Below are 63,080 nucleotides of genomic sequence, written 5' to 3' on the forward strand. Positions count from 1 at the left end.
TTGCGTTTCAGCTACATTTTGGGATACAGCTGTTTGTACCGCGTAAAATATATGAACAAGATGCCTCGGCTCGAACAACGGATTGCTAAGCTGATGAGCTTATCTCTCGTCTTTAATTCTTGTTTTCAATTGTGTACTATGTCATCTACTTAATTACTTTCAAATTAAAGCTTTTAAGCTATATGTAATACTTCGTTCGTTCTTTTTTACTTGACCTGTTTTAATAAATACGTTTGCTAATGTGTGCATAAATTTGACTCCCAATAACCTTAATTCTCAAAAAGTAAAATTATTTCCTTCATTCCTAAATCATTGACACGTTTGACTTTTTTTTTCACTATTCATATATTAACTTTGTCCATCAATTTTCAGTAACGTATTAAAAGCATACTTTTTTTTATCATGAAATATTATTGTTAAAAATAAGTATTATTATAAAATTTCATAATATCAACTTTTTTTAATTTTATACAAAGTAAATTTTACAAATACTTAATCATGTATATTTTAGGTCAAACTAGTGCATTGGCATGTGTGTCAAATTTAATTTAATGTCAATTATTCAAAAACATAGAGTGTATGAAATTTATATGATATAATTTATTAATATTTATTGAGATGGATCTAACAAAATTCCACATAGACATAGCATGACTTTTCATTACATGTAACTCACAAAAGATTATGAAAGAAAAAGTGTTGAATCCTGTAAAAAAAACAATGGAGGAAATATACGATAGTGTGTTTGGTTAATCATGATCATGAATCATATCATGTACTCCCATACTATGCATGTACAGTATCATGATGGACCATAATATATAATTAAATAAGTTAAGGAGTATTTTATTATATTTTGATATTTGTTACTACTTTCCTTTTTTTATTATTAGCAATAACAAAAAAAAATTTATCCCATAAATAATATCTTTTTGTTGTAGATAATAAAAAATAAGGCAATATATAACAAGCATATGACAAAAGATTTAGGGATCATATAGCATGTATTAGAAATTTATATAAAAACGTAACACTGTTACATCCTCACACATTTTACATTTTGCCAACTTAATTAGCTTGTGTACTAAACAAACATAAAACAGAAAATCCAGCAAGCAAACGAAGCATCATAAAAATTAAAAAAAAAATTAAAAAAAAAATTAAAATCTAGAAACGAGCCCAATGATATACTAAGTTATGTGCATATACTTACTCTGTTCAAAAAATTACAACACTTAGCTTTGAACTAAAAACGTGCAGAGTTTTTGAATAAAATGTTAGCAATTTTTATGAAATGGAGCATAGTACATATGTATCAATATGTGAACTGTGCTGTAGATCTTAATTGCAAAAACCGCCAGCAACGCCTGCAACAATCATACAAGATAATCCTGCGCAACAAGAAGGTCCGATAAACGGAATCGGGTTACAATACTCCCATATTTTGGCACACCCTAAACCGTTCTCCATAGTAGTTATTGAGACGTCGTCTTGTTTATTTTTAACATGACTATCTGTTTGTTGTAAAATCATCTTTCTGTTCTTATTTTCGGTCTCTATATTTGGTCGGACTATCACCACTTCTTCTACTTCGATGTCATATCTAACCGCCGTTTCTTCCGGATCAGCTGCGCGCATAAATACAATCATTAGAATCGTGAATAAGCTTCAAAATTAGTGCAAATAAATCAAGCAAATATATATACTACCTCCGTTAAATATTAGCTGTAATAACTTTAAAATATTTAATACGGAGTACCTCACAATGTACCTCAAAATTACAACTAATACTTAAAAGAGGTAGTATAAGTATATATACATACATACGAAACCGAATAAAAAATTAACCTGTTGTGAAACTCATGAGCATGAATAAAATAGCTAAAACAGCAAAACCAAGGAGTTTGACTGAAACCCTCTTCATTTTGTTAAATTGAGCTGAAATCTAAATAGAAATCACAAATTATATATTCAGTTACTAATTTAATGCTTGAATGGCTGTATCATTTCCTCATACAACTCTTTCTATATATACTGTATATAATAATAATATAGTAAATATAACCTTTATATTATTATTCATCAAAAAATAAAAATAATAAGATCAGTTTAATGAAAATAATGCTCAGTTATGCTATTACATTTATATTATTATTCCTTCACCTCGGTCTGTCCATGCCTGAACACCTTCCTTCACGACTTGATCACTTCTATTATTATTCGATTATTGATGCCCCCTTATTATTTTTGTTGTTTTTATCTTTCGATTTGCATTTTGTGCGATCTTCAATGTATATCTTTATTGGTTTGTCCTCTAATATTTCCAATTCCGAAGCTTTCAATTACAATTACTTCATCCGTTTCATAAAATGTAACATTGTGCCCAAAATATTTTTACATTTTTAGTCAAAGTTTTGTACTAGAAATATTTGTGAACCAGGAGAAGTGTTTTCTTATACCTAAGTTCGTTATTGATAGAATTATCTAATGTGTGAATGAATAGTTTATTACATACAAGTGTTACAATTTTGATTAAATATATTATTGGTCAAAGTTTGCATTGACATACTTGGTTGAGAGAAATGTTTGCTTAAATAAATATGAAGGGAATATATATATTACTCCGTCATATTTTATAAACCATTTCCCAATTAATTAAAAATTTGACCATGCTTTTTATGGAGTAATTTGTAAAAATAACATAAAATCTGTGCCTCTCCCATGTTACTATAGTGGGGTACAAAGAGTTATAGCATACAGAGTAGTAACATTTGATTTTTTACATATTAATAAGAAAATCTGGTCAAATTTTAGTTATTAAAAACGCAAAAATCAAACTATTGCAAGTATTCAGAAACAAACAAATGCAAAAGTCAAACTCAAAATACACCTTTGAAAATGGGATTTTGGTTATTCTCTTAATAAACTAGGTCAAAATAAAACCTTCCAAGAGAAACTGAAGATAATTTAGATCAATTCCTACAAGCTACTGCTCTAAATGAATTTCATGTAACTTAAGATCTATTAGCCGAACATAAAATTAAAAATCAGTACCCAAAAGTTGGTAATTTTTTAACATCTGGAAACCTGATTGAAATTGCTTCAAAAGCAGAACTCGCCAAAACCGACATCAACATAAACGAGTCAGTGAAAAACTCAGCTGTGAGCCTGCAATCCAAAGCACAAAAGCACTTTTCAGCACGCATAAAACTCTGTTGGACTGTCGGCTTGATTGTGCATGGTAAATGAGCTATGAAGGGCTCCTTCAAAACTTGTATCTTGTAATAACCTTCAAGTTCCAAATGCGCACAGACGCACAGTATCCACTAGGCCACTGGCAATCAATACAACAGGCAGTGAGGTTTTTTCATTTCTACTTATCAGTCACTTAGCTACACGACTAGACGTGGATCCCCCACTGTCATGAATAAACAGAGTCAATGACTACGAGTATCAACTATAACTATAATATAAAAGCAGCATCACCTGATGCTCACCCTCAAGGTTGAAAACTGGAAATACATATCTACTCAAACAAATATGACCTCAAACTTAGAGCATGGATTGTTTTCTATATGACTTCTAAAATCACTTTCCTTCAATTTAAAGGTATACAAAGCTTGTCTCTGTGTCATGCCAAGAGGATATATTCTATAAACTTTGAGCTCGTCTCCTCCTCTAATACTTTCAGGTCTTTCAAGTTTCCAAATAGGCACATGTCTTAAGTAACTAAACTTCTTCAGTACTGCAGACTCCAAGGCCTCCATTGTCAAATTGTTAGACCTACACGGCAAATTTTCAAATTAATCCATGCAAATCAAATACAAGTGACGCAACTAAAGCAATTGAAGTAACATTATAAAAACACTGAAGAATTATACAACTCATGTCCAGCCATATGCTATACATAAGAACATAAATTAAATATAACAGAAATTTGCTTGTGCTCTAATAGAACAGTTTTCTTTGATAATCTCAAATATAGGCCTCAAATTCTCTATAATGGTGAATGGAAAACTATATTTTACATGCGTTATTTCATGTAATACAGGACTGAAGTTTGCATATCTATCTCCAGTCTTTACACATAACAAAAATGCAGATCCTAAGATTCAAGAAAGCAAACAAACTGAACCTAGAAGGATCATGCTTATTCTAGATAACAACAATAATCTTGTAAGGCTGAGAATTTAACAGTAACAATATTGTTACCATATTCTACTGTCATTAAAGGCAGGATTTCAATCATCAATTAATAAAAACTACTCCAGTCCTGCCCTTTTGTTTAACCACAAACAATAAAAATGAGAAAATAATCACTCTAAATTAACCGCCAAAAATAAAAATTGCCTGATCCCAATTGTTTAACCACAAACACCTCAAGCCATTGAATCTTCCAGTAATCCAGTTAATAGCACTGCAGTGCAATACCCTAGGAATACTAGTTCTTTGTAATATAGTTTTGCTTTACTCACACTATACATGATACTGATAAGAATTTAGAGATCTATGCTGGCTGTAAGACGAAACCCTTATTAACTTACACAAGGCAGGAATAAGAAGGTAAAATTACAACAGAGAGATTCTTACTATGCAATAACGAGGCAAATATTTAAATAAAATACGAAAGCAAAATGAATCCTTACCTAAGGAAAATAGACTCCATCTCAAATCTGCCTCTTTCCCTTACATATATATGATGAATAGTTTCTGAGCCTTTAGAACACTTGCAAGGACGTTTCTTCAATCCTGGTCTTCTCTCTTCATCCTCACGGATTCTAGTTGCCAGGTGAATACAAAGGCGGCATGATGAGTGAACTGCAGCCATATCAACTAGGGCCTTGAAAGAGTCATCTGGGCCGTCATATTTCCACCTACCAACAGATAGCCAATGTCTTACAAAATTCTCAAAATACCAAACAGATTTCTGCAACAATACAGCTATGAGCCGGTGACTGTGAGACCACTATATGAGAAACAAATAAGTGTACCTCAATGACTGGTTGTATGCAACAGAATTTTCAGCAAGATACTTCATAGTCTTGGCAACTGGGTCAATATCTTCCAGCTCTTTTATATGCAGCACTGATCCAAGGCAAGGAGCAAAGTCTTGAATATTTGGAGCGCCAACAACAACAGGAATTGTCCCTACATCAATAAGAGCAGTCTCTAATTATATTATAACAGAAATGTGTAATACTGATTTCACTACATAGATTAATTTCCACTTCTGGGGGAAAAAAAAAAACACTTTAATTTTCACTTATCTTCATTTTTTGAGGCCTTATATTTTAAAAGAAAAAAGAGGTCAAACATATTCCTCAATAGCAGCCACTAAACCCTGACCCATCAATCAGTTTCTCACTACTTCACTGGTAGTCCAAATGTCCAATAGCATCTAGAACCCACATGACAAAGCATCAACTTGTCATAGCGAGGCTATTGATCAGCTAATACATGTAAGCCAACAGATTTGGGGAGACAACTATGTAAAAATGCTATAGTTTAACTATTAGTTAAAATAGCCACCAACAAGTGACTATGACCCATCTCCAAGTGTTACATAATCTGTCTTTCACTAAATCCACACTATGAACCATGTGCAGATTTGCCACTTTAAATAAGCTTTTCAGAATTTACAAATTAACAATATACTAACACTGATGCAAGACCTCATGTTAATCATTCCCAAATCAGTCAAGAGTCATTGTCGAGAATTTTTAGCATAGAGAAAATTAAATTTAACCCTCCCTCCCTCCCTCTCTCTCTCTCTAGAAGAAACTAAGATATAAAAGGATGAATGATGTTTCGGTTGAGAGCCTATAAGTGAAGTTTAGGAGGAAACAAGCTTCATTTCCCTGGCTCGGAAGGAAAGGATTGTGACAGATAGTTGCAATTAATATTGGAATCTTCTTAGGTAGAATATAGATACTATCTACATTATCCTTCACACTGACCCCACTTAACAGTTCAAAACTTGACTTGACTTCCGTAAGTTGGACATCTCAGATATACAGAAGCAGTGGCCATGAAACAAGTATCCAAAATTCTAAATACATTTAACATATGCGTAAAAAGCACCAGATGTAGAAGATCAGCGTTCATACCAGCAACAAGGGACTGGAAGAATTTCTCCGTGACATAGTCCTCCTCGTTCGAATTTTCAAAAGCCAAGCTAAATTTATACCGCTTCAATGTTTCAACTTTGTCAACTGAAATGTTAACAAAATGATTTTGTTAACTAACAGTCACCAATCAGATGGTAATACAAATTAAGAAAGATGATGAAGAATCTGAAATGGATGGGATCTCTATTAAATGAATAAAAGGCAAGTATGTAAGAGAGTCGTAGTTAATAGTTATCTAGCATGAGACATTTTCTAGTATTCTATATCTGACAATCAATTTGAGAAGCCAATAAAAGCAAAATATGCACAATAACCACCATCCGCAAATACATCAAAATTGGCATCCAATTGTCACAAGGAGCAAACATGAATGCATCCTGCCACCCTTACAAGAGAGACCCAAATTTTCAAAAGCAACATTTAAAAAGGTATGAATTAGACAGAGGTGACAATACAACTGGAATCTAGCACCCGGTGCAAAGCAAAGGTGAGTACCTAACAAAGCAGTGTATGCATTTCTTATACCAAACTATAAAGAACATTCCAGGTAACCAAATCAAAATCTGGCTTTCAACTAAAGTTTTTGAATAAGAAGATGCCGCAAAATGGAGCACTCTATCATATGCTTTTACTTGAAAATTTGAAATATAAAAGAAAAGAATAAGATAGAAGCTCTATGCCTAAATCACCAAAAAAATTTTATAGAAATGCAAAAAAATAAGATGTAATAAGGCCCTTAAATGATATAATTTCACTTGGTAAATGATAAAAAGAATCAGAACATTTTTTTGTTAATAAGTTAGTAATGATTTAATATAGTGTCTTTGAAAACCAAAAATCATTTTCCAATAAAGATATAAGAAGATGGTAATTTAAAAGAGTGTCAATAGAAATGCCTACGGCATGAGAAGCAACTTAAGATGCCTAGGTTTTTAATAGATAAAAGTGAAGGGTTGCAGCATCATAAGTAGAAAGAAAGAAAAAAAAGAAGAAGAAGAAGATAATTCAAGCAAGCAGAAGACATAAAACAAGAGAAATTTGCTTGATTTCACAAACCTCTTCCATCTCGGTTACGGTGACAACCACCATAAGAATCTATCTTCATCCCACTCTTCTCAAGACCTTCAAGTGCTTGCAATCGAAAGTTGCGAGCACCACAATTAGAGATGAAAGCTGCAGCCAAAGCACTCTCGGTTTTTGGTTGCACAGGTGCCATGATGTCATACTCTGCCCAAGAGAAATATCCTACTGGAACATCAGACGACAGGCTAGTGGTCATAATGACGTCATAACCCTTCCTGACACAGAGCAACCCAAACATAATAAAGGGATCAAGAAGCATCCAACTCAATACAGCATTGGTAGAAATATGTCGCGGAATCGGTCACGGAGCCGGAAAAACCGGTATCGGGATCTTTACAAAAAGCTTTCTAACAAAGGATATGATATGCATTATCGTATATGCTTATATTGCCTACAATGCTAGCATTATAGTCATGCATGAAGGATCACTCTCCACAGAGGTGGCAAAGGGAAGAGATGCTAAATCTACATGTACTTCATCCTATGAGAAAACACATGTTCTTACCTACCCTCGTGCATTGGCAATATTGTTTTCTGCATAATACTGAGCTGATTCCATTGAACGGAGCACACTAGCCGTTCCATGCCCTTGAGGCCAACCAAATGCAGCATCTGGTTTCCTACCAGAATCCTGTCCAAACTTGCATCCCACCGAGCAAGTATTCCACTCCTAAATGAGGAACAAAAAGACAATGTGGGCCAAAAGCATATCATCATAGTTTCAAAACATGTAGGCAAATCACATCTTGAAGTTAAAAATAATTTCTGGTTGACTGATTGATGAAATGACATTATTATTTACCAAGGCATAGCAAACAAAACCAAAACTTAGTAAGTAATGAGGAAACAGCACAGTCCCTAGACAAACTATCAGCTCATAAAACAGCATAACATTAAAAAGGTTATGGGAAAAATCAGCCAGGTATTCACTTTTAGAATAGGAAGCACGAGACATTTAGTTTTCACAACCATAAATGCGGGGTGGGGGTGGGGGGCACTTAACCATCTCCATGTTTCTGACAGTCACAGGACAAACAGGATTCAAGCAGTTCAGTTGCAATAAGAGAATTTAAACCACCGCTTAATTTTGTAAATTGGAATCTGGTTCTGTGGTAGTGATTCTGTTTCTACTTTGTGGAGCAGAGTTTCACCCAGCTTATGAAAATTCACTTATCATATACTCGTACTTATCATCAAGTCATTGATCAATAAATCTCCAACTCCAAATAAACCATATCAGATCAAAGGAGCTCAAATCAATATCCGAAATGCCATTGTCTTGAACTACAAATCTTTTCTGCCTTTCAGCAAAAAACAAATTTTATATTTTAGTTATATATAGCTTTGGACTATTGAAGTCAAGGTTTTTTTTTTTTTTTTTGGTTGAAATAAAAAAGGCAGCTCACAATTTCCCTTTGGATCTTCTTAAGTCACAAATATCACAAACAGGTATGCCTTTCCCTTGCACACCAAACAGATCCTTGATAGGCGAGTAGGTGAGTCATTCTTACAGTCAGCAACCTTAATTTGGCAGATTTTTTCTTCTGAAGTACAAATTCCCCAACATATTGAGACACTGGTAAACCCATCAGATCCACTCACTCAACCAATTTCTGATAGGTAGTAGATTGGAAAGAAGGGTAGGAATGTATATGATAAGGAGGGAGGGTAGATATTGATGGACCCAATTCACTTAAAGATATTTTGTATCAACACATCCCATCGTATGAACATTCCTAAGTTTAGAAAAATGCCAATCTCCTCTTGCATTTCTATGTGTACTAAGGCATGCACCTTAAGTCATGAAGAGCAGTCTTTACCAAGATTCAGATACATTCAAAACTTGTACTAGATTACCATTTTACTTGAGCTATAGGCTTTGAAAGTAAGGGTAGCAAAAGGATCAAATTGACGCCACAAACAAGTTTCCACGGTCTAAAGTTATATGCAATTTTGGAGTTTCATTACAGAAATCCAAACAAAAGTTTCAATATTGAATGGAAACCTAGAGAATTGGAAGGAAACCCATTGAGCTAACCCCATAATTTGATGGACATTAAAGCCAAACAAAACTCGCGGAGGAAAAGGAGAAGCGAATACATCTGGACTCAAGCACACCATATGGGCAAACTATCACACCTAAGTACCTAACTATCAACCTCCCAAAACCCTATTCATCATTGGGGATTTGAATTTTACTGTTTCTTTACCCACATCTGACTACAAGTCGAACAATTGCTTCCAATTGTACATATTTCCTCAACATAAATCCACCAATTAAACATAACAGCTAAAAAAACCAACATAACAAGCAAATTAATATTTCAAAAACCCTAATTTACTACACCTACAAGTCAAATTTCATCATTAACTTCAAATAAAGCAAACAAATTACTACTCCAATCGAAAAAATATAAAAATTAAACAACAAAATATTGCTAAATTGATCAAAGTAATCGCACAAACCTGATCACCACCAGCAACCAAAACAGGATCTTTATCAAAATCCCTAGAATAAATCACAGTATCCTCTTTAAGCAACCAGCTCTCGCAAAAACCACCATCTTCCTCCGAATCGGCCGCCGCACCACCGCCATCATCGGTGGCCAGGAACGAAACTGCCGGCGATGATTGGCGCAACAACGAGTCCGCCCACGAGTTAACCATAGCAGCATTTTTAGCCATATCAAGGCGACCTAAAAAAGTGATTTCTGCAATTACAACTAAACCTATGAAAAACGGCATTAAATTCGTCCATTTTTTTCTGGAGTTCGCCGGAGTTTCGCCGTCGAAGGATGTTTTCGGCGGCCTTCCGCCGGAAAATCCAGGATTCATCGGAATTTTGCAGAGTTAGAAGAAGGATTTAGTGGAGAAGAAGCATGGAAAGATGAAAGGTTAGAAAAAGCAAAGTTGTTGTTGGGTTGATTAGTTTGATTTGGTGAGTCAATGCCTAAAATACAATTCTACAAGTTTGAAGTTTCCTAATGGGATTGGTCTTTTTAGATCATAGGAATAGAAATTGGATGAATGGTAGTTGATGTTATGATTTCAACAAGAGTGGGGGACTAGGTGCAACATCATTCAACTTTGAACTTTCCACAAAGTGTTAATTTCGAAAAATTAAGGATTTTTTAGGTTTTAGGATTTAGGATTCGGTTGTTTTATTTGTTAAAATCGGATCAAGAATCGATTTTTAATACGAAATATTTAATTCGGAATTGTCTGAACTAGCCCCTTGAATTCAATTGGTCTTGTATGGACCCGGTCTACAATAAATCTAATATATATATATAAATAAAGTAGGCATTTTTGGAGAGCATTGAGAGCGCCACATAAGAAAAGTTATATTTTCGACCAATTAAAAATTAGATTTCTATTTTATTTTAGAATTAAAAAAATCACTCGCCACCTAAAAAAAGTGACAAATGATATTTTAAATTTTTGCCACGTACGTAAAAACGACGAATAGTAATTTATTAGGTTTTTAATTATTTAAGAACACTAATTTTTATCATTTTTATTTGTTACAAAACTAAAAATTATCTTTAGATATTAGGATTTATATTATTTAAAAAACTAAAAATTATATTTTGATATTCAAAAAAATAAATTATCATTTGAAAGTAGGCATTTTTGGAGAGCATTGAGAGCGTCACATAAGAAAAGTTATATTTTCGACCAATTAAAAAATTAGATTTCTATTTTATTTTAGAATTAAAAAAATCACTCGTCACCTAAACAAAAGTGATGAATGATATTTTAAATTTTTGTCACGTAGGTAAAAACGACAAATAGTAATTTATTAGGATTTTAATTATTTAAGAACACTAAATTTTATCATTTTTATTTGTTACAAAACTAAAAATTTTCTTTAGATATTAGGATTTATGTTATTTAAAAAACTAAAAATTATATTTTGATATTTAAAAAATATAAATTATCATTTGATGTTAATGGTTTTCTGTAAATATATGATGATATGATACTTTCATATATTAAAACTTATAATGCAAGAAAAAAATTAAGAGATCACAAAAAATATATTTATATAAAAAATGTATATGAAAAATTAGATTTATATTTCGACCAATAAAAAATTAAATTTATTTTGACCAATTAAAAATTAGATTTATATATTAATTTAGAATATGAATATTCAGTCGCCATTTAAGAAAAAATTAACAAATGAAATTTGATAATTTAAAACAAAAAATAGTAATTTAAGATTTAAATTATAAAAAAACAGAAATTATCTTTTATATTATCTTTTACATTAGGATTTATATTATTTTACCAAATAATTAAAAATTAAAAAATATATTTGATTTATTGATTTTATCTAACTATCCGATATGAGATAATATTTATTTCAATTTATAAATTCAAGTTCTATATATGTAAAATTTGAATAAGAATAATTTAAAACTTAACAAAATATTTTACCTTAAATTAATGTTAAAATAACATAATAGAAAATAAAAACAAAAAAAAAATACTACTATTAAGAAATTACAAAAAAAAAATATACAAAATGAAATATTTAAAAATCGTGCATCGCACGGGCTTACATCTAGTATTGTATTATTGTAGACCCAAATTTTGACACTTTCAAATAATATAATCACATTTTGGATGATATAATCACTTTTTTATAAGATTTAATTATCTTTTTGTGAGTCATATTTTGAATTATTTTGAATGAGGTAATTTACTATTAGATACTTTTTATAATGATAAATTTACTTTTTGAGTGATACATTTACATAACAGTTTCAGGATGATATAATCACTTTTGTAGTTTTATAATCACATTTCGTATAATATAATCACATTCGTATGGTATAATCACATTCGTATGGTATACTAGAAAGTTGGGTTTATAATAAGTTATTGTAAACCGGGTCTATTCTAATCTTTACATTGTGCTATCACTGGGTACCTAATTTCAAATGCAAATCCGTTGGGAACCAAATTTAATAGATTTATGTTTTCAAAAGTAGATTAACTAGAAATTGAAGCCAAACATTAGTCTCATAATTTTTTGAATCCAGCAGAATAGAGAACAACGCTAATGATTCCAGATATAGGCTTAATGATGATGATGATGATGATGATTTTTTTACCGGTTCTTAATTCACAATCTAGCTCATACTTCTATTTAATTGTAATTTGTATTTTCTCCTCATTACAATTGACTTTTACCTTTACGATTTTTTTTTAACAATTGTAACGAATTCAAATGTTTAATAAGACTATCTTCCTAAAATAAAATGACAATCGATAATCAATGATTTCATACGTGTCACTCCTTTCACCAAAACCATTGCATGTCCACCATTGACTCCCTTATTTTAGGCCTATATTTCTCCCACTTTCTCCTCCTCCTCCTTTGAAGAAATTGTTTGTTACAGAAAAGTAGTTATGTCAATCTCCATCTTCATCCTATGGATAGCAAGCATCCCATTATCATTAATCCATGCAGATGATATTCCTGCTCCTAGAGGTAATATTTAATAACCTTTTCTATACATCAAATCATGAGTTTGTTTATTTCATACGGAGTATTAATTAGTAAGATAGACGATAATATTTTTGTTACAACACCCACATATATGGTATACCTAGATAATGCGTGTGTATCTTGCATGAAAATGGAAAGGTGTGTGAGATAACGCACCCCACCAATTGATTGATCTTAACATAGGTACATTTTGGTATATAGCATAATTCGTGACTTTAATATAACTTTTATTTCAGGATTCTTGGTAAGTTGTGGATCTACGGAGAGCATAAACATTAGTGGTTTAAAATACATACCGGACCTAAGTTTTACCTCGGTCGGAAATGCAACAACTGTGAAAAACAATACAAATCAACTATTTCCTATATTGTCAAATCTAAGGTTCTTCCCTGATAAATCAGCTCGCAAATTTTGTTACACCTTCCAAGTGATTCAAGGAGCAAAGTACCTTGTTAGGACCACTTACTTCTATGGAAATTTCGATGGAAAACAAGATCCACCAGTGTTCGATCAAATCATCGACGGAACTAGATGGAGCATCGTTAATACCACAGATGAGTATGGCAAGGGTCTTGCTTCTTACTATGAGCTTGTGGTTGCTGCTCATGGCAAGGTCCTTTCGGTTTGCCTCGCTCGTAACGAGTACACTAAAGGTGCTTCTAGCCCCTATATATCTGCCATAGAAGTCATGTTCCTAGATGACATTCTTTATAAGTCTGTTGATTTCCACAAGTATGCACTTAGCACGGTTGCTCGTCATACCTTTGGTAAGGATAACAAAGATAATGGTGAAGCCAATTTTATCAGGTACTTAATCAATCTTATAAAAAACGGTCTCATTCAAATTCTTTATAATTGCGAGTTTTAAGATTCTAGCTAAAGATGCAATCCCGAACCAAAAAACTGAAATTTAACAGTGGTAACTAAAAAACTCTATAGTAATCGTTTGAAATATGATTACCATAATGTTTTAAATTTTTAGTACGTAGTTGATTGATTATTTGGAGACTAGTTATCCAGATGACGAGTATAACCGAATGTGGCAACAATTCAAAGATACAAATCCAACAGTGAAATGTCAATCTAACATAACACCATCAGATTTTTGGAACATGCCACCAAGCCAGGCATTAAGCTCAGCAATAACAACAAGCCGAGGCAAAACCCTAGAAATCAAGTGGCCGCCAACGCCATTGTCCAATAGCAACTACCACATTTCTCTCTACTTCCAGGACAACCGAACTCCTAGCCCATACAGTTGGAGAGTGTTTAACATTTTGATCAATGGCGACGCGTTTTATAACAAGATCAACGTAACAACTAGTGGGGTGAACGTCTATACACCTGAATGGCCTCTATCGGGTCAAACTCAGATCACGATGATCCCCGAGGATGGCGGTCCCGTTGGACCTCTCTTGAACGCCGCCGAGATGTTTCAGCTACTTCCCCTTGGTGGGAGGACTAGTGACAAGGATGGTAATATTATGGTACCAAATTTTCTTGCTAAGTTGCTATTCTTTTACTAGTCTGATTTTAACAAGAATAACTAAAAAGTCGTGATAAGAATAAGATGAAGAGAACAGAACCTAAATCTAAAGGTTTTAACGTAGTTGTAAAATTTGGCAGTGACTGCAATGACTGATTTGGATCGAAGCCTGAACAATCCACCCGGTGATTGGAACGGAGATCCTTGCTTACCTCGAAAAAATTCATGGAGTGGCGTTACATGCTCCCAATCAAACGGCATTGCTCGAGTTGAAGCTATGTCAGTTCAATTCTTATAAGAAGAATTACAGTAATTTTCATCCCGGTACCTTCACATTTAGTAGTGTTTCAGTTAAGCTGAAAATAATCTAGTCCAACATAATTAAAATCTTTTGTTTAAAGACACCTTAATGTACAACAATCAACCAATTAATTTTGGAGAACCATGCTACTTTTGTCATAAATTATTAATTACAATGAAATTAAACTTATAATTATCAAAACTTAACATCACTAAATTACAAAAATACTCAAAAATTGAGGATGCATGCGAAGATGAACATACACTAAATGTGAATGTATCGGGATAAAAATTAGATGTACTCAATACAACATATAGTTTTTACTCACTTATGTTGAAAAAATTTATATCATTTTTCTCTTCTAATTTTGATCAGGGAAGTTCTATCTTGTACCATATTCTTTGCATAAGTTGTGTAATATGTATACAACTTATGTGAAGAGTTTATTACAAGAAAGAATTTTCCTTTCCTTTTTTTTTGGTGTTATAGGAATTTGACAGGTTTGGGGCTCTCTGGAACTTTATCAACAAGCATAAAAGATCTAACTGCAGTTGCCCATCTGTAAGTCGTAAACCAAATTTGCCTAGCCCATTTACGTGCACGTACTCCGAATCGAGGCATGGTACACATTTCTTTGGTAGACACTAGATATTGTGTGTGCATTTTTTAGAGCAAAAAATGTATGTGCATTTTAGATAGACAACTCTACAATTTTGTGATTCTATTTCAAAAATGTTAAGAAATAGTCTTTTCAAACAACACATATAAGCAGGTCTCTGTATAATTCGGTTACATGTGATGTTTCATGGGATAGAGCGCATTATTTAAGGGATCCCTTCCTAGTGAGCTGGTGTAAAGTTTAGTCATGTTAGTTGTTGTGTAATACCACTGTCATATCACCATGTCATTATAGTAGCGGGTATGACTCATTTTTATATTACGTATATATATATATACCATGTGCTTTTAAGAAGTACACTTTTATTTGACGAGGAATTCACTTAATTTGTTACCTCCTCTAGATGTGTCTAACCTACGTTACCTCTTTCAATTCTCATAATATGAAAAGTAGTTGATTATGACATTACTACATAACTTTTTTTTTTTTTTTTTGTTATTATAGTTGGCTTGGGCATAACAAACTCTCAGGTACGTTGCCGAATATGAGCTCCATGAAGATGCTAGAAACCTTGTAAGCTTGCTTAATAAAATGCGTGCATATTAAAATTATAAATCAATTAACCATTTTTTTTTAATTTGGAAATATTCTACAAATAGTATTGTATTACTGTGTAAGATTTAACATACAAAAATTTGATACAGGCATTTGGAAAATAATCAATTTGAAGGATCAATTCCTGAATCATTAGCCAAACTTCCACGAATCCGTGAGATGTATGTCATTATTAAACTTAATACAAAAATCACCTCTAAATTTTTAAATAAATTTTGCAATTTCGGTAATATAATTTTGTATTTAAGCCACCTCTAATATAATTTGCTTATTAAATTTGATGGCAGATATCTACAAAACAACAAATTTAAGGGTGGTATCCCTAACAGTCTAAAGAATCGACAAGGCCTTACGATTCGGTAAGTACAAATTTCAACATATAGTAGCATTATTATATTGTACAATAGTATTTAACAAATGGCACACATGACAGTTAATGTTCTGTAAATCTGTAATGCTAGTATTATATTGTCAATTCTTGTTATTATGCCTTAAAAAAAAAAAAAAAAAAATCAAATGTAAATAAAAATGCATGTTATTATACATTGTTAATTACTCCGTATAAAGGTCGATTTCTCTCTTGATGCAGGTTCTGATTAATGTGAAATTGGTGTTGATCATGAAGGAGGTGTAAAGCTGAACTTGACGAAATTAAAGTAACATTGTATATTTATCATGCATTTTAATTTGTAGTTTTATCTTAAGAAGAAATAGTATATTATTGTGTTATTATTGAGTATATGTATGTATCTTATGTCGTGCATTTTGTAATACGTATAATTTTGTTTAATTGGAACTAAATTGATTGCATCTTTATCTTTTTTTAGACGAGAATGCTATGAGAGGTTTCATACATTAGCTGCAATTCTGACTAATATACTAAATATTTTTAAGGTGAACAATTCCTATGAGGCTATGACTTATATACTTATCATTATTATTTTTATTATTATTTACACCAAAATTATTATTATTATTATTATTATTATTATTATTATTATTATTATTATTATTATTATTATTATTATTATTATTATTATTATTATTATTATTATATCTCAAAAATAGACAAAGTCATACAACTTATTAAAAATTAGGGGGAAGTCGAGACCCAATCTGGGTCCCCACTCCTCTAGCGATAGCAAAACCTATTGAAAATATGAGTAGCATCACGTCCTCCAATATTTTGAGTCATCGAGAACTTCTGAACCCTCTTTAGCAACGCAATTGCCTCCTTCTCTAATTCTCCAAGTGAAGAAAAAGGAGAAGGGGAGGAAACCATATCCAATTGTCCAACAATTGGATTCGTACGTACTTGACCCGCTTTCGATGAGCCGCATCAGTCACAACCCCTCCAGGATGAACAAATTAAAGTCAACCTAATTACAAGAAATTAGTGGAAAGTCGAGATACAATTTGGGCCCCCACTTCTCTAGATATAGCAAATCCTATCCTAGTGAAGAGATGAGCTGCAACTAGAGTTGTTCATGGACGGGTCAACCCGCTAAACCCGCCCAACCCGGCCCGCAAAATAAGTTGTCTTGGACAATCATTTTGAAAAAAAATGAAAATTTGGGCAGGCTAGGCCCGACCCGTTAATATAAATGGCGGACACAGACAAGACAATATGTAAAACAAATATTTTAGACCCGCGGGCAAGCCCGGCCCGTTAATAGAGCGGGCTTGGACAATTTATCAAGCCCGTATAAAAGGGCTCGAGTTAGCTACAATTAGCCCGTTGGACAAAAAAAAAGTATAGGCCCGGCCCGTTTCCCGTCCAAGCCCGCAAACGATCACCTCTAGCTGCAACACGTGCCCCAGTGTCTTGAGTCTTCGAGAACTTCTAGATCCGCTTTAGCAACGCAACCACCTCATTCTCTAAATCCCCAAGAAAAGAGATAGAGAAAGGAAGGAAACCATACCTAATTTAATAGCCTGACAACTAGCTTCATACTTGATCCGCTTACGACGAGCCGCATCAGTCACAACCCGCCTAGGTGCGAAGTCACAACCCAATCTGAGTCAAAGGAGATGACCCAGTAAAGTCAACACACACATTGCGACCTTGTTCTCAAGAGTAAAGCAACACATATGCACCGGTCCAAAACCGGACCGGAACCTGAAATCGACTTTTTTTGGGACCGGGACCGGACCGTAATTAACCGATCCAGACCTGTTTATTCAGATCTGGTTTTGGACTGGTTATATTCTTTTCTCTTTGTTTTTATTTTTTTATTTCTTTTTGCATTTAAGTGTCATATTATATACATACATTTTTAACGGTTTTTTTTTTTTTTTTTCTGCGTGCTTTCCTATTTTGCACCTAAAATTTATAAATTACAAGTTTTGTACCTAATTTTTTTAGAAATTTAACCTTCAATTTTAAAACTTTCACCCAAAAAATTACAAAAATACACTTTTCGGTCCATTCCAGTCTGGACCGGAATATTCCGGTTTTTACCCGGACCGGAAACCTGGAATCGCCATTTTTTAGGACCGAAAATCGACTCGAAATCCCCCGATCCGATCCGATTCGATATCGTTCAGTTTTCCGGTCCAGATCCATTTTTGCACACCTATATGCAGGTATGAGGGCCCCATTGTTCCCCCTGACAACCCAATGTCAATCTCTTTTCTTGCTAAAATCCCAAACTGATAGCATACATCAAGAAGAGTATCCCGGACAACATTATGGCGATGTTTAATACCCACCATACCAGCACATGATACAGCATAATCCCTAAAAATATCCCCAACAAAAACCTTGGAGCAAGTAGAGCACGATGCCAAAATAGAGAATAAAGAAACACCCAATTGATAGCACAACACACAACGATAAGTCTTAGCGTTCATCATTTGATCCAGACCAGAAATAGGGACCACACGTCCACACGAAGCCAAGTCGAGGTGTGTTCTCCTTGATGAGACTTCTAAAAAGCTAAGTGACAGGGAGATAAAAAAACGTGGATATAGCAGAAGCAGTAACCTTTGTGAAATAAAATATCCGTCAATTTCTTCATAAGTTTTTGGGCAGCAATCTCACTAGGATTACTAAAAATTTCATACTCTACAGTTTTATTAAATGGACCTCCGCCTCATCAAAGGCACGACCAAGACCAACTATACTAGCACGCCGTAGAAGTTGAGTTTGCAAGCCAGCCGACTGCAAATAAGAAGCGAGAAAAGCATAATGCCTAATATCACTCACAGAATAAACACCAAGCCCTCTAAAAGCAAATGACAAGGTAACAAGACGCCACTACCAATCGTCAAATCTCGACCCCAAAGCAATAACAATATGCTCCAAATTTTGGTAATATTGTTAAAGATGTGTAGGACTTTATTGTGATCCAATTTAGGAAAGAATACCATTGAACTTTCTAATTTATAAGTACTACTGTATTTTATACTTCAAAATTAAATAAAGTTGTTGTTATAAATTAATAAATTTGAACTTTCTAATTTAAGTATAAAAATATTAATTCATTTAAATTGAAATTGCAGCAAATGAGGGTTTTGAGAGAGCTACATTTTATGGGATGGAGCCCAATATTATAGTTTATCTAACGGGAAATTATGGATTGGAAATGGCAGTCCAACATTCTTTTTTTTGTGGGCTGCTACTACCAACTAGGTCCAAATATGTCTGAAACGGCACTAGATCAAATGCGATCCAAAGTCCTAATTTTCCTCACGGTGATCTAAAACGATTGAAACTACGTGTCCTAAAACGCTAATCTATATCTATACTTAGTTAGTATTTAAAAACAAAAACCATCATCCCTATAGTGCCGCATATACATTTTATTTTTTTCTCCAATGCCACATGTCACTTCATTTAATCTTTGTTTTTTTAATCCCTTTTCTCATCCGAAAAAAAAAACTTTAATTCAATACATGTATAAATGATTGAATGTTGTTTGGTTCACTTTCCTCCGGTTTAATTTCTACTACAATTGCATTCAATTTTTACCTCTTCTTTTCCTTTATAAACTATTCATTTGCCAATATGAATATGTTAAAAAATAATTATTTATATAGTATACCTAATTACCTATAAATAAACCGTGCATTGCACGGCCCAGAAGGCTAGTTCCAATAAAATACGATTAACATTACAATAACACATTAACACATAGTAGAAGTGCAGAACATATATATTAGTGGTTAAAATGGCTCTAAAGGAAAAAAATAAGCTCAAATAATAAGATCACGAAACAGGGGTGAAATCATCATATAAATTAGACACATCACTTATTACAATCGATACTGAGTGCAATTCTCTTGTCCCTAAACATGTATCACCACCTCCAAAAATGATACACGCGACATAGTGCATCTTGTAACCATTTATTATTGAAATTGAAAACTTAAATTGTACATAATTTAACCATTTATTGAAGAGATGATAAAGAGTACATAAATATAATAACCATATTACTTCGTGCATGTATTGGACGATAGATCCCCTCCCAAGTCAATTATCATCAGTATTGCACATTCGTCTATATTTTGAGTAGCAGCATTCAAGAAGTTTTCCTTGTCAGTAGTGAATCTCTTACAAAACCAAGTTTTGTACATGTTTAGTAGTGCAACGACGTTAACGTCACGCACAACAGCCCTAAACGTTGCAGCAGTGTTGGTAGTGTTGCGAGGATCATCTGCATCGACGACGATCCAATCACGGTCACCAAGCCTCCAAAACTTGCCAAGGTGATTCGATTTTATGCAAAGTGTACCATCACGAGTTTTGAACAACTCGTGGGAGACCTTAGGATCTTCAAGATTGTCATACGAAAATGATAGATATTGAACCCCTTTTTGTTCGAATGCACCTAAATATTTACCATTGTCCCCCTTGAATGCAACATGCTTAGGAAAATTAAACAACGATTCCCAGTTTATGAAAGTGAAAACATCATAAGAGTCTTTATCAATTTTATTTGACCCTGCAAATAAGCATGAATCGAAAGGTGCATTGAGCCTCCACAAGCATGCAAAATGACCAAGTTGGACATGTAAAAGTCGCATTTTTTGGGAATCGTTATTGATGAAATAGATTGGCTTGAACAATGTACAAGTCCAATTGGTTTGATCTTCATCTAATTTGTCGGCTGAGGCAGTAATCCAATAGTGATTGGGAGACCACCTAAAACAATGAATAAATACATACTTCTAAGTTCTAACATAGAGATTGAATAATTAATCATGCAACTTAATTTCATTGAGTTTAGGCTGCACTCATCATAAAAAATGTTCCATCCAAAAACATTACTTGATTATTGAGTCATTAATAATAACAAAGTATTTAGGTTATAACTTAGATTATAACCTTTTGTTTGTACTAACTAACATTTTGGCCCGTTCAATGCACGGATTATAACTTAGATTATTTTTAGGAAATTTTGATTTTTACCACCTTCAAATAACGACTTTGTCGAATTTACCACCTCCAAAAAAAAAACATTTACTTTACCACCTCATAAATAAATTTAACATCAGTTTTACCACCAATCACCTCCAACTAACGGATTCCTTCTTAAAATCCGTTAGTGGGGCCTACCTTGCACACGTGTCGCCATATTATTTGGTAAGTTTAAAATAAAGCAAAAAAAAATTTAAAAAATCTTCATCAAGCAACCGGTGGAAGCTGCCATCGTCGGGACCCCCCACCGCCGGACCGGCTACGACCAGCCCCAGGCCACCACCTAACCGTTACGACCAGCCCCCACCACCTAACCGCTACCAGCCACCGTCGGGACCCACAGCCACCGCACCGATCGATTTCGACCTCAAAACCCTAGCCACCACCTAACAGCTACGACCAACCCCACCACCTAACCGCTACCACCGCACCGCACACCACAGCCGCGCCGATTTCGACCCCCTTTCCAACCTCAAAACCCTAGCCACCACCTAACAGCACCAACCCCACCACCATCCAAACCCAGACTAGAAACCACCGCCACCCAGACGCGAAACCACCGCCACCCAGACGCGAAACCACCGCGACCCGAAACCACCACCTCCTAGACGCGAAACCACCGCAATCCACCCCAGCCAACCTAACCCCAAAACCAACCTAACCCCAGACCAGAAATCACGCCACCCAGACGCGAAACCATCGCGACCCGAAACCACCACCACCCAGACGCGAAACCCACACGAACTTCCGCCAACCGAGGTAGTTGATTTCGTTGCTGGTTGGTTGACATGGAAGATCGGGGAAGATGAAGAAGAAACGTCAAAAATGTGGGCCCTACTAACGGATTCATGGACGGAATCCGGTAGTTGCTGATAAAATCAAATTTTTGGAAATTTTGGTGGTGGTAAAGTAAATCTTTTTTTTTTTTTTGGAGGTGATAAATTCAATTAAGTGGTTATTTGAAGGTGGTAAAAATCAAAATTTCCTTATTTTTATACAAAAGTATGGTTTTCAATAGTTGAAACTACGAAATTATTGTTACATAACTATTGAGTCGAATGCTGTGAAAACTTATTAAGGAAAAAAAAAAAGTGAGGGTGGAATTATGGAAGAAGATGAAGGAATTTAGCTAGATATATCTACATGAATATTGTGGAATATGAAATGACATATTAATTTAAGCTATATTTTAAGTTTAAGAGATAAAAAGACTATTTTATGGTTTTCAATAGTTGAAACTACGTACGAAGTTATTGTTACATGGCTTTGAGGCGAATGTTGTGAAAACTAATAAGGAAAAAAAAAAAAAGTGAGGGTGGAATTGTGGAAAAAGATGAAGGAATTTAGTTAGATATATATACATGAATATTGTGGAATATGAAATGACATATTAGTTTAAGCTAAATTTTAAGTTTAAGAGATAAAAAGACTTTTTATTATTTAATTCAACTTTATTTTATCATGGTGAAATAAAACACTTCATTTTCTTACTTAAATGTACAAGTTACAGAATGCATAAAGACTTTAACATTATGTAATACATTTACTTTAATTTTTTTAATATTAAAATGGCAAGAGAAGTAACATGTGGCATATGAGTGAGTTGTGAGGATATGTGGCATATGAATGATTGTGACTCTTGTTTTTAAATACTAACTAAGTATAAATAGATATATATAGATGTAGATTATGAAGAATTATTTTTATATCACGGTAAATTGGTAATACTATCTAATTAAGTACAGTACAATGTGATAGCAACAAACATTATTAGGAGTTAACATTATTAGTCCATAGTCATTATATTTCTTCTATATCGAACCATACTGTGTAAAAAAAGAAAAGAGTATGTAGTACATACCTAACCAAATATTTATTATTGTACCGAGATTTGAGATGAACAAGACCATCAAAATCTATAGATTGCTCGACCTCAAATTGGGCATATGGATCCGTAACTTGATCAGCAGCAAACTGAAGAAGGCCATGTGTTTGGACATCTTCATACCTATAACGCAAAAATTTATTGTTTTTAGCTGATTTTAGACACATTATCTTCATACCTAAAGCCAGTGGTGGTAGACTCATTTTTATCACACTCTCTCTCTCCCTCTCCTTTGTTAACTTCGATCTACAAATATTATATCTTGTGATAGGTAAACTAATATTGTCATGCCATTTATAGATCTTAATTTTCATATGTATTATTATTGGACAGTCCAATACTTGGACTTATTATTGTCTCCGAGTGAGAACATGTGTTTCACATATTTGTTTGTTTATTGAGTGTGTGGTATAACTGTTCATTTTTTTTTTTTGTTGAAAATATGTTACTTTTTATGACTGAGCGTGTTTTTAAGCTAAGCTAGAAAAACGAGGATTGCTAGGACTCTAGTAATAAGAGTCATATATGACTCTAATAACCCACATCGGCCACATGATACCAACAACAAATTATACCAATATTAACAAAAAAAATTTGCATTTGTTGGTATTAATGAATAAGGTTGTTATAAGTGAATGGACACATATGCCCTTATTAGAGTCATGTATGACTAGTTCAAAACATTTTAAAAAGTACTCCGTCATTTTTGGCACGCTATCTTAGGAGTTGATTACAGTAGGTAAACAATCTACTTTATCAAAATAATTAAAAAATCAAGATTAGAGAAGGATTAAATTAGTTAGTACTCTTAGTAGTAGTAGTACGTGTATAAATTATTTTGATTAATTTGGCCGTTATCATTACTTAATCTTTTCCGTAAAGTTCGTTCATACTTAAAAGGTATGTTTCATTTTATATATATATATAATTAAAGAAATAATAATAAAAAAAAAATAAAAAAAAAAAACTACACGTCATGTTGCTTCTCCTAATCTCCTTTGTTTGTTACCGTTGCATTCCATTTTCCATCCATGCCATCATAATTGATTAAAATGTGGCACCCTTTTACTCTTCTAGCCTCCTTTATTGGTTATCATTCCATAAGCCATACCATCACACATTCACACATACTACAAAAATAAATGTATGACTTTTACATTGAACATTTGAACCCTGGGAACAAATAGAGAGCATATGTAAATACATGTTTTTTTGGTCTTGATATATAAATACATGTGATAGGCCTTTGCACCGTTCGGGCCCAATAACTCATTGATTTCTTAGATTAAGAACATAATAAATAGAGAACATACGTAGTATATAAAATTATAAATACAATTTGTTTATTTCTTAAATAGAAAACATAAATATCAGAACCATTGAAGTATGATATATTTCCTTTGTTTTATTAGTTGTTACACTTTTATTTTCATAGTCTCTTGAACAATTTTTTGAAAGGAGAGAGAAAGATAGAATGAAAAATAAAAGGAACTCATGTGGCTAGTATCATTTCACATATAGAACGGCGCGACCCATTAAGTTCCCAAATCAAACATCTCTAGTGGTGTAAACATGTCAACATGTTCAGTTTCAGCTCTCAGAGAGTCTTCAATGACACGAGTCGTATATCTCTTGCAAAACCAAGTGTTGGACATGTTTATTAGTGCTACGACATTAAGGTCACGCACAACAAGCCTAAACTTTGCATCAGCGTTGTTGCTACTACCACAAGGATCATCTGCATCAGTTACGATCCATTCATTGTTACCAAGCCTCCAAAACTTTCCGACGTAACTCGATTTTATGCTAAGTGTACCATCAGGAGCTTCGAACACCTCATGGGCGACTCTAGGATCATCAAGACTATCGAATGAAAATTGAAGAAGCGGAAGACCTCTTATTTCGATCGCACCTAAATATCTACCATTATTTCCCTTAAATGCAACATGCTTGGGTATTTTAAACAAGTTTACGATAGTGAAAACATCAAACGAGTCTTTATTAGTTTCATTTGAGCCTGCTTTTAAGCATGAATCAAAAGAGGCAACATCATTGTCCTTCCACAAGCATGCATATTGACCGAGTTGGACATGCAGAATTCGCATTTTTTGTGTACCATCATCATCGCTAAAATATATTGGCTTGAACAATGTACAACTCCAATTGCATTGATTTTCATCTATGTTGTGGGCTGATGCACTAATCCAATTGTGAATGGGAGACCACCTATAAATAAACCATACAATCCATTATTAACGGAATGACATCCAAATTTTGTTAATTTTTATAATAAAGAAGTTTAATTTCTAATTGAATAGCATCATTTTCCCTTTTAATTTATAAATTCTCTCTATCTCACATCACATAGATTCGTTTGGCCTCTTTTCCTTCTCTACTCTATTTCTCTCATCACATAGGTTTGCTAGACCAGAATATAACTCACAAACTATTAAACTGAACCAAATCCGACTTGAACTTGAGAATGACCCAAACCAAATTTAACTTATTGAAACCCAAATTCATTCAACTCATCAATATCGACTCAACCAAATTCAACTTAACCTATCACTAACCAGACTCAAATTTGATCAACTCGACTTGATATTGACTAGTTGACCGTATTCAACATAAACATCATATATATTCTGTATTCTGTATCTTATATAATATAGTTACATTACTTACATACATGCTCCTTTTTTTAGAGAATATCGAACTTAATCATTCTCCAAACAAAACTATATCAAGTTGTACATGACTGCATCTTAAAAAACAGAAGAATAAAGTCATCACCAGCAACTCAGCAAGGCAGCAACGATTAGATATTATCTACGTTCGTTTTGAATTATTCGTAACGATCAGATATTATCTACGTACTAACACTTTATTTAAAATTTTTGCAAATAATTAGAAAAGGATGCCTAAAAAAAAGCATACCTAACAAAATATTTGTTATTGTAGCGGGATTTGAGATGGACAAGACCATCATAAGTCTTGGATTGCTCAATTTCAAAGTGGGCAAATTGATCCATTACCTCATCACCATCAAACTCAAGAAGGCCATATGTTTGACTATCTATGTCATTCTTATAGCGCAGGAATTTGTTATTATAGTCTGATTTCAGACAGATTACCTTACTTGCAACCGTTGTTGGTACCGCCGTTGTTGGTACCGCCGTTGTTGGTATAGACGCCATTTTTATGTTATCTTTGAATATCTCTCTCTTCCTTATATTACTCTCTCACCTTCTACAAGTGCTAGTATTAATTTTCTTTGCATAGCTTGTTCCAAATTGCCATATTATTTATACCCATTTCTTATGCTGTTACGTAGAGTATCTGGACTATTAGTCCGTAATAAAATTGCAATTTTTTCCGAGTGGATAAGCTCACGTGCTTCACACATTGTTTGAATTGCGAGTTACATACTTACATGACCATGTTACTTTTTGTTTTCATGATTACGACTCCCTCGTCCTTTCATTTTTGCTCCATTGATATTGTTTGGGTCAAAACTTTAATCATAATGAATGCATATTTCTTTCGTTTTTAAATACTTGTTCCACTTTTCTTTTTCGGTCATTTTTAAATACTTGCTCCGTTTCATTATTTGGAAATCTTTTACAATATTTAATTTATTTATCTTACCTAGATCCAACATAAATCATATTTTATTAATTTTATATTATCTTTCTTTTAATTTTCTGAACTTCTTTTGCTTTTTACAATTTTTATTCTATCTCTTACTCTATTGCCTCCATAATTTATTTTTTTCTCCTAAAACTCCGCGCATGGAAAAATGGAATAAATATTTAAAATTGGAGGGAGTAAAAGATAATCATGTGATATCAAAGTCGCTTTGGATAAAGAGAAATTACATAGTTTTGTATAGCTATGTAGTTTCATTTTTATTTATTTATTTTTTTTTTTTTTTGGGAAAAAGCTATGTAGTTTCATCAAAGCTCGTACAACCCTTCTAGCTCCACAATGGCCATCCCAACCTTTGGAGGCCATGTGCAAATACAGAGTACATAGTATAAAATTTTCCCTTTAATTAATTTTATCATTAAAATGAAATACATACTACATCCATTTCATATTATGTGCAAGTGCAACATTTACTAAAAATAGATGCTACACTTTATTTACAACAAATATTTTCTTTCCTTTTATTGGTTGTCATTTCTTTTTATCTCTCTCTCCTCATCACATGCTTTTTTTATATTTTTCTCTCTATTTACCATGCACTCACATACAAATTTTGTCTAGGAGTTTGTGTTGATATTTTTGTTGCACATAATATGTAACGGAGGTAGTATATAAATTCTCATTGCTCTTTATATATATATATATATATATATATATATATATATATATATATAACAAAAGCATTGTTTTATTTTACCCCAACCCTCAAAAGAACGAATTATACTCATAATGTTCTCAAATGAAATATAAATAAAGGTATTATTATTATTATTATTATTATTATTATTTTTTTTTAATTTTTTTAAAGCATATAAAGGCATTATTATTATTATTATTATTATTATTATTATTTTTTTTTAAAGCATATAAAGGCATTGCTTATGCACTAAAGAAAAAGTTAAAGGCATTAATTTGCTTTTGGAAAAGGAAAAAAATGGAAATAAGAGACTTCAATGGGTTTCGAACATAAACATCAAACCACCAAGCCACATTGAATATACATGCCACATATTGTAGTTGATAATTTACGTAGTATACAAAGTATATATTTCTCATCATTTAAGGCCCCATACATATTTGGGCCCTGTGCAAACACACAGGCTGCACATGGTATGGGCCGTCCATGAGCTCCACAATGGCTTGCTAGTAGCTCAGCTCGAACATTGTGGATGCTCTAAAAAATTTTAAACTTTAACCCAAAAATTATTAATGGATAAAAAAATAGGGATCAAGGGAATACATACTCTTTAAAATGTAGTCTAGAATCATGACAATAATGTATGGTACCTCCGATACAGGTTATGTGCAATGATTTGACATAAAGTAGAGAGGGAAAATGTCTAATCGTTGCACATAACCTATAACGGAGATAGTATATACAACTAGCGTGTCAATTATGCTCCACATGTTATAAACAAGCTCTGATATTTTTTTTTCTTTTTCTATTTTGGTTTTTTTAGGTCTATAATAACTCTTTCTTTTTTGAAGGGACATCGTTTCTTTATCGAATAATGACAAGGTTTTTCATTATCTTTATTAGGACGATTTTAAGCTTATGAAAGACCAAGTTCTTCTTATCTCTTTTGAGGGAGGATTTTTTTTTGCTTGATGGATTGCTACATGTTGTGGTGTGTCGAAATAACGCACTTGCTACATGATGTGATGTGTCCAAATTATCAAATGAAATGCTTAGGCATGCCAAAATAGGCCATACCATGGGTTAGGTGAGATAGGTACCCAATTTAAAATTCTATCAAAAGAATAAATTATTAATGATATATGAATTCATATCCGAAAATTTTAGATATCTTGTATACAAAAATTATTAGATCGAGTAAGGGTCTGTTCACTTTTACTGAACTGAACTGAACTGAACTGATTGGAGCTGAACTGAACTGAACTGAACTGATTGGAGCTGAACTGAACTGAACTGAACTGAATTGAGCTGAAATGAATATTTTATGAGAGAGAGAAATTAGAAGCTGAACTGAACTGAACTGATTGGAGCTGAACTGAACTGAACTGAACTGATTGGAGCTAATCTGGACTGAACTGAATTGAAATTAAGTAAATGTGAACAGGCCCTAATTTGGATATCCAACATTCGTAGATTATTTAAAGGTAAAATGTATTACATTAATGAAAACTAGCAGTGCTAAGTTTTTTTTTTTTTTTTTTTTTTTTTTTTTTTTTTTTTTTTTGTACATAACTCAAAGACTATTATAATTAAACTAACTTTAGTAAGATCAATTGACACACAACTATTCACATTTTTAAATTTATAAAATAAAAATATACTATGTAAGATTAATTTTTTTTCAAAGTATTTTATATGTATAAATAATTATTTTCAAATGATATGGAGTATTAGTTTATACATTTTCTTTATTTTTTAGATCACAAGTTTTTTTTTTTTTTTTTTTTTTTTTTTTTTTTTTTTTTTTTATCATGTGTTGAATTGTTTATTTTTCCAACTCCTTATTTTTGTAATGTAAAGGGGTAATTTCATTGTCATTGCTTGATAGTTGATGAATTATATTACTTTATATGCATATTTTACGATAAGATTGGAAAATTTGTTAATTACGTTTTTAAAGTTTGTATTTTGCAATGCAAGTTGTAGCCATTTTTAAAAAAAAAAATAAATGCAAATTGTAGCCCAAAAGTACTAATAGATTGTAAATTACAACCCAATTTAATTTTTTTTATCGATTTGCATGTCGAAAAATGTTACATTAAGGTTTTAGGGATATTTTAGCCATTAAGCCTCTAAATTGAGCTCAAAATTGTCAAAAAAATAATAGCATAAGTGCAATTTGCAATTTTTTTTAATCATAATTTTGGTTTGGTTTCGATTTGGGCAATAAACCAAACCGAAAATCGAATTTTTACCCCTAAACATGAATGACTCTCTTGAACCTAAATGATATAATTTCACTCATTGCATTGTATAATTTTTTTGTGCTCCACCCGCTTCACCCTTTGGGCTAATTCGGATTCAAGGATCAGTTTTCAGTAATTAGGTTCCAGTCCCCTCCCCAATCATTACATATATAACTATATAAGGGAGTACATACACTTTAAAATAAATAAATAAATAAATAAAAAGTGCACAACAGACCATGCACCAAACCTAACACACAAACCAAACATGAAACATAAGAACACAATAAATTGCACATAAACATAACCGCCGTTGAAGAGATGACATATTACATTATTACATTATACACAAGATGACCCCGTTCCCAAATCAATCATCTCTAGTATTGCAAATTCGTCAACATTTTGAGTAGCAGCATTCAGGAAGCTTTCCTTGTCATTGAGAGTATATCTCTTACAAAACCAAGTTTTGGACATGTTTAGAAGTGCAACGACGTTAACGTCACGCACAACAGCCCTAAACATTGCACCAGTGTTGCTACTACCGCGAGGATCATTTGCATCAGTTACAATCCAATCACCGTCACCAATTCTCCAAAACTTTCCAACATGACTCGATTTTATGCAAAGTGTACCATCAGGAGCTTCGAACAACTCGTGGGCGACCTTAGGATTGTCAAGATTGTCATAAGAAAATTGTAGACATGGAATCCCTTTGTGTTCGAATGCACCTAAATATTTACCATTTTCCCCCTTAAATGCAACATGTTTGGGTAAATTAAACAGTGATTCCCAATTTACGAAAGTGAAAACATCACACGAGTCATTATCAATTTCTTTTGACCCTGCAAATAAGCATGAATCAAAAGGGGCATTAAGCCTCAACAAACATGCATAATGACCAAGTTGGACATGTAAAAGTCGCATTTTTTGTGTATCATCATTATTATCACCGAAATATATTGGCTTGAACAATGTACAACTCCAGTTGCTTTGATTTTCATCTACTTTGTTAGCTGATGCAGTAATCCAGTAGTGATTTGGCGACCACCTTAAAAGGATAATAAAGAACGGAATTATTAATAAATAATTGATCATTAGTACTAATGTTTGAGTAAAAATATCAGTATCTTATAATACTACCTCCTTTTCTCATTATTTGCAACAAATGGGTATTAATTGTGAGATATAAAATATTTTCTTTGTTACAAATAACAAGAAACGAAGGTAATAAGAGAATTATAAGAGAAGTGAATGAATTCACGCCCTCAAAGAGTAGTTCTGGGTGGGAATATATCCCATTCCTTAACCTAACCTTTAAGTCGTGAGGTTAAACCCTTACCACTAGCCCACTAGGTTAATTTAAAAAAGAATACATACGTACCTAACCAAATATTTGTTATTGTAGCGGGATTTGAGATGGACAAGACCATCATAAGTGTTGGATTTTTCGACCTCAAATTGGGCATATGGATCCATGACATGGTTAGCAGCAAACTGAAGAAGACCATGTGTTTGAACATCTTCATATTTATAACGCAAGAATTTGTTGTTGTAATCTGATTTCAGACAAACTATCTTCATACCTTCAGCCATTAGTGGTACGCCCATTATTTCTATCTCTTTCTCATCTTCCATTATTGTATAGCTTTTACAAAGTACTAGTTTTAATTTTGTGTGATCACTCAGATAATATTCTTTGCTTAGCTACTTCTAAATTGCCTTACTATTGATACCCTTTGAAATTTATAGTGATGAGCCCAAATGTTTCACATATTGTTTGTTTTGTTCCAAGTTTGTGTTACACGAAATCACGAATACGTAACTTTTTGTGGTCACTCAAGCTAATAAGCTTGATTACTACACTTTTAAAAGTAGTAATATTATGATCTACTTTATATAGAAGGAGAGATTAAATATGGATGTGGTTAATTCTGGGATACACTTTATTGTGATCCTCTAAATGACTAATTCGTTATATGTTGTGACATGTCAAAATAACTCACTTGTGATATGTTAACTTGTGATCTAATTAATGTGTCAAAAGTTGTAAAAGAACTATTTAGACATGCTAAAGTCCACGTGATCCCATGTCATGTCGTGTTGTGCTTACACGTTTCAACTCTTGCTCTCTCCAATACATGCAACCTTAATTGCCTATGTTATCCAGCCATGCCTAGCTAGCACCACCCTCAGCCACCCACTTGTAAAATTCCCTTCCCTCCTTTATTTTCTTTCTTTAATTTGTCTCTCCGATCCTTGCTTCTTTGTCACTCTCGAATCCCCTCTCTCTCGCTTTCCTTTGTGAAATTGTCAATATAGCCCATCCCATGACGACTATCATTCCTTTGCTATTGCTCAACTTGAAAAAATTGACCCATAAAGTTGATTCGAACTTAGAATTTTTCGCATTTTTAATGTATTGTATCAAATAAATAAGTTTGTACTATGTATAAAATATATGGTTTTTTTTTTTGTAAAAAACTATCTATTGAAGTCCAAAATTTGCGAAAAAACTACCTAATAAAAAAACATGTATTGTTGCAATTAACAACTTTTTTTTTTTTATAAAAAGGTTGCAATTAACAACCTATTAAAGTGTAAAATGTTGTAATTGACTATCTCGCATCAAATTCTCAACCTTGACTTTTTTTTTTCAGAGTTGACCAAAACTCTTAATGACTCATTGGAAAACTTTTGTATACACCCGGTTTTCAGTAATTTACTGTACATCGGGTACACTTTTGTCAGATTTGGTGTCACTTTTGTCAAATTTAGCGTCACTTTTGTCAAATTTATCAATGAAGCATAAATAACTTTTATATATGTCAAGGTAACTTTTGTGCGTTTTAGTGTAACTTTTGCACATTTTATTGTCACTTTATAACGGATGTTCAGTAATTTACTGAACATCCGTTTTATTTAAAAGTTTGTCTGACTCATTTTCTCCCCTTCTTATCCCCAAATTTTCCCACCACAACTGCACCACAATCAACCGCCATTACCTATCACCAATTCATGCCTCTCCTCCACCGCATACACCAAGCAGCATCAACAACACAAACCGCAACCCCACCATTTCTCTTCTCTTGCCCACAACTAGAGGTGGTTATTGGACAGGGTAGCCCAATGTTAACAGGGTCAGGGCCAAGCTTATAGGGCTTTTAATGGACAGGGCTATTAATGGACAGGACCCTTATTAAGTAGGGTCAATATAGGGCCAACATGTTTTTCCAATTTAGTTGATAAAGAAATTACATAATGTAAAAATAATTATATAGATTAATTTGTATTCATATGTATTTAATAATGGCTTTGTCCAATATTTATTTTAATTGATATTTTGTAGGCCCGCCCATTATCGACCCACGACCCGCATTGACCCGACCCTATATTGACCCTATAAATGTGACCCTCTTTGACCCTGACCCGCAACCGACCCTGACCCGACCCGCCCAATAACCAGGTCTACCCACAACACAACAACTGCTGCCATCACTCACTACCATCAATTAACTCCACATATAAAGACTATTATATTCCTTTTTTTTTTAAAAATTTTATTTATTATACTTTCTAAATTATCCTTCAAGTTTGCACATGCTTCCTCCGTTCCTAAATTATATTCCTATTTCTATCATTTATTCCTCACATAATAATAAAGAGAAGTAGAAATATAATTTAGGGACGGAGAAAGTATTTTTTTTTTTCCCCTTTTTTAACAAAAATGAGAGGAAGAAATAAAACCTTAAACTACACATTTACGGTCGTTTTTAAACAGGAACATAGAATTTTCAACTTTTGCCGCCAGTTTTAAGTGGTAGTCTAGGAGAGTACAGACTCAACATTCTCCGCGCTCACTAGTTCCTTCCTCAACACAACACCACACCACTCCACTTCAATGGAAGACGAAGAAGACCTAGTTTATCTAGCTTCAGATCTCTCCGATTCAAGCGAAGAATTCCAGGTTGAAGACGACGATGACGATGATGAACTCAACGAAGTATTCGAAGTTGCCGATGAAGAAGATGATAAACCTGTTAATTATGTCGCCATTAAAGACAACGATTTGAAATCTCAAAATGTCGCTGCCCTAATTAGGTATTTCTTTCTTTTCACCCCCCAAATCCCTAATTTCAACCTCAATTTCATCTGATTTTGTATTATTTTCTATTTTTCTAGGTTTTATTGCGATTTTTAATTGAATTTTGGACTAACCTAACAACTAATTTTGTTTTTGGATGATTTTAGTTAGTTGAGTATTTAGGTTGAATGTGATAAGTTTCGAATTTATTTAAAGTTCATAATTGTGATTAATTTGGGTGAATTATAGAGGGAATCTTGTGGCGGAACGACAATCATCGCTTCCGCGAGTTCTTTCAGCAAGGAAGCCTTTTAAGCCACCATTTGCTAATGGTTGGAGTAAATCAAATGAGGACTTACTCCGGCGGCTTTCGGCTCGTAAACGATTTGTCCCATGGGGCGCTAACAGCTCTGATGTGGTTCCATTAGTTAAATTTCAACCAATAGTAGTTGAAGAGGATGATGAACAGGAGGAAGTTGTGAATTTGCCTCCGGGGATCGAGCCGTTGGTTTTGTGGCAACCTGAAGAATCTATGGATGGAGGGAGTGTTTTGTCCCCTATTAGTGTTGATTCCTTGCTCGTTCGATTCCTTCGACCCCATCAAAGGTATAACTCTTCATCTGATGTAATGAAGTTACTTGGTTACCTTAGCTTTATTGGTTGGTGGTCTTAGCACCTTGGCATTGATGGAATGGTATTTGATTCAAATGTTGTTAAGACTGCTTATTGAATTTAAGACTAGCTCAAATAGCACATTCTAATTCTGTCCTCTAAATTGTTTAATTTACTTTTTAAAAATTCTCAGTCATGATTGTCGCGGTTTTCAAGCATTTAGACCTACTTTCTCTTCGATGCTTGGTAAAATTGTTTGTAATTTCTGATTTCTGAAAGTTGTTATAACTTATAAGCAGAGAAGGTGTACAGTTCATGTTCAGATGTGTCTCTGGGTTACAAGCTTCTGCCAATATCTTTGGATGCATTTTGGCTGATGATATGGGGTAATACTCTTTTCTATTATCCTCGACTCCTCGTTTGTGGGAAATATTTAGGATGGTATGATAATTGTAAGAATCTTTTGTGCAGTTTGGGGAAAACTTTGCAATCGATCTCATTGCTTTATACTCTTCTCTGTCAAGGATTTGATGGGAAACCTATGGTTAAAAAGGCTATTATAGTTACTCCGACAAGTCTTGTAAACAATTGGGAGGCAGAAATCAAAAAGTGGGTGCAGGATAGAGTTCATCTTATTGCTCTTTGTGAAAGCAGCAGAGAGGACTGTTTATCTGCAATTGAGAATTTCACAAATCCTCGCAGTAAAACACAGGTGAAGTTTACCAGGATTATTTGGTTGGTTTTATTCTACCTATGCACCAATTTTACTTGATGTTATCACAGGTGCTGATTGTTTCATACGAGACATTTAGAATGCATGCTCCAAAATTTAGCCATAGTGGATCATGTGACCTCCTTATATGTGATGAGGCTCATAGGCTTAAAAATGGTCAGACAATCACAAACAAGGTATGTGTAAGGTTGACTACTGCAGGCAATATTTATAACCTTATCTGTCATCTTGTATTCTTGTGTCTTTTGGAATTTTATTTCAAATCAAGTGTGTCTTACTTATGTGGCAGGCATTGGCTTCACTTGTATGCAAACGCCGCATCTTGCTTTCGGGTACACCAATGCAGGTTCACAATCTTTTGATTTCGGAATGTCACATGCCTTCAATCCCCCCCCCCCCCCCCCTCTATTTATTACAGCCTTGCATTTTTACTTGCAGAATGACCTTGAAGAGTTTTATGCCATGGTCAATTTCACTAATCCAGGAATCTTAGGTGATGCTGCACATTTTCGGAGGTATTATCAGGTATGCCTTTTCTTTATTTATTTAGTTTACTTTTAATTAGTTTATTTATTTTTTTCTTCTTACCATTAATTTTTGATTTAGTTAATGCACACCAGTAATATGCACTCAGTGATATTAAAATAAATAAACCTTTGATGACTGGATATTTAGTGCACATATATAAATGCTGCTTGAACTACATGCAAGTTATGGTTACTGACTTACCTTAGCTACTTGTAATCATCTCATATAACTTAAGTTTTCAATGTCTTAATAAATTGTTTGTGTGGCATAGAAATTTGCACATGAGAACAATCTTTTGGTTTCAACCATAACTTCAATGTTATTTTGCATGTTATCCGAGGTGATAGTGTGTTTGACTTTGATCTCCTTTACTGATTGTAATGGTTTGTGATTTACAATTCAAGGCACCTATTCTGAATGGAAGAGAACCCACAGCCAGTGATGAGGAGAAAAAGGTTGGTCATTCAAGATCAGAGGAATTGAGTGCCATAGTAAATCAGGTAAAATTTCCTATTAAAATGGTTTCCCTCAAATTACAAACTACATATTATTACAATATTACTTCACTTATGGCGAAAAACAGAGAAAAATAGTAAAAGGGTGGCCAATCTTAGAGTGATGTGGCACCAGTTTTTTGCTTTTGAAGAATGTGAATTGGCTAGTAGACTGCTACTATACTTTGTACTTAATACATTCACTTATCTATAAAAAGCTCTATTATTTATCAATTAAAGAATTTGCACCAATCACTCACTCTTTTTCTAAAGTGCTGACTGATTCTTTTCTTGCCTTTCTCCCAGTTTATATTGAGAAGAACTAATGCCTTGTTATCGAATCACTTACCACCAAAGGTATAACTGTTACAGCTCCAGTATGTGTTACAATTTGTTTTATATGATGCAATAAGTTGATTCACTTGATTGGGCTACTATTGGACCGTCCAGTTCTTCTTTTGTCTATTTGAGACAGGTATACTTTGAGAACTTCTTCATTAAATTCCGAGGAACACCTAAAACAATGGTGCTATATATCTTAGAGTTTAGACGGATCATGGGCGTCAGTTTCCACCAGAAATATTCTTGTGTTTTTTATTCCCCAGGCTTATGTTACTCTATATATATGTTTTTTGAATGTGGAATGTAAAATGCATTTCTTATGTAATTAAGTAATTTATTTGTGCTTCTTTGTGAGTTTGCTATTGAAGTATGATAATTTTGATTTTGGATATTGCAGATCGTTGAAGTCGTTTGTTGCAAACTCACCCCATTGCAGTCGGAGCTGTACAATCATTTTATACAATCAAAGAATGTGTGTCTTCTCTTGTTCCTAGTCAAATATGGCGTCTCATCTTCTCTTGTCCATTGTGCAAAAAATACTGATTGTTTCTTTTACATCATCAGGTAAAAAGGGCTATTACTGAAGGAACAAAACAATCTAAAATTTTAGCATATATTACAGCTCTCAAGAAGCTCTGCAATCACCCGAAGGTATTAAGTTAAGCTGTAAAAAAAAGTCTCTTTATGCCACTGATAGAAATTTAGCAGCAGCTATACAAGCTGTAAGGTGTGGCACTTTTGCAGCCCTCATGTAAGTAACTTGCATAAGCACCAATCCACATTTTGCAATCCTATTTTATCCATGCACATGCATTTATAAGGCTATGTCTTATATTAGACCTGAAAAATATACCCTTGTTTCCATACATTGATTTTCTAGAAGTTGCTGAAAGCCTGATAGGTTACCCCATTAATAGATTCTCTTACTTTAGTAAAGGGTTGGAAAATGTCTTAAGCACTGTAATTTTTTCAAGAGCATTAGTTTCAGCATTTGGAATATATAGAGCTTACTGTAATGTCACTTGCTTCTTTAGGTTTGCTGTAGTGTTGGAAAATGGGGTGGAAGGTTGAATGCGTGGTTACATGTTCAGACTGCATCAAATAAAATGATCATGGTTTATTTACAGATTATTGCAGTCTCAAAGGATGATGTGAAATGTTGATTGACTAAGAAATACAATTAATACTCTAGATTAGATGTTTGTATTAAAAAAAATAAAGAAAAAAAAAAAACTTATTTAACACTTTTCTATTTCTATCAACAAAAAAGTTAGGGCCCCACTCTATCTCATTTTCAGGAAAAAATACCCACTATATTCTATCACATCTACTTTGTCTATAGCTATCTCCTTTCACATCTACTTTTCTAATAGAATAACAATTAATACGAAACAACAATCCTAAAGGCCAAAACACATGATAAGGTCAAAACTAATATGGGACGGAGAGGGTACAAGCTATACTTATTTTCTTACTGTAAATGTAATTTAAGAGATTGATCATATCATTTCTATAAATTAAACCAATCTCCTTGTCTCATTTTTTTACTGGATTGGAGTAATTTGAAAGTGACTACAATCTAAGGCCTAGTAATTCTTATTATAGAATTGTGGCATCTATAATCTGCTATTATTGACATCTTCTTGTAATATTCTTTCGATAATTTGGAGGCTGTTGACAATTAACGTACGTTCAGTAGACTTTAACAGATGTTCATCTCTTAACTCAAGAAGAGGATGTATTATTTTGTCTTTCTGTTTCTCTTTTCCTTTCATTTTATTCTTTCTCGTCCTAAACCCCAATCTGTCTGCAGCTCATATATGACACAATAGAAGCTGGAAATTCAGGAATAGCAGGCTTTGAGGACTGCTTGAGCTTTTTCCCTCCAGAAGTTTTCTCTGGAAGGTAACTCCTTGACACACCCCAAGGGAAACTCTGAAATTTTTAAACCTCATTATTGAAGATCTCCATATTATGCATCCAGATCTGGAGTATGGAGTGGGGGTGATGGCCTTTGGATTGAGCTATCTGGAAAAATGCATGTATTAGCACGTTTGCTAGCTCAGTTGCGTCAAAAGACAGATGACAGGATAGTCCTGGTCTCAAACTACACCCAGGTTATCACTTTTTTCTTTGTTCTCTATCAATTGGAGTACCTTATATTCTAAAATGCTAGGCAGACTAATGATTAGACTAGTCTTCCTTGAGACCATGCTCATTTAGTGAGGAATTTCAACTTAGTAGGATTATCCTTTAGAAACCTCCTATAAAGGTGGACTTACTGCTAATTATATCTTTCAATCCTCTTTCCTGGAAGTCCCTTTCCCCTTGCAAATGTACTCTACTGCTGTCTTTTGCTTCGTATCTGTATTTATATTTAGCTGATTATCTAATGCGATTTCAAGATGAATTAACTAGACCAATTCAAGATGAGGTTCCATGGTGTATGCTGTTCGCAGATGATATCGTTTTGGTGGATGAGACTAAGGATGGGGTTAATGTCAAGTTGGAGCAATGGAGGCAAAGGTTGGAATCTAGAGGGTTTAAGCTAAGTCGGAGTAAGACTGAATATTTGGTATGTCGTTTTGGCACTCAGAGGGGGACAAGCAATGAAGTGGTGAGTTTGGATGGAAAGGATTTGACCATGAGTGAATGTTTTAAGTACCTAGGGTCGATCATCCAGAAGAATGGTGACATTGATCAAGACGTGACCCACAGGATTAAGTCAGGGTGGCTTAAATGGAGAGCGGCCACGGGAGTGTTATGCGACCGCAGCATTCCCTTAAAGTTGAAGGGAAAATTCTACAGGACTGCCATAAGACCAGTGTTGCTCTATGGTACAGAATGTTGGGCTTCTAAGAAAGAGCATATTAAAAAGATGGAGGTTACGGAAATGCGCATGTTAAGGTGGATGTGTGGAAACACTTTAAGAGATAGAATCAGAAATGAGGTTATTCGCAAGAAAGTAGGTGTGGCGGGCATTGTAGATAAATTAAGGGAAAATCGTCTGCGTTGGTTTGGACATGTAAGACGGAGACCCGAGGGTGCACCGGTGCGAAGAGTGGAAGAGTGGGACCATGGAGGGATTAAACGAGGAAGAGGGAGACCAAAGATGACTTGGTTGGAAGGAGTGAGGAAGGATATGAAGTGCATGGATTTACGTGAGGATGAAGTTTTGGATCGTAAGGGATGGAGGAGAAAGATTTATGTTGATGACTACACGGAATAATCAAATTTGGTTCATGTTAGCCGACCCCACTTTTGGGATTAAGGCTTTGATTGATTGATTGATTGATTGATCTAATGCGATTTCAGACCCTTGATCTCTTTGCTCAATTATGTCGTGAGAGAAGATACCCTTATTTGAGGCTTGATGGGTCAACGTCGATCAGCAAACGACAAAAGCTGGTCAACTGTTTTAATGATTTTTCAAAGGTCATTATTTTGTCCATAAAAGTCTACATAATTTTTTTTTTTGTGAAGAACTCTCATTTGTTCAAGTGCATTGCAGGATGAATTTGCTTTTCTCTTAAGTAGTAAGGCTGGTGGTTGTGGGCTGAACTTAATCGGAGGAAATCGATTGGTCTTGTTTGATCCTGACTGGAACCCTGCCAATGATAAACAAGTAATTTATGTCGTATTGGCAGATGTATTTCTGTTTTCTCTTTCAGATCTATTGAGTCCAGACTGGAGCATTGTGTCAGCGTTATGTTTATGTTTGCTTGTAGGCTGCTGCAAGAGTTTGGAGGGATGGACAAAAGAAGAGAGTGTATGTTTACAGATTTCTGAGCTCTGGAACCATTGAAGAGAAGGTTTTGTTGGACACATCTCTCATTTTACTCTATGCCTCTTAAGAAATTCAGGGACTTGATTAGTTTCTACTTTCAAGTACTTAATATGCATGAATGTGCCTTTAGATGACTGCTGATTTATGGCATTATTCCCAATGGCATTTTTGTTTATTCCTCCCTGTTTTGTCATAAAAGGACTGTTCATTCCTCACAACTGTATATATTCATACCTATAACTTGAATTATTGAGATGACTTTTTGAATCTTAAATCATGTGCAAAGGTGTACCAGCGTCAGATGTCAAAAGAAGGGCTTCAGAAAGTTATTCAGAAGGAACAAGGTGGTTGTGATAAGGTAATTTAGTAGAATATTCTCATTTGATTGCATTTTGCATTTGTTACAATGGCGAGCTCACTGTTTTCCTCCCCTATAATTCAGGGGAACACCTTTTCAATGGAAGATCTACGCGATCTGTTTACCTACAATGTGAATGCAAGGTATATAATGTTCTACGTTTATGTTATTTACAACATTTGCCAAAAATGGATGTTTCATATTATTGCAACAAATGTTTTCTTTCCTTTTAAAGTAGTCATTCTCTATCTCTCTCCTCATCAGATGCATCTCTTTCTCTCTCCATTTGACACTTGCAAACAGATTTTACCTTGTAGCCTGTGCAACCTTCTAAAGTAGCAAATGGAGGTAGGGTTTTTTTTTTTTTTTAGACATTTACAAATGCTGTGAGCATGTGAAGCAATTGGGTGATTAAAAAATTAGATGTTTCTCATCTGAATTTCACTTAACAATACCTGAAGTTCCTTCTAAAATCCATTTCGGAAGTAGTTTAATAGATTGTGCTAAATCACAAATGTTCAATTTTGAATTTTAAGCCTGTTTAGTATTATTTAACCCTGATGCCTTAAGTCCATAATGACTTGCTGCACAATAATATGGCATCAGTTTAAGTGTTGTGTGCTTTTTACAGGTCTGAGATTCATGAAAAGATGGATTGTGTTCGATGTAGAATTAGTGATACAACTGATACCATACAAAATGGCATGCTTGAGAACAGAGTGGAGGTCGATTGTATTGAATCAAACAGTGAAGGTTACCAATCTGGCCAAAATGCTGATGATATTGGTGGGTTTGCAGAAATTTCTGGATTGCATATGCTAAAAAGTTCTCAGAAACAGGTAGCTTTTCTAAAATTTCTAAAGAATTTGCCTTTCTTTAGTCTTGATTGCTTAAATATTTTGTTGGGGCTTGTTTCTAGGTGGGGTCTCCTTCTGAAGAGGATCTGCTTAACTGGGCTCATCATTCATCTCCCACTTCAGTTCCCGATGTTCTATTTCAAGCTGCAGCTGGTGATGAGGTTAGTCAAATTTTAAAAGTATTTCCAAGTAGCTTATGAAGTTTCGTCACCCTGTAAAATCGTTTACAAGTTGAAAAACTGTATTAAAATGGATTTAACTGCTAATTTAATATTTCTCTTGTGACGTTTTTGAATCTATTTTTAACTATGCTTTTCCCATCTTTGCTTAACTGATTTTGCAAAGAATAGTTGTATTGAAGGCCAAAAACTTTAAGACTATCCTTAACAAGTTCTGTAATAATGTTAAAAGTCCAAAAGTGTTGCCAGACATGAATGTTCAAGGAATATCAGTTAGAGTAATGCAACAACATGACTGTAAGTTTTACAATATGGAAGCTGTTTGTGGTAATGCAGGTCACTTTTGCATTTACAAACCAAATAGACGGGAAGCTTGTCCCTGAAGAATCCATGCGCCCCCCTAAAGTACAAGGTATAGAGGAGAGTAGGACATCAGTTAATTTGAAATGGTCCAATTCAGAGGGTACTCTGAAGCACAAATTTTCGAAGTTATCAGAACAACAATCATCTTTGTCACATGGTAGAAATCCTGTGAAGAAGTTGCCACTGGTGTCAACCAAGCCCATACAAGTTGCACCTCTGAAATCAATCAAAAGTTCTTTAAAAGATGTGACAAATCTGTCATGGAGGTCTAAGTCGCCTCTCAGCAGGCAGCTACCTCTGAAAAGACCATGTCATGTTAGAGAAGTCGTTGATGTTGTGGACCTGCTGTAATTCTGCCTGGGCTGCATGGCTCTTTAAGAAAGTGGGTTTTGGTGACGGTTACATTTCTGGTGGTATTAAACAGTTAAGGCATAAAGGTTTATCTTACGGTCTACTTGTAACCAGTGGGAATTTCATGTTCCAATTTGGCAGTTTCAGGACTGTTTTTATGCTAGGATGAGTTCTACAAAAGCTGTACTTGGTCATGAAGTCCTGCATTCCTTTTGGAGATACTGTCCTCAAGACTAATTTGCATTTGCTCCAAGGCTCAAAGCTAGGATTTAAGGTGTAATGACATGATTCACTTAGCTGAGTTGACATAAGACGACAAATTTTACCAGGAACTATAGCTGAGCAGCTGACACAGGTGTAGCAAAGAACTGTACAGCCCAGCCATATGAGTCCGGGCTGTTCAGTGTGTACCACAGTTGCTGTTCGGTGTGTACCACAGTTGCTATTTGGCGTATTTGTCTTGAGTGTACAGTATATGCACTGTATTCTGAGTATAGTCAACGGGAGTTCAAAGGATGATATCTTGGATCTGCTTTGCATTGATACCGATAGTAGCAACATCCAATTGTGGTCGTTTTCCCCTTTTATGGTAAAATATTTCACTTATAGAGCTATACTTCTTCACTTCTTCCTTCAACAGCAGTAAACTAACTTGTAACCCTATGTAATACAAGGATTGTTCACAATCTTAACATTATACGTCCGTCTGTTTGTGCAACAAAAGAACAATTGACGTATTCTTATACCTACGCATGACAAAGTATACACTTTCAATTTTTTTATTTTTTTTATGTATATTCAAGATGGGAAGTATGTGTAATTCACTCGCCGCCATGCATATACGATAAGGGTCAAAATTGTTTAAAAGAAAAAGAAAATCCATTCTTTCCTATTTAACCTCTCCTGCCTATATACTTTGTATTCTTTATCCAAAAACTGTAACAAAAATTACAATCACGTTTTGCACATTTAGTGTATTTTAGAAAAATACAAAACACCACCAACAGTGAGACATCGTCAGCTTTTATATTTTCCTTTTGAATTTTGTTTGTTTTGTAATTCTTGTCAAAAAAAAAAAAAAAAAAAAAAAAAAAAAAAAAAAAAAAGGTTTTGTGTATGTTGGGATCACAATAGCACTTTAAACCTTTAGCTCTGCACAAAATCAATACAGTCAATCACTAGCTTAAAGTTTAACAAAATTTAATTACACAACACAAACCAAAGGTAGCCCAATCGACCTATCAGAATCCCAAATCCCTGTTAAAAATATACTTATATCTATATATATACTACCTCCGTTACAAGTTATGTGCAACGATTTGACATAAAGCAGAGAAGGAAAATGTCTAATCGTTGCACATAACCTGTAACGGAGGTAGTATATATAACAAACTATGTACATCAAATTGAAACCACATTCAAACATAAAGAATGCAGCTTCTAAAGAATAAGGAATGGAAGAGCACATCTCTAAGAACTATACAAGGCTATGTGCTTCTAAGAATTTAATCACCAATAAATGACTATTTACAATTTGCACAGGAACTACTCTTCAGTCTTCAGCAATTCCGATCCAATGGTGAAGACCGTTTGTCACAAGCCAAGTCTATACCTGAAGTAAAAGCATTGCAATTTGAGAATTTTGGTTCATGGGTGTTGAAACACAGATTTCATGATGTGCAAAGTTAGAGCCTAGAGGTTTCAGTACACTAGCCAACATGAATTACACAAGACATATGAAGTGGAAATCTTAATCACATATTAGAATCATGCTTAACACCAAATTTAAGAAAGCAGCTAAAATTTTAAACATAATCCTGAGTCAGCGTGGATACAAATGGCATAAAATTAAGAAATAATGAACTGTATTTAAATATTTAAAAAACTCACTTTAATTCGAAAGTGCATCAGAATCCAGCACAGCCATTGTTGACTCTGCACAACTGATGCTGCAAATTTTTGAGAAGACATCAAAGCTCATCGAGAATGACTGGCAGTAACCCAAAGAGTTCATCACTAACTTTGTAGATTGTGTTAGCTAGTTCAACTTTGTTCCCAGGAGCGAGACGGGCCTAAGTACTTGTTCAGAGATTCCTCCTTATGTTCAAGATCAAGGCTGCAAATACATCAAGCATGGATGAGTATTTAAGATTTGTCAACGATGGCCAATGAAAAATGAAGAATAGATTTCAAGTAGACCTATTTCTGACACCAAGAAGAGCACAGTGCAGAGCTTGTGCAGCAGCAGATGCAGGAGCTATGGCTGCAACTGGAGCTCCCCTGACTGCACTCACAATAGCAGAACTAGCACCACCACCGCGCTGATACGCTTTCATGGGAGTATGAATCAGTGCAGAGGCAGTCTTTCCCAGACCATCACTAAGACTCTCATAAGCCTGTTGCAATCACAAGCATCAACCAATTACTAAACGCATTGGATCTCTAAACAGTCAATTGTTTCCTTATTTATAGAGCTAACAGCTGAAAGAAGAGTGACAATGCTACTTATACAAGTAATTCCACTATAAACCCGTAATTTTCATATATCACTTGCAATTGCCTTTTTAATCAGGGATCTAGCAGGTATAATCTTATTGAAATTGAAGGACAAGGATTAAAGCCAAAAAGAGCATCATTGGAACTTTATAGCTGTATTCAAAGACTCAAAGTTGAACATAGCTCATTATTTTGAACTACGAAGCACACGAAAAACTAACACAGATCCTAAAATCTCAGTCAGAGCAGGCCAAATTTTGCATATAACCTTAAATGATACACAAGATAATTAATCTTGTTACCTCAACTATAAATCGTCCAAAGCTAGTCGAAGTAGAATACATGTTAAGAGCTAAAGTCAAAGTGTTGCAAGTAAAATAAAAAACAGAGGAAGTAAAATATAACTAACAGCAAGATACCCCCTGCAATGATGCCCTCCACTAATATTTAGAAGAAATTATGGATTCGCTAGGACAAAAAGTAATATCAACATCAACACAACACTAAAGCTAGTCCTCCCGTGGCAAGGAGGGGTTAAGGGATGTACACAGCCTTGCCCCTGCAATGATGATGAGGCTGCATCTAATAAACCTTTTGGCAAGAAATGCAATGCCCATTCAAAATGAGATATCTAACAGCTTTGTTCAAAGTGGAAAGCAAAAGGTATGGAAGATAAAAAAATAAAAAAATAAAAAATAAATAAAAAAAATCTAAAAGAAGATTTCCAGGATAAGCAGCTTCCTTGCTTGTAAAAAGTCAAAAAACAGAAATACTGTAATTGTTGACTCAACATTATAAAACAATTAAATTGAACAACTGTTTTAAAGCAAGGTATGCAAATGCTGACCCGTCGAAGTCCATGTTGAGCATCTTCTGGCTGATCAGAGCCACGCTTTTTCTTGACTTTTCTTCTGACAGGATGGGGCAATGACGGCTGAATGCGTGTAACAATGCATTCTGCATGTAGCAGAATCTCATGAGCCCCTGCTGCCAAATGCACACCAAGACCAAGAGCTTCAACTGAGATACTCCTAAGAAATGCCACAGTCCCTGAAAAAAATCCAAGCAAGATAGTTCATCAGTTCATATTTAGCAAAGGGTAAGCAGAGCATTAGGGACCGTTTAATTCAGCAAAGGAAGGAATCAAGTGTGAGATTCTGCTTGGACTTAAAGGAAGAATATGACAGTGACAGTGTGTGTGTGTGTGTGTGTGTGTGTGTGTGTGTGTGCTTGCGTGCGTGTGTGTGTGTGTGTGTGTGTGTGTGTGCGTGCGTGCGTGTGTGTGTGTGTGTGTCCTCATTTTCCTTAATAGAACTAAGGCAATAAGCTTTGAGTTGAGTCTTCAACCCCTTTCTCTCTTTAACCAAAACCACCATGGCCACAGTCCTCTTTCATGAACCATAAAAACCACCTTCCCCTCTTGGTTATCATGACCAATGGACCATCAGTCCATCACCAAGGTTGCTATTAAATTATCAAATGGGGTTTACAATCCTAGTCTTTCAACTGTGGACACAATGCAAGCAACAGTATAAGGCCAAGTAAAATAAACAAACCAATGGAGTATATAATTTTCAAATGGGGTTTACAATCCTAGTCTTTCACTAGATTTTTGTTTTTTTATTATTAACTTCATAATTTTTGAAGGGGTATATAATTGAAAACTAATCACTGGTGGCCTCAACTACAGACATAACTAGTAATTCAAAGGCGATGGTTGTTACCGTGATGGAATACAAGGGAGGACAGGATGAAAAAGACATATAGAAGTGGTTGTGAATATGGAAAGTGGTCACAGGAGGTTGAGACTATTGAGAGGCAACCAGGATAAAGGAGAGAAAGGGAGGGGAAGGAGGCAAGGAAAAGGTGGAGGGGGAATGGATTTTGGATGGCAGGCAGCAGTATTGCAGTAACGGTAATGATAGCGATAAAAGAGCAAGTATGCTTTTGAATAATAGATGGGGTAGATATTTCAAAGGAAACCAACCCTCCAACAGGTAAGAACCCTTACCTGGGAAGTTTATGGGGGTGGCTCACTGGTATTAAATTATTCACATTTGTTAAAAATCACTCTGTATGAATTTGATTTATTCTAAAAACCCAAATTGACCTGTTACTCCAGTAAAACAAGGCCTTACAATTTTACTTTTTCCATACCACTTTTGTAATATTTTAAATTCATCACATAGATCTCATCCTTGAGATTCTGTATTTTTCATACAGAAAATTTCCAGTAAAAAAAAAAAAAAAAAAAAAAAAAAAAAAGGTTCTTCTTCCAATCTCATCAGTTCCAAGACAATGAATTAAATCCCTCAGCGAGCAAAATACTAAAGGAAAACAGAAATTAATAATTAACAATTAACATTCAAGGAATCTACTAGGGAGCTAAATATCAGCTTGGGGAAACATAACAAAGCAAGGAAGAAATGCACATTGCTCTACAACACCATAGCTGGAATAATATCAAAAAGAGATACAGCAGACATCTAGTTTAGTAGGCACACTTTAATGTTCTTCCACAGAACCAAAAATCTTATCCAAATTTCAGTAAACAAATTTTGATTTTCATTAAAAATGTAAGGAATTTCTTGGCAGTAGAGTTAGAGAATTATGAAGAATAACAACATAAAAACCAATAGGAAAGTAGCCAACAGATCTCAGATTTATATAATCCATAACATATAATCAAACTGATAGCAAGTGGATAAGACAAGTTAAAAAGCTACCTCTTTGTAAACCCTTCACTAATCTATGATCCCTCCTATAATTCTTCACTGGAAGAGAAACCAACTTTGCGGCACCAGAGCCCACAGCAACAAAAGATCGAATGGCAGGAAGTCCTCGCAAAAGTTTATGGATCTACATTTTCAGAACAATGACTTCATTAATTTACACTGGAGACACAGTGATACAAATCAATAAGTTTAGAATTACAGCTACAATTCACTTGTAAATTAAACCAAATTAGCAAAACCTGATTTTGCGAAATATCTTCCAGCCATTCACCAAGAGTAGTTTCACATACATTGCCCCATCCATAAATACCAGCAGCTTGAACATGCTTGAGATGAAGCTCAACCCCCTGCATAGATAATGAGGAAGGACAGGTTATTTCACAATCATTACATAGCTATTGAGCAACATAGAGTGGGTCAGATTAAAAACTGAATGAATTAGAATTTCAAAAAATCAATATAGTACTAGAAGAAACACAATTTTCATACTAACATGTTCACTGATTTTCAAGATTTGGTGCAATAAAATTAACATGGGAATATATTACCTTCCAAGGAACAAGATTTACAAGCTCCACATACTTCCCTCCACTTAACGCCGCAAGGTCAACACGATTAGGACAGTAGTCAACTCGAAGAATAATAGGCCGGATGTCAAATTTCTGCAGGAACATTATTGGCATTAATCTCCCCAGTCTAAACATCCACATTAGAATAAAGACAACATATGGCTTACCATGGTGAACAATTGAGTACTTGTTATTTTAAACCCTCTTGTAACTGAAATTACACTTTATTTTAAGTTAATCATATGGCTTACCACGGTGAACAATTTGCACACTTATAAAAATTAACTTTACTGAGTATTCCAGCATGTAAAACAATGTAGCACAATTCAACTATTCCCCAAGTCCTTAAATTGTGTTAGGAGTATCATTAGAGGGTAATAGGGAAAATTTCAAATTTAACTTACTAAATTTAAGAGAGCCCTATTAGTTTTGAGCAGATATGTGACCAATTATTTTGGACAAGAGTTATTATTTCTCACCTGTGACTCCTACACTATGCACTTCGGAGAATCTAGATTTGTTCTTAATAAGCAAGATATAGCTTGTGTAAGCCACAACAAAATCCAACACATGTTCCACATCACACTTTTGACCAGATACATGTGATTAAAATCTTAAAAGGTACATGACAACTCCTTCTACATACTTCTTTCATTTTCGTAGTAAAATTATCAGCAACTAATTCTTTCTTATGAACATCAGATTCAGACTTATATATGACAAGTCAGTCCTAAGTCCTAACACTTGTATTCCTTCAGCAGTTCAGTATCTTGCATTCATTTATTTTATTTTATTTTTTTATTTGGAGGGGAGGACAGTAAATGAGCAACTTTAAAACAAATAATCCCCCAAAGATAAGACTTGACAGGCAGATTAATACCTAGGTTTGAGGTGGGGAATCTGTAAAGCAATCTGGGTTCCTCCCAGGCCTAAGAAAGGACGCAAGGTAGAGGATTGTTCGAAACAAAGCCAAGCCTTCACAGAGGGGGTAATTTGCTACATGTTCAGATTCAACATTCAATTCCAACACAAAACAACCTAGGCTTCAAAAGCTATAAAAAAAATTCACTACAAGCTTTCTAGCCACTCCCAACTTTAAGACTAGCTGACCTAGGATAAAATTGTGAGACATTTGGTTTCCTATTATTCTTCTTCACAAACTCTCTACAGATTTCTTAACAGGAGACAAGTGAGTATATAACCATAGAGCTAGTATCTATATAGTCCAGGTGGGCAATTAGATATTTGAATATTAAAAATAAAAAAATAAAAAAATAAAAAAATAAAACACATGTGCTAAATACTTGCCTGAAAGTAGGGAAGCAATGCTTCATCCACAAGGCTAAGAGCTTTCAACTTACTATCTTCTGCTGTAATAACATCTGATGAGCCTGAACCTTGTGCATCACCATTTGAGGAATCGTCTGATGAATACTTGCCCCCAAAGAAGGAAATAAGAAAATCAAGCTGGCTCTGATGAAGATGCAATAATATTGGAAGGACAGCTATGCGTAACCTGCAAATCCAACTATTTGTTAAGAGTCATTGCAACCATAAAAAAAAAAGAGAAGGGGGGGGGGGGGGGGGGGGTTAAGAACTGTCTGCAGTGAGATCCAATTTACATAAGCAATCCGGACAATGACCTGACAGACAGATCAGAACAGGTTACAGACCTAAAAGTGGACAACTAGCATGAATACAAATTGAACTCCCAAAATATACACATTAATGGGATCTAATGATATGCAGGTCAATAACTAAAAACAAAAAAGAGAAGTTATAAAATAGAAGTAACAAATCTTTACAGCATAAACATATTGACTTTTCAGACCACAGTCATGCTCATGACTTTGACTAAAATTTGGCCGAAGCGGCAAAATACTTAGCTACCTAGTACAGCAACTGCACTGAAAGCATTCAAAAAATACCTAGTAACTTTAGCTTCTGCCTAATCATGACATTATTTCCTCCATTTTAGATTATCTGACCTAGTGACCTCTCAGCTAGCACCTCATTATTTGTCACCTAAAGTATCAATGCACCATGATATGTTTATTTAAAATACCAAAGCAACATCATTTCTGAATGTTAAATAAATTTGTAATACATATGCATGACCTAAAAGACTTGTTTTGGGAGAGGATGACTGTTAACTAGACCTGCAAAGCATAAAATATTCTATGACCATCCTTTCATCATGCCAATCTCAACACAACCAATAACACACAACCAAGACCAGCAGCAAAGTATCTACAGTCAGAAAATGCAATTTTGCTAACAGAACCCCTTTCCCTTATGGATTTTCAAGGACATTGTCCCACCATTTATTTCCAACTTTCTTAACAAAAAAATATATAAAGTCACTTGCTTGGTTGCTCCATTCAGAAAACAAAGGAAGGTATCATTAGACGGAAAGTGTCTCTACTAATAGCAACAGAGAAGTCCCATTGACCAAAAAAAATAAAATAAAAAAAAAATGAAATTGCATACCGATACTCCTCAAGAGGAGTCGTGGGATCTGGCCTGACAGCTTCCAAGTCGAGTTTGAATGCCTTTGAGAAAGATTGCCTAGGCCGGTCCTTAGAATGATAATATCCAAGCACCTTGTAGATAAGGAAAAAAATGTAACTAAGAATGCTCTACAGAAAAAACAGCAAAACAGAAACCTGAAAAGGTGCCCAAAGGCCATACCAGTTTCCAAGGAGCATTTCTGCTTTTGTCATATATGTGAAGATCTTGGATAGAAAGACATAGTTTTGATGCACACAAGTCCCCATCTGGAAAGACGTCATAATGGACATTCATGTTTGATAGTGAAAGCTCTAAACATATAGCTTCATCCCTTCCACAGATATCAGCAGAATGCCAAACAGTTTCCTCCAAGTCATGCCAGTCAGAACCAGCATACATCCGCCATTTAATGTCCACATTATCCAATAGTAAACGTCCTTTGAATCTTTGGCAAACGTTACCTTCCTCATGATTTCGCTTGCCTTCCAGAAGCTGTTTTGAGTGAGATTGACCAGTTTGATCAGGTACATAATTTTCCAAAATACTCAAGGATGTACTACCATACCATCCACATTTTCCTCTTTGGACATCCACATTTCCCCTGCTCTCTGTATTAGATTGGGAATCAACTTCAGGAAAATGGCTGTTAATGGTTAGTTCTGATAAAGATCTTAAATCTGATAGGCAATAGCCTTCCATAATCTCCGTCTTCTGTAGAATTGACGAATGACCATCTTCCATAGAAACTCCATGACATGGATAGGTGAAGCTATGCCCCTCAAGAAATAGATCACTATCATTTCCCTCAACTGTATTAAGTTCTGACAAATCAGATGGGCTCATGGATTTTCCACTGAAAAGAAAGGCATCTTCAGATATTTCACCCATTAAGCCAACCAACCCAGAATCAAACTTTGAATCTGGACCAAGTTGCTGTACCTTCAGTTTCCTTGGAGAAGAATTGCTGCTGGTTTCTGATACTCCTTCACAAACATCCTCTCCTTGAACCTGTTTTAGAGAATTCCACCTGTTTTGCAAGTGGACAAGAGACTCCTCCATGTCTGGGGCATAGAGCTGCTGGAGTTGGGAAGCCAGGCGTATTAAACCAAGTGTTGTATCATGACAAGTACTGATAACCACATGAGATTCGGAACAATTTAGTTCCCATTTAACGTCATTTTCACAGTTGATCCTTAAACTAGCGTCAACCAGAGCCTCCCGAGCAACCTTGACATAGCCAAGTTTATGCAAGTATTTAACACCGTACTCACCCACAAGCCTTTCCTGCTTTGTTGCAACATGAACTAGAAGGCCCACATCTTGAAACCGGATACTGTAGTCGTTTACTAGATTACCAGCTACCATTGTACTGGAAAGTGTAAAAGATGATGCAGCCAGCAGACAAGCAATATATGGCTCACATGAGTCATCATCAAGGTTAACAGATATACGAGATTTAGAATTGAGACATTCTCCACTCACTTCCAACTCGCATAAGTATGGCTCATAGCTCAATGCAACATCGATGAATTTTAGAACGAAGAAAAGCCTCTGAGAATCACCCTTCTGCTGATCAGATTTAACATTTTCGCCTGTTACAGGAGATGGCAAGCTAAAGAACGAAAGTATCTTATCAAGCCAATCTAAGCGGCCTCCTGGTGCAACAATGGTCCCACATTTCAAACGAATTGACATATGATTATGGAGACTCTCTGGGTCAGACATGTGAACAATATCAAAGCCAGCATGGCTGTAGGACAAAACATTTGAACCTTCTCCATCACCACGTCCATTTGAACTATCGCTACAAGATATCAGAAGAACATCCTGATCAGCCAATGAAGTAATAGAACCCCACAACTTCCCTTCACGATGAGATACCCAAAGAAAACTAGCACCACCAGTAGCTCCAACATCAGAAACAGAAAGCAATTGCAGATTCTGGATTTCCAGTCTTAACGTGTGCCATGAACCTGGAAGTTCTCTCTGTAGTGAGCTTTTAAGGCAGTCTCCTTGGTCTAGTTCAATATGAATTTTTGCCAGACCACATTCCAGGAGTACAGATGACTGGTTTAAACTTGTTCCTTTATTTTCATAAGCTGTGTCACTACCTGCACTGGTTAACGCATCCATGGCCTGACTCAAAAGGTCAAAAAAACATAAATACTGAGACCTGCGAAGAGTAACCACCATGACAGGTACACCAATATGCAGAAAGAATTTGGAGCTCAATATCAGCTCTTTTTGTTTTTGGGAAGATAGATCCCCTTTTTTGTCCCTAGTTGATACAGAAGTAAACTCATAATCACTTGTCGCAGATGACATTTTACCAGCTGACCCATCAGATGTTGCTAAAACCTTCGCAATCTTTGTAATCCAAGGACCAGTGACTGCATCTTTATGCCAAAGCATACTGATCAAACTAACCCAATGAGTTCCATTCCCAAGGGCTAGAATTAGATGAGAGCAAAGTTTCTGACTCTCCAACTCAGTGGCCTTACCAGCATCATCATCCACAGCACTAACGATATGGTAAACATCAAGATTAACAACATTTAACTGCACTGAGTGAGAAGGTGATGGAGTATATTTTTTCCAAGGTGTATCCTCTCGAAAAAAAGTAGACCCTTCAGCCTTCAATTTCTTGGAATTTGATGGAGAAGAGAAATCAAGAGCAATAAATTGGTCACAGCTTACATAGCTTTTCAAACCTCCACCATTCATAAAAGGGAAGCATAAAATTATCTTAGCATAAGGAAGAAATATGCCCCCTGTCAAGCTTCCTTTAAAGGATGTAGATGTGACATCAGAATGAATAGAAGATTTATGCTTCTCTTCAAAGGCTCCAGATGAAAAAACAGCCTTGGGTTCTTCCTTTCTTGCAGAATTAACAAGTGCCCTTGAAAATTCCAGGACCATGTTTACCACATCAAAATTCAACCACAATATGAAAGGTGGAAGCTTTAACGAAAACGAAATTTTCGTAGTTGACTGACCATCAAAGGATCTCGAACTCACCGCTAAAAGACACTGACTAGCACCAGAAGTTTCAAACAAGGTAGCCTTCACTGTATTGTTGCCACAAGCACAGTTTTGTGTACTCGATAAGCTAGATGGAGCATTCCCAAGCTTAGTTGCATCAGAAAATACCATACTCAATGGTTCAGAAAACAAACAATTTGAAGGCAGAACACTGAGAACCTTATCTTGCAAAGCTCGGATCATTAGAGTCTGATCACTCAAACCCTTCTCTTCACCGTACAAACTGAAATCTGCAGATTCCTTTTGACTGAAGTGTTCATCTAAGACAATGCGCTTGACAGTTGTTTCCAATTTCCACTCCTGAAGATACACCTGTTTGATTTACCAAATGTTCAAAGTTTAGTGAATATAACTTGGAAGCACAAACAAGATAGACTATGACTTCAAGCACACAAATTTACCTGGACATCTATGAGAATATCTTGCAAATTTAAACACAGATGGTGAGCATCAAAATCAATACCACCTTGCTCATCAGCTGGCCTTCGCTGAGTCGACTGGTCTTCGTCAGAAAAGGCTAATATTGTTGAAAGCCCAACAAGATTAATCTTGAGATTTGTTTGCACATGCTGCTGCTCTGCACAAAGAATAGAGAAAAAAAATATATATTACTGCACTATAGAATGCTAATTTCCAAGCATAACACTAGTGAAAAGAACCTCTTCCAAATCACAGTAAGGGTTCAAGATACAAGCAGAGAAAGTAATCAGAATCTCAGAGACCATAGGAAGTGATATCAGAAGCTTTTAGTCACCATAAGATCAAGAACAATATTTCTCAGAGCAATGGATGAAAATTATACTATTAGTGTACAACATATTAGCGCAAAAGCCCTTCAAATAAAATTTCATTCAAAATCAATAGTTAAGAAAAAAAGATATTCTAGTTCTTTCATATGCAAGATCCTTCAACTCATCTAACAATTATTTTGAAAAATCAAATGCTAGATATTAGACTTACAAAAAGATCACGACTTCATCACTAATTAACAACTCCTTTCTACAATGCACAACTGCTAGTAACACAAAAATTTTCTATAGTCCAGGGTTTCTCTTTCAAACATTGGAAGAACAATCTGTTATGCTTTATTTTTTTTGCTCCATTGAAATTCTTTGGAGAGCTTCCAGATTAGTCCTTTAGTTACTCATTCAGTGCCAATGTTCTTAGTTAAAAATCATTAATAAAACACAAAAGTGATAACGACACGAGATCTTAAAGATGCAAAGTACAGCAAAGCAAACAACTAACAAGAAGACTGAGATAACAAGCTTACCAGCACCAACGTTCAAAGATCCAGAAGCAAGATTTGATGCAGCAGTTATTGCGCTAAAAACAGAGCATGTCCAGTTCCACATTCCACTACTGCCCATGAATTGGGAACTCCTCAACTCATCCAAACATTCGAAAAACTGATCTACACTGCAGACAGCAAAAGGACAACTTGATTGAGAATCAAGTAAATAAAGACTGTACTTTAAAAAAAAAAAATCCTCAATATATATATATATATTCCTCTTATAAGAACGTATTAAAAAGGTTATCAGCATAAAAAGAAAGAGAACCTGGCTCCTAGATTTGCCTCTTCAATTCCTGGATTGTCATAGTTTCCATTATAAAAGGGCACCCAATCTGATATGAAACATGACTCCTTAAGAAGAACATCTGTAACCATTTCTTCCCTTGAAGACAAATTTAATTTAAGAGAACTATCAAATTCTGGAGTAAGGTACTTGTCAGACAGCACTGAAGAAGGAAAAGCTGATGGACTGCACTGAGATGTTGAGTCAGAGACAACAGTGTCGACAGTCATGTGATTGACATCATCAACCTTGTTATTCTCATATTTCTCAAGCAAATCCCAGGTAGCTTGTATCCACTTTAGGGTGCTGGGTTGCAATTTTGCAATTACGGTGTCCACATTTACTTCTGCATCAACTTTGCAGGTATCCAAAGAACCATTCTTCCAAGGAATAGACAGCTTCATAGAACCACAAAAACCACCTCTTTCCCCAGTCAACAGAGGTTTCGAAGCAAGATGTGTTTGATTGTATCCACTATAAATCTGAAGAAGCTCAACTGTAGCTCCTTGAAATTTAAGAAAATTTGTCAGATGGCTTATACCCAGAAAGTCTTCAGAATTTGAACCATCAATTAAACTCTTGTCTTCAGAAATACAAGTTCCACATTCAATTTCTGCAACTCGAAATACCAAAGCATCATGAGACCCTTCTTCTTTATCCCTTCCTACTTCAGCATCAAATGCAACAATCACACTTTTTATTCTGATACAGAAGCTCGTCAACAACCACTTCACCATCTTAGCGACTGTCTTAACGCCTTCATGAACATTGACAGAAGCAGCTGCAGACTTGTAGACCATATCATGTTCAACTGTTCCCATGTCATTATTCACATGATAATTTTCATTTGAATCATGAGTTCCAACTACCTCTTGTGAATTGCCACCGTCAAATGGAAAAAGCACAAGCTCAAGCTCATCCACTTCAACTTCACAACCTTCACCATTCCAAGGCATTTTTATTAATAATGAACGGATTGATCCTTCTTTCACCCTAAATACTGATATTTTCCCCAACTGAAATGAAACAAGAAACTTTAGTTACCACAAAACACATTACCCATAAAAACAAAAAGATGATGGCTATAAAAGATGAGTAAAATGTGCAATCAAGACATATTCAGTACTTCCTCTGTTTTTATTTACTTGCAACACGGCACTTCGGCATGCACTTTAAGGGAGATATTACACCAGGTAAGCGGGCAAATTAATTGACAATTTTACCACCGATAAGAAGAAAGTGATAAGTTACTACGTTTTAAATTTCATAGTTTAATTCGTCCGTTTACCTCGTCTAATCACTTCCTCAAATAACGTGCCAAAAAGGTGTTTTGCAAGTAATTAAAAAGAGCGATCATGGAGAACGATCTATTATAAGCCAATCTATGAGAAAAGCTACCTAAGAAATTTAAACAGCTTCCTTAAAAGTACTTATGTTTTTAAAACACTAATCTATTAAATTCACAATAAGGTGGCCAACAAATCCAAACCACAGTCCCCTTCCCCTAATCCTAGCATTTCTCCTCTCCCCATTGCTGCCGTCATTGCTATACTATCATCACCACCAATTGTCTCTCCTCCCACTTCCACTCTTTATCTCTTATGTTGCCCCGTTACTACCACTTTTATTTCCAGGTTGGAGAGGATTAGGTGGGCAACAATGGCCAGCTTCGGTGGTGATGAGTGGCTTTTTACTGTTTTTAAGTTGTCCCACTGATCCAGACCTCATTCCCCTTTTACCTATTTCAAGCATATCACCTTTAATCACTGTTGACATTGCTCTAAACTAACACCACCCTCACACAGTGTCTTCCTCCATTTCCTCTATCTCTTCAATTGCCCGATCACTATGGTTAGTGTTGCCACATTTGCGATGACAGGTCATATTAGTGGATGTTGGCAACAGTGGCCAGCTTTGGAGGTCAGAATTTTGCTTAGGTCAATCGTTAATGACTTATTAACAGTACTATGTTAGATCAAGTTTTTTGATCATGAACTAATCTTATTAATTCCCTAATTTAACTTAATGACCAAAAAAAAGTACCCTTTCTTCGTCCCCCCCCCCCCCCCTCTTTTACTATTCTTGTAAGTAAACTAAAAGCCCCTTTAGTTTACCTAAGACTCGGTTCAAATATTTCACAAATTTTTGTACTAGATCATTGGAAACAAATATACTCTTTCTTAATGAGGAGGGAGGGGCAGGAGAGGGAGACAGAGTGCAAAGGGAGTGGTGGTGGCACTAATGGTGAATAGAGGCATAAGAGGTATAGAAAGCAAAAATAGGTTTAAGGTGGTGGTGATGCCATCTGGGTGATGTTGGTGACGGAGGAAAAAAGGACTTGGATATGGTGCATGCATTGTGGGGAATCTGATGCTCGTGGAAGATTGGAGGAGTTGGGATCAATGCTAGAGATGTCTAGATAGTGGTGCTGGAATATACAGCGTTACATAAACAATTATCTTAATCATGGAAATTAATGATATTTCCATTACTTATAGTTTTGCTAAATAAAGTCATAAGGTATTATTCCCTCTGATCCTAAATATTCTTTCCACTCTATGCACTTTGTCAGCCCATTACCTTGACTATAAACATCTATAGTTGCATATTGGTAAAAAAAATTTATGACAATCGAACATTAATAAACTACTCATTGAGACGAATCAAATAAGACCCAACATGACTATCTTATGTTTTATATATTGAGAATAGTTTAGAAGGGTTTCTAAGTTGATGAATAGTGCCAAAATTCCAAATGGAAAGAAAAAACAAGGATCAGAGACCTCTATGCGGAATTACTAATCATATTGTCCCAAACCCCCGAGATTTAGGATTCACCATGATGCCCACTTAATAGTCGAATTATAGAAATTTGACCATAGTAACACCAAGTTTGGGCCATAATCACAAGTTGCACTATCTCCCTTAAGAATCCCAAATATATACTCCATCAATATCCTATTACCAACACTCCATCAATATCCTATCCTCCTCCCCTGCCAACACCGCCACGTTGGCACCACCACTCCATCAATATCCTATCCTCCTCCCCTGCCAACACCGCCACGTTGGCACCACCACTCCATCAATATCCTATCCTCCTCCCCTGCCAACACCGCCACGTTGGCACCACCACTCTTGTTAATCAAATAACTACTCTCAAGTTAATGTACTTGTATATAATACACAATCAATTTCAAATTTTTGAGCATAATAACATATTCCAAACATCACAGAAATACGCCTCTCCAATAATAACAATACACATGCTTAATCAATTCTCCAGAAAACAAACTGAATTCTGCAATTAATTCAGTTCTAACATCTAAGAACACAATAAAAATCAACATAAACATTGAAAAAAAATCATTAAAAATCACAAAAACTGTAATTTTTTTTTTAAAAAATACCTTTTGATTGAGATAATCAACATTAAGGGCGAGATCAGTGAGCTGAAGCAAACCAGCAGAAAGCTGAACATCAAGTTGATCAAGATCGATATCGCCATGAATAAATTTACCAAGCTTTTTCTTCAACAAAAACTTACACAACCTTTTATTGGCGTAACGAGACAGAATTGCCTCCGCCGACTTGGCGAAATTCCATGAAAACATCTTCCCCCAAATTTGTGTAATTAGGGTTTTGGAAATTGGGGGTTTTAGTGTTGAAATTGAGAGATGATGGAAGGTATGTTGTTCTCCATTAAAGAAGCAGCCTCCACGAGACGACTGCTATGATGATGATGAGAGAGAAGGTATGACAAGTAAAGGAAACTAAATAATCCCGATTTCTTGATAGAATTGGAATAAAGTTGTAATTGTATTGCTTTTAGGATTTATTTACTCCGGATTTGTTTTGTTTTTTTAATGGAACCGGACCAACCGGTTGGGGCTTGTCGCTAGTCGCTACTCCTTCCGTTTAAGAATAATTGACGATTTGACACAGTTTACCAACTTTCGTTTTTAGAATAATTGACACATAACCTTAAATCATATCACTATGAGTTGATATAATGGAGTTTTTACAAAGTGTTGTGGAATTAAAATTGTGGTGCAGTGTGGAATTTATCTAAAGTGCAATTTGCAAAATTATAAAACAAATCGCAATATGATATTCGGCGGTTCAAACCGCAAACAACTAATCATATTTATAATTCAAAACCTTTTGGTACATCCTATCTACAATAATATTAGTGTACATCAAATAGTATTAGAATAAATTTTAATCAATTTGGGATAACTCTTAACTTTTTAGGTAACTAGAAACCTGATATAATTTTATTGTAAATAGGTAATTAAATAAGTTTTAGAAGTCTAATTTATTTATTTTTAAAAAACCATTAGAAGGCTAATATAGTTATATAGTTCCCGTAAAAAATTATGTAAATATAGTTATATAGTTACATACTTTCACTCAATAACTTTATTGAGTAACTTTGTTGATAAAACATATATATGGATTAGATAACTCTTATTGTGTTGGTTAACATTTACTTATTTTAGGTAATTTTTAATAATGTTAAGTCAATTTTACTAAGGGAAGATAATATTTATTGTACAATCAATATTTGTTAAAAGTTTGCGTTTATGTCACTAACAAAAGTTTGATAAACGGCATGTGTAGATTAATTTCTATAGGAAATAATCCCCTGAGCTTCTCATTATTGGAAAGAGTATAAATATACAAATTACAAACTAATCTAGGGAAAAGAGGAGTTAACCTCATAAATACAATAATGGTTAGGGGGAGTGAACATAGTTAGGTGAGAGAACCTAGGAAATGTACAAATATAAACATAGTCTAATACACCCCCGCAGTCGAAGCGGGAAGTTTGTGAACGCTAAGACTGTTTCTAAAGTCATCGAAGAGGAGTTGCGGTAGACCCTTGGTGAAGATGTCCGCGATTTGATATCGCGAAGGAAAATGAAGCACACGAACTTGACCAAGAGCGACCTTTTCTCGAACAAAGTGGATGTCCATTTCTATGTGCTTGGTTCGTTGATGTTGAACCGGGTTGCCGGAGAGGTAAACCGCACTAACATTGTCACAATATACAACCATAGCCTTTTTGATGGGGCAATGAAGTTCGAGTAGTAAATTGCGTAGCCAACAAGATTCGGCTACAACATTGGCAACACCACGATACTCGGCCTCCGCACTTGATTTAGAGATGGTGGGTTGTCTTTTAGCGGACCATGAGATCAAGTTATCGCCGAGAAAAACACAATAGCCCGAAGTTGATCGGCGTGTATCGGGGCAGCCCCCCCAATCCGCGTCAGAGTAGGAGATTAAACTCGATGTGGGAGAAGAGTAGAGGTGAAGGCCGTGAGATAAGGTACCTTGAAGGTACCGCAAAATCCTTCGAACAGCATGCATGTGTTCCTGCTGTGGGTCATGCATGTATAAACATATTTGTTGCACGGCGTACGAAATGTCCGGTCGGGTAAAAGTGAGGTATTGAAGTGCTCCGGCAAGACTACGATATAAGGTGGGGTCTTCAATGGGCGGGCCGGAAGTGGAACTTAGCTTGGCCTTGGTGTCGACGAGAGTGGCCGAAGGTTTGCATGAGGACATGTTGGCACGAGCGATAATATCCTTAGCATATGACTGTTGAGACAAGAACATACCCCCTGGATGACGTGTCACTGAAATGCCAAGAAAAGATTGCAAAGGACCAAGATCAGTCATTGCAAATTCGGAACTAAGTTTACCCATGATGGAAAGCCGAAGAGCATCGGATGAAGCTGTGAGGACAATGTCATCGACATAGAGAAGAATGTAAGCCACATCCTTGCCACGAGAGTAGATGAAAAGAGAGTTATCTGATTTGCTGTGAGAAAAACCAATAGTGGCCACAAAAGTTGCAAACCGATGATACCAAGCCCGTGGGGCTTGCTTAAGCCCATATAAAGCCCTCCTTAGGAGACATACATGTCCCGGTTTGTCTTTGTCACGGAGACCCGGAGGTTGGTGCATATAAACTGTCTCAGAAATATCACCATTCAAGAAAGCATTTTTGACATCCATTTGATGAATGGACCAAGACTTGGAGAGAGCAATGCTAAGAACAGTCCGAATAGAAGCCGGTTTGACCACCGGACTAAATGTCTCATCACAATCGATCCCAACCTGTTGGTTCCTGCCATTAACAACAAGACGGGCTTTGTGCCTCTCAAAAACTCCATTAGCATCCTTTTTATGTTTAAAGAGCCACATACAAGGAATGACATTTACATGAGAAGGACGGGGCACCAACTCCCACGTCTTATTTTTAATTAGAGCATCAAATTCGTTCATCATGGCATTTTTCCAATTCGGGTCGGAAAGAGCGGCAATGGGATTTTTTGGAAGAGGTGAAGGAGTGGACTGACAATTTAGATCGAAAATTTGCTTGGGCTTGTGAATCCCATGAGAGCTACGAGTCCGAATAGTTAAGGGAGGAGGGGGGGTCTGTTTGGGCGTTGGCCCAAGGTGGGGGGAGGAGACGGCCTGCTGGACTGGGCCGTGGGAATTGGGGTCTGATGAGGGGAGTTGATGTTTGGTGTGCTGATGGGCCGTGGAGAGAGGGGGCCCAGTTGGTTGGTGTGAGGGGATCGGTTAGCTGAGGGAATTTGAGGGGAGTGGTTTGGTTGGGCCTGCTGTGTTTGGGCCGTGGGAGTGAGAGGTGGAGGAGGCGTGTGGGCCTGATGAGTGGGCTATGAGTGAATTTGATGGAGTAAGGCAGGAGGGAGTCCATCATCAAGGAAATCGTAAGTGGTTGGAGTTGGGGTGTGAATGTTGGCAAATGGAAATTGTGTTTCATCAAAAATGACGTGGCGAGAGATGATGATTTTGCGGTTTGAGATGTCGTAACATTTGTAACCGCGATGATTGGGAGGATAGCCTAAGAAAACACAAGGAGTAGAACGGGCTTGGAGTTTATTAATTGTAGTGGAGGGAAGGAGGGGGTAGCATAGGCACCCAAAAACCCGAAGATGAGAGTAAGAGGGATCTTTGTGATAGAGAATTTTTGTGGGAGAATCATAGGCTAAGACTTTTGTGGGAAGGATGTTATGGAGATATGTCGCCATTTGGAGGGCATGATGCCAAAAGGAGGGGGGCATGGATGAGTGAGCAAGAAGAGTACGTATCATATTGTTGATAGTACGAATTTTTCTTTCGGCTTTTCCATTTTTAGGAGAGGTGTGGGGGCACGAGAAACGGAACACCATATCATTGGAGACACAAAAATTACGAAAAGAATCATTGTCATATTCTCCACCATTATCACATTGAAAACATTTAACATGGCGTTCAAATTGAGTATTAGCATAAGAATTGATTTGAAGGAATAGGGAGTACACTTGGGATTTTCTTGCAATTGGGAAGGTCCATAGAAAATTTGTAAAATCATCCAAAAATAACACATAATAATGATGTCCTGCACTACTTAGTTTAGGAGATGTCCAAATGTCACTATGCAAAATGTCAAAAGGCAAAGAAGTACTAGTAGAGGACGAATAAAACGGAAGTTTTACATGCTTTCCCAAAACACAAGAAGAACAAACAGTAGAATTCACAACCCTATTACATTCAATAAAATTTTTCTTCTTAAGAGAACTCAAAATTGATGTCCCGGGATGGCCTAGGCGGGCGTGCCATAAGGTGGAGGGGAAGGCAGCGAGGGCGGTAGGATTTGAGGCAAGAGAGGCGGTGGAGGTGAAAGGATATAGCTCCCCCGAGCTATCACATCTCATACGGGTGGTCCTCGTCCGAAGGTCCTTCACAGAATAACCAAACGGATCAAATTCAATTGACACAAAATT

General features: G+C 35.2%; 7 protein-coding genes across 7 annotated transcripts; 2 read left to right on the forward strand and 5 right to left on the reverse strand.

Annotated features, from left to right (window-relative positions):
- Nucleotides 1-3,258: 3,258 nt before the first annotated feature.
- LOC145560171 (putative fucosyltransferase-like protein) lies at nucleotides 3,259-10,354 on the reverse strand. Its single transcript, XM_081621433.1, has 7 exons — nucleotides 9,678-10,354; nucleotides 7,721-7,881; nucleotides 7,185-7,426; nucleotides 6,108-6,212; nucleotides 4,992-5,148; nucleotides 4,647-4,874; nucleotides 3,259-3,783 (listed from the first exon to the last, which is right to left on the reverse strand). Exons 1-7 carry the CDS (start codon nucleotides 10,044-10,046, stop codon nucleotides 3,531-3,533), a joined length of 1,515 nt encoding a protein of 504 aa, XP_081477559.1. The 5' UTR covers nucleotides 10,047-10,354; the 3' UTR covers nucleotides 3,259-3,530.
- Nucleotides 10,355-12,632: 2,278 nt separating this feature from the next.
- On the forward strand, nucleotides 12,633-16,439 carry LOC145557968 (putative LRR receptor-like serine/threonine-protein kinase At1g67720). Its single transcript, XM_081619134.1, has 9 exons — nucleotides 12,633-12,714; nucleotides 12,969-13,539; nucleotides 13,745-14,208; nucleotides 14,359-14,497; nucleotides 15,009-15,080; nucleotides 15,643-15,711; nucleotides 15,843-15,914; nucleotides 16,041-16,112; nucleotides 16,379-16,439. Exons 1-9 carry the CDS (start codon nucleotides 12,633-12,635, stop codon nucleotides 16,437-16,439), a joined length of 1,602 nt encoding a protein of 533 aa, XP_081475260.1.
- A 1,804-nt stretch (nucleotides 16,440-18,243) lies between these two features.
- Nucleotides 18,244-23,266, reverse strand: LOC145557969 (uncharacterized). The gene is made up of 4 exons (XM_081619135.1): nucleotides 23,040-23,266; nucleotides 20,195-20,902; nucleotides 18,825-18,980; nucleotides 18,244-18,691 (listed from the first exon to the last, which is right to left on the reverse strand). The coding sequence occupies exons 1-4, from the start codon at nucleotides 23,264-23,266 to the stop codon at nucleotides 18,244-18,246; spliced, it is 1,539 nt and encodes a 512-aa protein (XP_081475261.1).
- Nucleotides 23,267-24,384: 1,118 nt separating this feature from the next.
- Nucleotides 24,385-26,317, reverse strand: LOC145560172 (uncharacterized). The gene is made up of 2 exons (XM_081621434.1): nucleotides 26,001-26,317; nucleotides 24,385-25,289 (listed from the first exon to the last, which is right to left on the reverse strand). Exons 1-2 carry the CDS (start codon nucleotides 26,258-26,260, stop codon nucleotides 24,599-24,601), a joined length of 951 nt encoding a protein of 316 aa, XP_081477560.1. The 5' UTR covers nucleotides 26,261-26,317; the 3' UTR covers nucleotides 24,385-24,598.
- A 3,627-nt stretch (nucleotides 26,318-29,944) lies between these two features.
- LOC145560173 (uncharacterized) lies at nucleotides 29,945-31,327 on the reverse strand. The gene is made up of 2 exons (XM_081621435.1): nucleotides 31,039-31,327; nucleotides 29,945-30,705 (listed from the first exon to the last, which is right to left on the reverse strand). Exons 1-2 carry the CDS (start codon nucleotides 31,290-31,292, stop codon nucleotides 29,997-29,999), a joined length of 963 nt encoding a protein of 320 aa, XP_081477561.1. The 5' UTR covers nucleotides 31,293-31,327; the 3' UTR covers nucleotides 29,945-29,996.
- A 2,225-nt stretch (nucleotides 31,328-33,552) lies between these two features.
- Nucleotides 33,553-43,595, forward strand: LOC145558780 (protein CHROMATIN REMODELING 25-like). The gene is made up of 21 exons (XM_081620114.1): nucleotides 33,553-33,755; nucleotides 33,988-34,344; nucleotides 34,650-34,736; nucleotides 34,822-35,062; nucleotides 35,134-35,259; nucleotides 35,373-35,429; nucleotides 35,522-35,608; nucleotides 36,016-36,111; nucleotides 36,412-36,462; nucleotides 36,845-36,919; nucleotides 37,012-37,098; nucleotides 38,261-38,352; nucleotides 38,432-38,564; nucleotides 39,763-39,882; nucleotides 39,959-40,072; nucleotides 40,176-40,259; nucleotides 40,521-40,592; nucleotides 40,677-40,735; nucleotides 41,224-41,431; nucleotides 41,512-41,610; nucleotides 41,965-43,595. The coding sequence occupies exons 1-21, from the start codon at nucleotides 33,556-33,558 to the stop codon at nucleotides 42,340-42,342; spliced, it is 2,823 nt and encodes a 940-aa protein (XP_081476240.1). The 5' UTR covers nucleotides 33,553-33,555; the 3' UTR covers nucleotides 42,343-43,595.
- Nucleotides 43,596-43,677: 82 nt separating this feature from the next.
- On the reverse strand, nucleotides 43,678-59,007 carry LOC145558779 (autophagy-related protein 2-like). The gene is made up of 14 exons (XM_081620113.1): nucleotides 58,686-59,007; nucleotides 55,258-56,291; nucleotides 54,969-55,114; nucleotides 54,097-54,272; nucleotides 50,834-54,007; nucleotides 50,633-50,745; nucleotides 49,451-49,658; nucleotides 48,122-48,235; nucleotides 47,813-47,920; nucleotides 47,565-47,697; nucleotides 45,686-45,888; nucleotides 44,542-44,738; nucleotides 44,233-44,458; nucleotides 43,678-43,954 (listed from the first exon to the last, which is right to left on the reverse strand). The coding sequence occupies exons 1-13, from the start codon at nucleotides 58,887-58,889 to the stop codon at nucleotides 44,386-44,388; spliced, it is 5,883 nt and encodes a 1,960-aa protein (XP_081476239.1). The 5' UTR covers nucleotides 58,890-59,007; the 3' UTR covers nucleotides 43,678-43,954; nucleotides 44,233-44,385.
- Nucleotides 59,008-63,080: the final 4,073 nt, after the last annotated feature.

This window comes from Chenopodium album, chromosome 9 (assembly GCF_948465745.1).
Source record: "Chenopodium album chromosome 9, dcCheAlbu1.1, whole genome shotgun sequence".
NCBI lineage: Eukaryota > Viridiplantae > Streptophyta > Magnoliopsida > Caryophyllales > Amaranthaceae > Chenopodium > Chenopodium album.

Bases quoted from the DNA above. Each gene is read 5' to 3' on its own strand.
- LOC145560171 (XM_081621433.1), bottom strand. From the start codon at position 10,046: ATGAATCCTGGATTTTCCGGCGGAAGGCCGCCGAAAACATCCTTCGAC. The intron at 5,149-6,107 runs GTATGAACGCTG...TTATTGATGTAG, and splicing joins CTTCCAGTCCCTTGTTGCTG to GGACAATTCCTGTTGTTGTT. The intron at 3,784-4,646 runs GTAAGGATTCAT...TTTGCCGTGTAG, and splicing joins ATGGAGTCTATTTTCCTTAG to GTCTAACAATTTGACAATGG.
- LOC145557968 (XM_081619134.1), top strand. From the start codon at position 12,633: ATGTCAATCTCCATCTTCATCCTATGGATAGCAAGCATCCCATTATCA. The intron at 12,715-12,968 runs GTAATATTTAAT...CTTTTATTTCAG, and splicing joins TGATATTCCTGCTCCTAGAG to GATTCTTGGTAAGTTGTGGA. The intron at 16,113-16,378 runs GTAAGTACAAAT...TTGATCATGAAG, and splicing joins CGACAAGGCCTTACGATTCG to GAGGTGTAAAGCTGAACTTG.
- LOC145557969 (XM_081619135.1), bottom strand. From the start codon at position 23,266: ATGAGTCTACCACCACTGGCTTTAGGTATGAAGATAATGTGTCTAAAA. The intron at 20,903-23,039 runs GTATGTACTACA...TCATTGTTTTAG, and splicing joins AATAATAAATATTTGGTTAG to GTGGTCTCCCAATCACTATT. The intron at 18,692-18,824 runs GTAGAGTATGAA...CCTGTCACTTAG, and splicing joins GAGGTCCATTTAATAAAACT to CTTTTTAGAAGTCTCATCAA.
- LOC145560172 (XM_081621434.1), bottom strand. From the start codon at position 26,260: ATGGCGTCTATACCAACAACGGCGGTACCAACAACGGCGGTACCAACA. The intron at 25,290-26,000 runs GTATGCTTTTTT...GTTTATTTATAG, and splicing joins AATAACAAATATTTTGTTAG to GTGGTCTCCCATTCACAATT.
- LOC145560173 (XM_081621435.1), bottom strand. From the start codon at position 31,292: ATGGAAGATGAGAAAGAGATAGAAATAATGGGCGTACCACTAATGGCT. The intron at 30,706-31,038 runs GTACGTATGTAT...TATCCTTTTAAG, and splicing joins AATAACAAATATTTGGTTAG to GTGGTCGCCAAATCACTACT.
- LOC145558780 (XM_081620114.1), top strand. From the start codon at position 33,556: ATGGAAGACGAAGAAGACCTAGTTTATCTAGCTTCAGATCTCTCCGAT. The intron at 38,565-39,762 runs GTTATCACTTTT...ATGCGATTTCAG, and splicing joins TGGTCTCAAACTACACCCAG to ACCCTTGATCTCTTTGCTCA. The intron at 40,073-40,175 runs GTAATTTATGTC...GTTTGCTTGTAG, and splicing joins ACCCTGCCAATGATAAACAA to GCTGCTGCAAGAGTTTGGAG.
- LOC145558779 (XM_081620113.1), bottom strand. From the start codon at position 58,889: ATGTTTTCATGGAATTTCGCCAAGTCGGCGGAGGCAATTCTGTCTCGT. The intron at 50,746-50,833 runs GTATGGCCTTTG...CTTATCTACAAG, and splicing joins GAAATGCTCCTTGGAAACTG to GTGCTTGGATATTATCATTC. The intron at 44,459-44,541 runs GTCTACTTGAAA...ATGTATTTGCAG, and splicing joins CTTCTTGGTGTCAGAAATAG to CCTTGATCTTGAACATAAGG.